This window comes from Zosterops lateralis (genome assembly GCF_965231275.1).
Source record: "Zosterops lateralis genome assembly, chromosome: 2".
NCBI classification, from domain to species: domain Eukaryota; kingdom Metazoa; phylum Chordata; class Aves; order Passeriformes; family Zosteropidae; genus Zosterops; species Zosterops lateralis.
Window position 1 is genome coordinate 91932521 of NC_139763.1, and position 68332 is coordinate 92000852.

Below are 68332 nucleotides of genomic sequence, written 5' to 3' on the forward strand. Positions count from 1 at the left end.
GGGAGAATTGAATTCAAATCCTTCTCTGTAAAACCTTCAATCCCTTGCCAGGCACTCATGTTTTTCTTACCTGTTTGTGCTGAGCTGGGCAGCAAGAGGACAGCAAGTACAATGAGCAGTTTTCTCTTCGGATCTTCAACCATCTTCATGTTCATCCAGTTCAAGTATAACGATTGTACAGGGAAAAAACGGCTGTGGTTAATGATCAGCCTGACTCTGTAATGATCAATCAGCTTGTGCTCTTTTGGGGAAATGACCAAATTTGGATTCCGAGCAAACTATGTCTGCTCTTATTTAACCATTAGTCAAAATTTGAAGCAGAGGCTTCACTGACTGTTTTGGTTAAAGGAGACCTTCCTTTGACCTTCCTTTCCTCCCTATCCCCCTTTCCTCAAGGGAAACTTCTCACTTCAGAAATTTAGACAGTGAAACCTGTGATAGAGTGATAGAGTTACAGTGCTTTATCCTTGCTACCTAGATCTTTCTGCCAAATTCTGACTAGGGATGCTGGCTTATCGCAAGGCTTCACAGTAAGTCGCTGCCAGGAAGATTCATATCAGCCTTGCATCTTATTCTCCTACTGCATTGCTGTCTTTCCTGTATTTCTACTTTTGGTCAGATGCCCGAAACAGTCTAAATAAGGCAAAACAGTGGATTACATCTGAAAAGTGAGGGGAAAGGCAGGATAAAATGTAACTGGTGGTCATATCACCATAACATGCCCAGACTACTTTTTTTAGGGTGGGAGCACCCTTCAGTAATGCACCAGCAACATAAGCATGAAAATACTTCAAAAAGACCTTTAAATAAAAAACTTTACCACTTTGATGTATACAGATGAAGAAGAGTAAGTGCACACCCAAACACGTAACATGACAGTCATGATGTGGAGGTACCATATCCCTGGCTGAGATGGACTTTCAGGTAAGGATATACCTGTATCCTCTGTGTTGGTCCATCATACTGGACAAGGCAGTTTTGCCCTTGGCTGTGCTAAATGGCAGGAAGGGTAACGAGCAAAGTAAAGTTCCCTGTCCAGGTACTAATCTACAGTGGCTTAGTTGAACAACAAAATAAGGAAATTTCTTCAGTCTAATCAGGAAGATGACCAAAGATGTTTCGAAAAGCATCAGACATTACTTTTCTTTAGAACTATTGGTGATAGCAGTGATTTCCTTACCCTAGTTTTTTTCCAGATGGAGGCTTTGGGGCTGTTTTAGGCAGAAGGTAATTTTATTTCCAAGTCTTCTGAGATAAATTTCACTAATTTTCACTGAAAGGCAACCTCAGCTGCCTGGCCTGGAGGACTATTGAAGCCACCCCCCAGCTGCATCCTCCCAGAGACACATACAGAGATACCTTCTGACCCTGAAACACTTGCCTCCAGGATCAAGCTGGTTTATTGTCAGAGAAGCAATTCCTCAGTGTCTCCCAAATATGTGATTGAGTTCATCAACTCAATCAATTTTCCTGAAAACTGCAAAGCCAATAGCCAGGTCCTGGCTTCCAGCTCACTTTTTGTCTTTCCATCCCCAGCACCAGATTAATCCTATTTTATCTTACATTTGTCAGACTGTAAGATAAAGCCTGTACACTCCAATGGGCCCATTCCTTCTTTTCCAGGTCCTATGGAAATTTTGAAATGCCATGTAATATAAAGCAGGCACCAGTATTACAGCCCTAGAGTTAAGCAAATCTTTGGCCAAGATGGGCAGATCTGGTTTTCTTTTGTGTATTTGTAAAGCTGTTGAGCAACATCCTGGTGTTTAACAATTCTGCAAATGCACAAAACTGGTGTTTTTTAGAAAAGAAATGTCTTAACGAAATTGAAAATTCTGTTTCCTGAGCAGTATCTTAATTCTCAGATTTAGTAATTCCTGGATTTTTTTTATTATAGCAGCACACTGTGGTGATTCTTTATGCAAACAGCAAAAGCCACTCAAGTTACTCTGTGCTTAAAATGCTCTTACTAGTAAAATTATTTTGGTATGAAGGGTTTTATTTTTATTGCTTGTGAACTTAATTACAGAGTAATTACAGTTATATTAATTCAGAAACTTAATGCTACTCATTTTGCTTCCCAATGGGAATGATTACAATGGCAACGGGAGCACTGTTGCAAAGACTTTCAAACCACTTTAGATTTCTTTTAACAGTCCCTTACAGTGCACAATCATGAAGCACAGTGTGATTTGCTTGAGACTGTCAGGGATAGTGAAAGCAAACAAACTTGATTTTATGCACAAATTATTTTAATTAAAAAGAAAATTTAAAAAATGTGCTGTCTGCACATTCAAGCAAATGCTGAATGTGCCCAACTCAGCTGAAAGTGGTGAGTCCCCACCCACAAAGCAACAGCTGGCAGAGGTGTATAAGCACTGCAAATATCCAATGGTCAAGTGGAAATTAGATCACAGGAAAATTCACTTAGCCTGGAAAACTAATTTTTGATACTGAAAACAATGCACCAGACCTTGGGGGAAGCCAAGTGCAAGCTAAGCAAATGATAACTATTTAAAACTTCTCCCTGTGGCTTTGCACTCAAAGAAGAGCATGAAGTACACTCAGAGTATGCTCACTGTTCATTAAGTTCTGGATTCCCCCTGCTGCTGGAATGCTTGGTCTCAGAGCTCCTATATTTTCTGTCATTTGCCTGTGAAGTAGAAACCATGGCTTTGTGTTAAGCATGTGGACTCCTCTGTATTGCTCCTAGGATTGACAGAGGAAGTGGGATTAGTTCTTATCTCAACAAGAAGTAATTTGAAAATGTGTTCCAGCAATGAAAGAGCAGGAAGTAAACATTAAAGATTGGCTTGGCAACTGAAGAAGGAAAAATATGGGCAAGTGTTCTTGGGTGCTCTGTCAGGAAAGAAGGAAGACCAGCCATCTGAGCCTTTTTGGAGTACTGTATGGATCTTCCACCTGGTATGCCTGTATAAGTATGCATAAGGCAGACTGCATCCTTATCATGTATTACAAAGTACAAAAGTCTAGGTGAGGGCACCAGCCTCCAGGTTCAAGTTTCTCTTTCAGTTTCTCTGCCCTGTGAAGCCCTAATTATCTTCTATAACATGGAGTAGCTCAGGAGGAAGAACATAGGCCTACCTTAAGTGCATATGGGTGACCTCCTGTGGTTCCTTCCACCCTAAAATAACCTGTTTCAAAGTGAAACTGTCTGCTTCAGATTTCTCTCTCAAATATTTAATGACATACGGGAAAGTTGTAGTGTGCAAGCATCCTCCCAGCAAAAAGATTCAATCCCAAGCCTCTGACATCTTGGGAGGACATTTTACCTGACAATGGGATGAGTCAGCAGCAGAGAACATGTGCTCCTGCAATAAGAGTGCTGCAGGAAGATGGCCATGTTACATTTCTGGTGTAAACACTGTGACCTGGAGCCTTTACAGGGCAGAGAGCTCCCTTTGGTACCTTTCAGAGGTAAAGAACAGAGGAGGAAAGGTAACTGAGGGACAGAAAGGCTCCATGTGGGTTTCTGTCACTGAGCAAAAGGAATTTATGGGATGGGCCTGTCTCCCTTTGTGAGTTACATGTCATGACATTCCAACACAGCTATGGACAAAGGATCAGTGTTATTCTCTTTTTGTAAGAACTGAATGAGACAGCATTACTCAGCTCAAGATGCAACATCATTCCAGCTCATGCTTCAGCGATGAGTTAAAGGAGCTTACAGTAACTCCAAGAAGGAGGGGGAAAAAGATCCCTCAGAGTTTGAATAGCTTCAGTATTTACTCTGGAAGGACCTTTGCTTAGAGATATCCATGGCTGCCGATTTTATTTTTTTTTTCTAATTCTGTTGAGTGAAATGCAAAGCTGAGGTGTCTCAAAGGGGTGTGAACAGCCTGACACAGCAAGTGGGGGACCCAAGAGTACTGGGAGATATCTGACTGAGAGATAAACCTGTGGTGAGAGCATCCCTCCCAGCACTGTGCTGTGCTGGTGGTCCCCAGGACAGACAGACAAGCTGGGCATTCCTGGGCATGTCTGAGCTGAGCACGCTTTGAGGCTGCAGGATCTGCACCTGGGCTCTTCTCTGCCAGGGTATTGCACTGGGAATGGGATGCAGGCGGAGGAGGTTGAAGCATCCACACAGCAACACACCGCCATGAGCTGACTCCCAGCTGCCACAGGAATATTTGTCAGAGCTCCAGTTTTTCAATAGCTGCTGAGTACTTGCCTTTTCCAAACTGTTGTGGAATTTTCCCGTTCTTCCTCAAAAACACTCAGCAGTGTCAAGAGGCCAGTCATTCATGAAACAGAATCTAAGTGTTGTTTGAGTTTTGTGAATGGGCTGCTGAGCAGCTGGTGTCAAAGAAAACCCCTAGAAGTCAGAATTGGTTTCTGTTCTATTTCTTTTCCTTCACTCACCACCCCCAGAGACCTTGGGTGGAACAGGAGAGCATGGCCAGGCTTAGCCTTGAGCCCAGCCCTCAAAAGGGGACATTTCCAGGTGTCCCTCGAAGAGAATAGAGGACGTTTTTGGGAGCAAGGGTGTCAAACACCAGGCCCCAGGGAGTATTAGGAGCCGGAGGTGTCCCTGCCCGTGGCAGCGGGGTTGGAACTGACCCAAACTATTCTGTGATCATTTCTGGGGTGGTGGAGGTGTGTGATGCCTGCTGAAATTCCTTCTTCACTTAACCCGCGCCGCTGCCACTCCACCCGAAATTTATTTACTTTCAGGCTTTCAATTATTAACTTTCAGGGAGCTGACCCTCCCTGACGTGCGAGCAGCACAACTTCTGTCACCAGCCCTTTCTGGAGCTGCGCCTCCCGAGGCACAAACCCCCTTGGCGGCACCATCCGGCTCTCCAGGGCCCTGGATGGCACCGGACACCGCCCAGGGCACGGGAGGGGCTCTCCGCGGCTGAACCCCCTTTCCCACCGCCCCGGGGTCCCCAGAAGAGGCGCCCGAGGGGATTTCCCGGCAGGAGGAGCCGGCGGCACCGCGGGGCGTCGGAAGAGGACGGGACAGGGCGGGGCGGGTTGGTTTTGGCAGAGCTCTGGTGTCCCGGCGGGCGCTCATCGCCTGGGCAGCGATGTGGCTGCAGGCTTGGCTCTTGTGCCTCACGCCCCTCCTGGGTAAGCTTTGAGTTCTGTGGGGACCCTTCCCGACTCTTTCGCTTCTCTCTGTCCTTCTCTCCCTCTGTCCGTCTGTCCGCACCGCCCGGGGCAGCCTCGGCCGCCGCTTCCCGGCTATTCGGGCGGGCGCGTTCTCCTCCGGGGATCACGGGGATTTGGGAGCTGTGGGGGGTTCCGAGGTGCCCGGGGAGCTGGTCTGGTCACCGCCATCCCTCAGGAGCCCCGGGACAGTGTCTCCCTGCGCCGGGCGGGCGTTCCCGGCCACTCGCTGCCCTTCCCGGGAGGCACAGCCGGGCCCCTCCCTCCCTTCCTCACCCCAAATAGAGTTCCATATCGGCCATCAGCACCTTCAGAACTCCCCACTCTATTCTCCGCAGCTTCCTGTGCCCCGATCGTTTCAAACTTGTGCTAACGGGGAGCTTGGGGTGGGGATTGGTGGGATTTTTGTGGTGCCCATTCCCGGCCCGGAGTTTTCCCCGCGCTGGGAAGGGAAGCGCCCCCGCAGCACCAGGGGCAGCCTCCTCCTTGTCCTGCCGGTGTGCGCATCTTTCTTCCGGGTTACAAGGTGTTAAGGAAGTCAAGGAAACCGGCTTTTATTGTAGAAGTGTTCTTGTCATCCCTAAAACGTGAAAATGCCGTTTATTTTGTATTCTGTGTCGGTTCTTGCTCATGGAAAAAAAGGTCGAAGTTCTCAGTCGTTTTGTGCTGGTTTGGGGTTTTTTAGTAGTTGGGTTTGTTTGGTTTGGTTTTTGTTGTTGTTGGTTGGTTGGCATTGCTTTGTTGTTTTTGAATTTTGTTTGTTCGTTTGTTTGTTTTTGTGTGTGTGCTTTTGTTGGTTTTGTTTTGTTTTAGCAGAAGTAAATTATTACTGTTAACTGCTGTTGAAATACTAATCAAAGGACTTCTTAATCGAAATGCCATCACTGGGCCTTAGGAGGATAATCCTTACATGCACAGCCCTTGCACTGAGCTGTGAACATGAGAAGTATAAACACAATTTGTTCATTTTTGAAATTGAAGATGGATGTACAAACTTTCTTGGTGTCATCAGAGTGAGCTGCTGTTGCTAGATGGGCCAAAAAGCATGATTTCATCTATGAAGACCTTATCATTCCTCTAGTCTAAGGGATTTGTTCTGACTTTTTTTGTGGTTTTTTTTTTTTTTTTTTTTTTTTTTTTGTTTTTTTGTTTTTTTTTTTTTTGCTTTGGGAGTTTCCTGAATGCGCCTAAAATAGGAATTATTGTATTCCCCTGTTAAAAAAGGAACCTCTCTGCTTGCTGAGTGTTCAGAGCAACTCCCTGTGGTTTCATCCCCATACTATTTCATATTATTACTTCAACTTGCTTTATTTAATTGATATGGGGAGATCCTGTTCTGTAAGAGAGCGTAGGGAGTCCAGGTGTGCAGGGGGAACCAGGGGAGAAGCCAGGACACTGCACGCTGATTGAGTCTGCCCACCTTAAGCCTTAGCTGCAATCTCTTTTCTCACCCGCAGTGCTTTTGCAGAGTTCCAAGTAAGTGTGACTAATGCATGAGTAACTGAGTATCTTCTCTGTAACTTTTTCTGTGAGTCCACACGCTTTGTTACCTTGCATTATGTAACTTGTCATGCTGCTGCTACTCTGCATATCTCAGTCCACCTGCTACAGACTTACCTAGGAAAAAAAAAGATTCCAGGTTCCAAAGAGCCTACAATTGAAAGGAAGAGGTGATGGTGCTTGGAAAACTGGAGAGAGTAATTGTGGCTGCAAGTATAATAACATCTCCTTTAATGGGAAACTTAGCTAGTTCTGTTGTCTTCTCTGCAAAACTTTGATTCTGAAGTGGTTGATTAGGGCAGGAGATAGGGAATGCAAAAACTTTACTGTTGTTTACTAAACCAAATAGGCCTAGTTTCACACCATGTTTTTGTTTGTATGCTTGCATTATTGCTGTTATGTGTGTGTTGACTATGTGCAAATGTTTCATGTTAATTTTAACAAGGTAAAATAGTCCATCATCTCTCTATGTGAAAATCAAGACCCTGAAAGTCAGACTGATCTGCCCAAGTGCATGAAGTAAATCAGTAGCAGTTCAACTTGTCATGCAGGTTCCTAGCCTTGCAAACACCTGTTCTAAACACCAGGATGCTCTTGGTAGATCCTCATCCTTTTTCAGCCTTCCCCTCCAGAATCCTTTGTCCATCCAAATCCAAAGCACTGCATTTATCCCAGTCATGTTGCTGAATGTCTGGAGTAGGGGAGAAGATGCCCTTCTTCATTCCCCTGTGGAAGCCAGATGTTGCAGTGTAGCTCTGGTGTCTTCAGAATTCCTACTCACCACATAAGGATTTCTGCTTTTCACAATGCTGACTCAGTTTTTTATCTGATGAAACCTTAGACTTGTCAATTACAGCACAATGCCCCACCTCAAGGCTATGGAAGGACTTTGATCTTAGACCTACCAAGAGCATGCTCCTTCAGTTGTTGGAAGTTCAAAGACAAAACTCTGTTCAGATTTGGGATCCTGGATGTTGTGTGTGAGTGGAAAGAAAGTCAGTGTGGTATCTGTGGCCTAGTTTCGTGAAGCAACCCACACAGAGGTCTTTGCATCCTCCCTGTGGAGGAGGTTCATAAATAATACCACACCAACAGGAAGATCACAGTGCAAGCCACTCTCGTGGAGATGCAGTTCTGTTGCACTGCAGATGGCAGCCAAACTTCTGCTTGCTTTAGCTGCATCAGGATCCTGCCCCAAAAGCAGAGGAGATGTGGGAAGTAAGCTGGATATGTGAACTAGAGCACCTAGAAGCATTCTGCATCTGTATTGAGGCTCATCTGAAAGCCACAGAACTCTATCAGTGTTCTGAGCAGCAACTCTTTTTTATGCAGTGTTACTGCCTTCTAATTCTTGCATATTTAGATGGATTCCTTAATGCCATTTTCATAGTTTGTTTGCATTAATTGTTGCTTTGTTTCTCAATTTAGCTTCTTTATAAAAATTGAGTTAAACTGAGAAAACATGGTTCACCTAAAAGCAGAAGTTGCCATCTCCAGTACCGAGCATAGACTGACAACCTGAGAACTGATAAAAATGACTTTCCTTTCAGACTGCTTCTGAGAGTGACTAGCATAGAAACCAAACTTCCCTCAATGTGGCTTCTTGTGTCTGTGTTGTTAGACAGCTCAACAAGTTTGGGCTGGCTTTTTTTTATTATTAATATTTTTAATTTTCCTATTTTTTTTTCTCTGTACACATATATGCTCCTTTCTATGTTTTTATTGATCATAAACACACTGGGATTGCTCAGTGTTTCTTCTGTGTTTTTCCACTCCCTGAGAAGTGTCGTAGGAACTGCACATAAGGCATTGTGATGAATGTGGGAAAACTTGGACTCCGAACAAATTCAGGTTGTTTGTGGAATGGGGTTATTTTGTGTGTTGCTAATAGAAATGTCAAACACAATTTTTAAATAGCATAAATGGAAAAATCAGTGATCAGCACTGTGAAGCTGGCATCTGCTTGTGTTGTCCTGTCTCCTTACTCTTGAATCTTCCTGAGTAAACAGAGGAAGTTATAAATTCCTCACAGAGAAAAAAAACAAATTAAACCAGACCCCTCTGCTTAAAAACCCTTGATAAGAGCTGAGATTGGTATGTCATATTAAAACCAAAAAGAAACAATATTTTTGGCATTGCTATTTAACACTACAGGATAAACACAGTGAAAAAAATTTTGATAGTTTCTTGCCTTAATATAATTAATGGTCTTAGAGTTTAGAAAGGCAAGTTTATCTCTGCATTTTATTCATAGACTCCTTTGATCTGAGTGTGTGAAAGGTGTTCATAAAAAAAAAAAAAAAAAAAAAAAAAAGGTGGGTTTAGGTTTCTTTATTTTTGATTTTTTCCTTACTAGTCCTCCACTCTGTTTGCAGCCTCAAGAGAGCCAGTTGGCCATATTCAGGGTAGTGTGACTGTGGACTGGCTGGGTCTGGATGATCCAGGGTTTGTAAGAGACAGAGGTTGTAATTTGGGGTCTGTTTAAGCTGGTGTTGCCACAGGTCAAGAACAGTTCCTGTTTATGGCATCAGTTTGTGCCATCCTTTGTAAGTAGAACTCCAAAGATGCTCTGGCTGAAAATGAACCTGATTGAAGGAAAGAGTTACCAAGGCAGATTATTTTCTCAGTGCTGTTGTTCAAGGAGCCTTACATGAAGACTGTGCTTATACAGCATAGGAAGTGCTGCTGTCAGGATGCTGGGAACAAGTGACCAGAGGATTTGGAATCATATAATGGTTTGGGTTGGAGGAGACCTTAATAATCATCCATTTCCAACCCTCTGCCATGGGCAAGGATACCTCCCACTAGACCAGATTGCTCAGAGCCCCTTCCAAACTGGCCTTGAACACAGCCAGGGATGGGGCATCCATTCTCAGGCAAATCTGTTCCAGTGTCTCTGGACTGCTTTCAAACTGCTGCTTTTTTTCGTAGTTCAAGGCAGGCTTAAATGCAAGTCCATTCTGTCTCTAAGCAAAGCCTAGAGACTGTAAGTAATCAATAACCTGCAAGACACAATGATCCTCTGTAATAGTTAACCACTGCTGAAAATGGTGGTTCCCAGTCCTCTCCATCCCAGCCACCCTCTGGTTGAAGAACCTTTTTCCTCATATTGAACCTAAACCTCCCCTGACACAAGTTCAGGTCATTCCCTTGGGTCCTGTCACTGGTCACCACAGAGAAGAGATCACTGCCTGTTCTTCCTCTGTGCTCTTACCCTCGTTCTTCTGCATTTCCCTCCCTTCTGCTCCATTCCATGCACGAACACTGGCGTTCCCACGGTGACTCACATCTGGGAATTACAGTCCTTCCTTCTGTGGTGGTGTTTTTTTTTTTTTTTTTTTTGTTTGTTTGTTTGTTTGTTTGTTTGTTTGCTTCTTTAGTTGGAGTGGGGTTGTGTACCAAGTACAATCTGTCAGCAGATTTCACTACAGGAATGGGCTGACAAAAAAAGGGAGAAGGAGGAATAAGTAAGTCATCCTCATGCTTTTGGTCACCAGCATAGTTTAAAAATGACTGGGTAGCCTCTGCACGGGAATGCCGACTGTTGTTGGGCCCTTGCTGAGGGATATGACTGAAGGTGTGGATTTGGTGGTGGGGAGGGACCCAGGCCTGTTGGTAGGTGCCCCCTTGGGTCCTGCCTTTGCTGAAGTGTAATTCTCTGTAGATGCAGCCCTGTATTGTCCAGGGGAGCAACACACACATCTCTGAAGGTGCTGCAGTAGGCAGGAGAACACCTTTGCTTTGGATGTTACATGTAGGATCTGCCTTCATTCATGTACAAATCTGATTTTATCCTGCAACAGCCTGGGCTGCTGCTACATCTTATTATCTTCTGTGTTCTCTCTCTCTAGGCTGTGGCTTTTCCCCTGCTTTTACACCACGGGTCTCAGTGCTTTCTTACTGCAGTTTAGGAAGTGGATTGTGTTTGTGGCCTGTGGGGGACTTAAGAGGACAATGGTTGGTGAATATTCTCACAGTCCTTTTGGACTGAACATTGATTTCACGTTTTTCTGCAGCTGGTGGTTTTGACGCTTAGGAAGGAACATAATTGTCTGCTGGTTACAGTTGATAGGGGAATTCAAAATTTTAAAAAAGCTGAAGAGAAGGGTAGTGGGGAAGTTATAACAAATAAAAGAAAAATCTTTAGAAATCCCTACTCCTGAAGCAAATAGCTCCTTGCCATAAACTAATTAGTAAGGACTTTTCCACCCAGTTTCAGCAGGTGGAATGTTAGTGCCTTAATGGTAGTAGGAGAACCTAGCTGCTGCCCGTATAGACCTAATATATATACCTATATGCATTTCAAATAGGTATTTGAGACCAAAAATATTAATGATAGCATTAAAAATAAAAAAGGCCTAGCTTACAGACGTTGCCCAAAATAACTAGGCTTTATGTCAGCTCCAGGAAAAATAGTGAAGAAAATCAAACTGGTTAGACAAATACAGTAATGAAGCATTTATTGCTGGTAAATTAAGTATTAAATTCTACTTAGTCTTATGGAATATGGATACCTTTAGCATGCTAAAATGTTGAAAGAGAATTAGTCTGGGGAGTATTAAAACTTGGGTACAGCACTGTGTTGTGTGGGTCTGGCTGCTGGAGAAGTGGGAGCAGAAGATGATGTAGACAAGGTGATATGGATTTGCAGAAGAGGCTTTGCCCACACAATGTTAGCTCCTCTTTCCATGTGCCATTTTGAGCATGTGATTTGATTGAAAGGAGAGAACACAAACATTTGGCATAAGAAGGAATTTGGAGAGGGTTTTAGGAGGTACAGGAGCAGGTAGTCTGATGGTTTCTGTAGAGGCTACTGGAGGCCTTAGCACAGTATTATTTTTTATGTGAACTTCATCTTGGAATAATAGGCTATAATAAGAAGAGAGGGAGAAAGCAGAGAAATTAAAGAAAAAGCACTTCTAGCTTTCCAAAATGAGTGCGTGAGAGAGTGTTTGTTTCGTTGTCATTTCTCCTTCTTTGCTCAAAACTGTGAAATGGGAAATATATTTCCATATAAAATGAAGTAGAAAAGGTGGGGAAGGGTTTCTTAGGAATTTAGAAAACATGATGACACATGCTTTTTCTAGAAACTCTAAGATGTTTGGTTGTCACTTTATGCAACATTTCTGTATGATATCTTTGAAAAAAGGAAGCGGATGTCACTGACTGGGAGACTTCTTCACATTTTCACGAGACCAGTGAAGCAGGGAAATAAAAACAGAGATTGGATGTTTTAAGGTGGGAGGAGATGACGGTTATCCTTGAGGAATAAATATCCTTTTCCTTGTCCTACTGCTGGACTTGCCAGCAAGAAGAGAGTGTGCTGAAGACAGCAGTGCCTCCCTGTGCTGTGTATAACCCATGGAGAGAAAATGTGGGTTTTCTCAGCTCTGCTTTCCTTCAGTCTCATTCCTGGGCTTGAAGAAGCAGCCATTTTGCTCTCATAACTCCAGCCTAGCACTTATGACTAACTGAAAGAGAATAAAGACATGGAGCATTTACCTGGACCAACACACAAATGTAGGAAGTTATAAGTGGTTGATGAACAGTGGTGGCTGTCCTTGCTCATGTTCTTAGTGCCCAGCAAACAGCTGCTGTCCTTGCTGAAGGCTCTTGTCAATGGCCACTGTGGCTTGGCTTATGCTGATGTTGAGCCACCACAGCCTGGTTGTGTCTGTGAGCCAAAGCTACCGAGAGGTAAAATTTCACGGTGGGAAGAGCAGGGAGTTTTCTCCATACTAGGAATACCATAGGTTCTTAGGCAGTGAGGGATGACTACCTGAGGAATATGAGCTCCTGGAAACTGTCTTCATGAAATAAAAGTCTCTAACAAGACTTCAGGCTTCATCAGATCAAAACAGTGTTCCACCCTAGCCAGCATCTTGCAATCTTGTGGTCTCCAGACACAAAGTCTGGAGTTTCTGAGTTCTTTTTTCTTCTGGAAATTGTTAATTGATAAAAGTGGAAAGAGATGCTCAAGTAAAATGTTAAATCTGCCTGAACAGTGTAGAATACAAAGAAAGCAAGTAGGTTGCGTTGACAAGATGTGGGAGTTGATTACTTCTACAATTCCTGTGCCTGGAAGAGGTGACCATGGAAGTGCAGACAACCAGAAGTTGCAATTCCAATGGCATGAGACGAGTGCTTTCATGGGTAAATTGCAAACAGATTGGATATTCCATAAAAAGTAAGGCATGGAGAAGACACGTGTGTGCAGTTCTCTGGCCAAACACGAGGAAGTGTGTTTTTATTTCTTGTGTTCATTGTCCTGTCAGAGAAAGCCTGTGTTTCTGTGGTGTGGCAGAACAGCTGATGAGCACTGTCCTTTACCAGTGGGAAAGGAAGGCCAGCTGACCTTCTGTTTGTCAGGATATAGGAATTGGTGGGTCCTTAAACTGATGCCATTTAGGAATAAATAAAAAAGGTAAAACCCAGAATACTAGCTGTCCCTTGAAACCAGTTGGCTTGAGGGGTAGACATCTGAAATATTTGTTTCACCATGCATAGCTACTGTTTAAAGGGAAGTTTTACATGGTGCAGATTGGGAATCCTGCCTTAATAGGAAGTTTTACATGGTGCAGATTGGGAATCCTGCCTTAATAGGAAGTTTTACATGGTGCAGATTGGGAATCCTGCCTTAATAGGAAGTTTTACATGGTGCAGATTGGGAATCCTGCCTTAAAAGGAAGTTTTACATGGTACAGATTGGGAATCCTGCCTTAATATGAGGCCTCATTTGTATCTTAACCATGCCCTTCCTTCAACGTACAAGTAAAAAGTTACCAGCTACTGTGGACCAAAATCAATTCCTAGATGCAAGTGTCACTTGAACTCGATATCAAAGTGCTTTTGACTATGTTCCTCTCTGCCATGGCAGTGATCTTGCAATTGTTTTAGAGCCATTTGGAGCTCTTTGAAAGTGGAAGGTGATTGCTGAAGACTAAAGCAGAGACAGAGAGATGCTGATGGTTTAAAGGTTGTGGTCTCTTCCCCAAAGCAGGATTTTGTGTGTTAGATCAGTAGGTTGTTTTGTTTTGTTTTTCACAAATATAGCCGCTTTTAATGAAAATTAGGGAAAATCTCTTATCTCTCTTCTGTTGTGGTTTATTTATTTATATTGAATGCCTGGCCATTTTTAGTAGAATGTAATTGACTCAAAACTGAGAGCAGTAAAGCTTCATTCTTGCTAACAGCTCTGCTAGATCTCAGAGGATGGGATGCTGTTTCATATATATTGGATGTGAAATAAACTTGCTTAAGTGACATTTCAAGAGAAATCCCTAATACCCCCATGACTTCAGAACAGGTGCTTTGAACTCAGTAGCAGTTTTGTGTCAGAAATGTGCTTTTTACTAACTGTGTATATTCATACTGGAAAAATTGCAGCTTATTTGATCATCAGGAACTTCAGTCTGGGTGTTCTTCAACAAGATGCTGAAACAGCTTTTGGTGGTGACAAGTTCTTCATTTAGTAATTTTCAGCAGACCATGAGCAGTAGGCCTAATTCAAGTGAACAGAGGGAAAGTACTGAGGATAGAGGGGCTTAGGATAGGGAAGATCACTGGAGCAGTTATTCTGCCTAGGACCAGAATGTGGAAACCGAATTTCTTTGCCATGCCTGTCATATAATTGTGCTGACAGCCTGGGTTTGGGTAATTCTTAACTGATGTGTACCTTAGTTTGCAACTTTGTGATGTGCTTCTAACCTAAATTTGAATGTATATGATATTGCATATGACATTAGTCAAGCAGTGTTTTATAAAAGGATTGTTGAGGTAACTTTTTCTTTTTTTCTCCCCCCTATAGCACACATCTACTGTAAGGAAGTGGTTGGCCTCGTGGGAGAAAATATTACTTTTCCCGTACAAATTGACCAAAAAATAGAGGAAATTCTCTGGAGGAAAAATAAGCATAAAGTGGTTGAATGGGAAGTGCAAAACACACCGATGTATTACGATCGTTTCCGCAACAGGAGTGTACTTATGGAAAGTGGATCCTTGACTATATTTAACTTGGAGAAGGATGATGCTGGCCCATATGAGTTACAGTACCGGGATTCTGTGGAAGATCACAGCTTAGACTTTGCACTTGTTGTGTTAGGTAAGTACTGGAAGAACTGCATAAAGAATGTGAACCACTATTCACTTTAAAGTGTCTAGAAAGGGCCTTGTATAGTTGTCAGGGAAGCAAAACAGAAACAGAGGGGGCTGTTCTTTGTCTCTATTTTTAAGTTGCTTAGGCACTGTGAAAAATTTTCAGGGGTGGCATCTCATTTGTGTGCCCATCATTACTCACCTTGGGATCACTTTGAGACCATGCGTAGATGGCACCCTGGACTTTCAGGGAGACAACCGAAGTTTTTGAACAAACTGACCAGGTAATCCCCAGGCATTATGTATCTAGTAAAGATATTCCTGCAGACATATTTTACATGCCTGAATATCTGTGGCATTGTGCTGTGCACATCTACTCAGCCTCACTAGTAGTCTTTGGGAAATATATGTGATCAGTGTGTCTAGTAGTCCTATGGATGGTGAGCCATGAGGACTCTTGGGCTAGGCCAGGGAGAACCACAAACAGGTGGTTTACAAGTCACTTTCAGAAACACATTTCTCTCTAATGCATGTGTGCACACACCCCCACAGTTTTGTCTATGCACTCTTCTGCTGCTTTTGTTGCTCCACCCCTTGTCCTGTGCTGAAATTCTATATAGTTTATAACTAAAGTAATACAGAATGTTTTCTCTCCTTCTAGATTTCCTTCCAGAACCTAAAATCAGTTGCAATGTCAGCAACGGTAAACTTGTATTAAACTGTACAGCACATTTCCAGGCGTCTCTGAATTATGCTTGGAAGCTGAGTAATAATCCACACAGTTATCCAAACCAGGTGCTTTCCATCCCTTTGAAGAATGTTGATCCTATCACCAACGCTACATGTACCATTAAATTTTCACAAACAGAAAGGAGCTCTGAAATCTCTTTGAATCAATGCCTTCCAGAAGAAAAAGGTAATCAATGTGAGAGGTTGCAAACACGGGTCTGAGAGGCTTGTCTGGGAGACAGCATGGCCTTCGTAAGATTTCTCCTGACTTCCCAGGAAGTTGAATTTAGAGAGTAAAAAGTATCAGAAGTGATTTATCTGCTGAAAGTGTGTATAAAGTTTGTGAAAAGTATGAGGATGACAGTTTGATCCCTCTGGAAAGATACTTTTTGCAGGGGTCTCCACAGAATAAAACCTTTAGCTGTGACTTGATTGAGTTCTAATAAAGATTAGAAGGTCTTGGAAGATCTCTTCTGAACCTTCTGGCCTTATGTAATTAATGTTAACAACTTGTTGTCTTTGTACTGCTCTCCATGAATTTGGGTGAAACTACTCAGCCATTCCAAGTGAGTCATCTAGCAGCCATAAGATAAAATAATTTCTCATCTAGCATGTGCATGAGTCAATGAGCATAGTTCCCTCCTCCTTCATAGTGAGGTATAAAACAGAAAAGGGAGTTTTCCTCCTGTTGCTTATTGCTTTGGGACAGCCTTTAGCTTGAGTCTTGCATTTTTAGGGTTTTTTAAACACAGAGTGAAAATATTTTTGGAACCATCTGATTTGTAGGGTCCGTAAGGCAGTCCCTAACTGACAAAATTTCTCATTTCAGTGCAAAAGTAATTGTCATGTTTACTAGTATAGAATTCTTCCTTTACTGGAGAAACTTGCTAGAAATGAGGTATGTGGTGAGTTGACCTTGGCTGGCTGCCAAATGCCCTTCAGGCTGATCTGTCACTCCCTCTCTGTGGGGCAGGGAGGAGAAAATGTGACAAAAGCCTCATGGATTGAGGTAAGGACAGAGAGAGGTCATTCAGCCATTACTGTCACAGGCAGAACAGACTTAACTTTGGGAAAATGAGTTTAGTTTATTGCCACTCAAAATCAGAGCAGGATCATGAGAAACAAGAGCAAATCTAAAACACCTCCCTGAAACCCCTCCTTTCTTCCCAGACTCAGGTTCACTCCCAATATCATTACCTGGTCTCCCTGGGCAGCACAGGGGGACAGGGAATGGGGCTTGCAGTCAGCAGTCAGCTCATTGCATGTTGTCCTTCCTCCTCAGAGGCAGGACTCCTTACACTCTCCTCTGAACCGTGTGGGGTCCCTCCCACAGGAGACAGCCTCTATGAACTTCTCCAATATGAGTGATTCCCACAGGCCACAGCTCTTCATGAACTGCTCCCGTGCAGGTTCCCCACAGGGTCTCAAGTCCTACCAGCAAACCTGCCCCAGCATGGGCTCCTCTCTCCAGGGGCCACAGGCCCTGCCAGGAGGCTGCTCCAGTGTGGGTTTCCCATGGGGTCACAGCCTCCTTTGGGCATCCACCTCCTCCAGCACGGGGTCCTCCATGGGCTGCAGGGGAATCTCTGCTACAGCAGCTGCACCTCCTTCTGCACTGGCCTTGGTGTCTGTTGGGCAGATTCTCTCACATATTGTCACTCCTCTCTCACCCTTGCTGTTGGCATCCAGCAGTTTTTACCCTTTCTTAGAAGTGTCATCCCAGAGACACTACCACAGTCACTGATGGGCTCTGCTGACATGGGGGCAGCTTCTGGCATCTTCTCACAGAAGGCATCAAAACCTTGCAGTGCAAACTCGATACAAGATACTTGCTGAAATTTCATTTGTTTGAAATCTGTCTCAGCCTTTCATAGGCCAAGAACAGGAATAGCCATTGCATTTCAAGTGGTGATGTGCCTTCACTGAAATTAGGTACTTAACATATAACTGTCCTGGACATGGCTTAGGGTTTTGCTAATAACTGGCTCTGGTGCATTAATTTATTGAGGTTACTTTTTTAAAAATAGCTATAAAACATATTTGGGGCTGTATCTCTACTGAACTAGTGTATCATGCAGTTACTTTTTAACTAACCAGTCTTTGTTTTTATAATTTTTTTTTTTTAAGGAGACAGTCCTTCCAAACGAACCAGAGGTGGTCTTATTGGAGCCGTTATTGCAGTTATTATCCTAGTAGGAAGCCTAGTATTCCTGTTCAGGAGAGGTATGTATAACACTTCCTAACTGAGCTTTATGTGCTTCCAGATTAGACTCATCTAAGGTTCTGTAGAATGTGTGAAAATTTCTGATCATCAAGTGTTTTGTAAAAACAGCAGAAGAAACAAATCCAGTTTAGGACTAAATGAATTTTAGGACTAAAAGCAAATAGATTTGAAGGAAATAATGTACTGAACTTTTTGCATTCTGACACTGGGCTCTGAGTCCTGGGAAACTCTGCAGTTTGCATTTGCACAGTTCTCCTTCAGACTGGTTGTTTGATTTACAGTGTGTTTCTACTTTCAATGTATTTGTAGTCTCTCCTATTCCTACCTGAGTATGTTTTCACAGCCTTTTTGAGAGCATTATAAAGCTGCCCTGAAGATGCCCTGGAGATCACATTTACTGTTGGGACAGGCTTATACCAGATCTGAATATCATATGCTGAGTCTAATCTGACAACTCAGTGTGGTCAACTGATGAATGGCACCTTCTGTGCCTCCTGGCACCCTGTATTGCTATCATCTTGGAGTCCTGTATTTGTCTTTCGATCCATCCCTACACTGAATTCAAGTATCTTTTTTGTAAATCTGACAGTTTAATCAGAAATAGTAATTATAGGCTACCATTGTGTATATTTTTCTGCCACATTTTTGGATTTCTGTGTTAAATTACCTTCTGATTTGAAAAAGATGGGCACACTATCTTTCCTCTTTGTGTTGGAGAGAGTCCTAAACAGGGACATTTCTTCATCCTATTTATGCTCTGCATGGAAGATTCACATTGACTTCCTGATGGGGCCACCACTTGGAGGTGGCTGCAGGGTGAAGAGTACTGGATGGATCTGGGAAGGACTAATTGATGATATTTTGATCAGGACATAAATAGATATATATTGTATGTGGACCTTTTGCTTTCCTGTTTGTTGTCCATTTAGTTTCTATTGGCATGGAATCATAAAATAAACTAGGTGGGAAGACACCTCTGGAAGTTTCATCCAATTTGCTGCTCAGAGTATGACCAAATTCAAAGCTAGATCAGGTTGCTTAAGGCCTTGTCCAGTCAAACTTTGGATAGTTCCAAGGGTGGGAATTTCTCAGCCTCTTTCAGCACATGTTTAAGTGCTGAATCACTCTTGTAAGGAAGGATATTCTCCTTATTTCTGTTAGGGATTACTCTTTGGCAACTGGTAGCCATTGACTCCTGGTTTTTTGTTCTGTAGTTCTGAGAGGAGTTTCCTTTGTTTTCTGTAGTTAGTTGTAGACTGCAGTTAGCCATCATCCTCCTGTCCTAATTCTTGAGGCTGGAAACCCAATTCTCTCAGCACCTCCTTGCACAGCTCCTGCCTCTAGACATCTTGGACATTTGTTGGACTAACTTCAGGAAGGTGGTGTTTTTACATTAACTGGGAGACTAAAACTAGAGAGAGCACTTCACGCGTGATGTCCCAAATATTGAATAGAGAGGCGGAATTATTTGTGTTGATGGGCTGACTTCACTTCTGCTAACACAGCCCAGTATTTGTAAGCCTTCTACTGCAAGGGCACATTTTTCTATGTCATGTTGAGCTTGTTGATGCTTTCAGGTTCTTTCCTGCAGAGCTGTTTGCTAGCCAGGCAGAGACCAGCCTGTAGTGGTCCATGGGGTCACTTAAGAGATTCAGGACTTTGTTTGCCTTTGAATATCACATCTTTTCTGTCAGCATGTTTCTCCAGGTTGTTGAAGTCAGTTTGAGTGGCAATTCTGTTTTCCAGCATATCCCCTACTCTCCCCAGTTTGATGTCATCTGCAAACTTCCTGAAAGTGCCTTCTGTGTCCTTGTTCATATTGGTGATGTTAAACAACACAAAGTGTTGGTGTTAATACACAAAGAATGTCATTCAAAACTGACTATCAGTTAGAATCAAAACAATTCAGTTATTTCACTTGAAACAAGGAGGGTTTGAACATGCAAGAAAATAAACTTGTTATACCTTGGTAGGATAAGCATTGCACGGGTATTATCAAACAGCAGAAGTTTGCTGTTTTAAGTACAAGACATATAATCAGAAATTGTTAAGCTCCACCTTAGATGTGATTAGATGTGTTCTGACTTGCTGTCTCAGGAGACCCATTCTGTTGATCTCTCACTGACTGTCTTTCCCTCAAAACAGTATTTCATTCTTTGTTCTTCCTCCAAATCAAGTATTCAGTTTCGTGTTCTCAGTGAAGTGTATTTTTTTTTTTGTTTAGAAGTTGGAGAGGGGGATGGAATGGATGGAAGCTGTCAACAAGTTTCCAAAAGCATAAAACTTTATTTCTGAGTAATTTCTCCAGATATTCTATTTGTTTTTCCGCAGGTATAATTAGATGTGGAGCAGGAAGGGCTGCTCAGAATAACACTCCAGTGAATGGCTCAGGTAAGAGAGTGTCACAAATGTGTGCAAATCAGACTGGTACTTGGTCTGAGCTTGTCAGTTTTTATTCTGGGTCAGTGTAGTCTTTCATTGGAGAGGTAAAGGAGCAAGTTTCCTTTGAGTGTAGTTATTTTTTCCAGGTTGTTAATACTACTTTCTAAAACAAATAAATTTCTTTATAGGAGAACAAGAACAACTTTTCCCTGGGAACAGCCAACAGCAGCCTAACTCAGAAGGAGGTAAGAAATCTGTATTGGGGTATTAATATTTCTAAACACCTGCTCTTGGTTGGAGTGAAGAGCCTGATTTCCTGTTTCCTTTTTTGCAGGGTCTGAGTTTTTGAGTTGGTTTTCAAAGTGTGCACATGCAGACTCAAAATCTCAGCTGAGGTCCAATATTGGATGATTATAGGGATCTGCACCTAGTGAATGTGTTAGTGGGGCTGGCAAAGTTACTGACAGTGAATGGCCTGAGCTTTTCCTGGTCAACAGCTGTCTTTGGAGGTGAATTACCTTTCTAACATTGGAGAATTGGGGCTGGCCTCAGGATGAGGGCTGGAAAAGTGCACACTGTAGGGCAATCTGTCATTCCTCTCTTCCTGTCCAGATCCCTGCCTGGGCTCCTGCTGTCTATTCTAATCTGCTGAGGTTTTTTTGGGGTTGGGGGATTTTTTGTTTCTTTGGTTGTGGAATTTTTGTTTTGTTTTTTCTTAGTGTTTTGTTGGAGTGTCTTTGGGTTTTTTTACTACCTTAATTTGCAGCAAGATTGTGCTGTTTTCTGGCTTCTTGTGTCTTGGGGTATGGAGATTGCTCTATGTAGTGTGCAGCTAGGGAAAGGGACAACTGCTTTAGTCTGTGCCCCTTTCATAAGGGTGAATTTAGCTAATGTGTTCTAGCTTTAACATATATGGGTTTTGTTGCCAGGACTGTGGTCTGTTTTTAGGAACCAAACAAAATTAACCCCCAAGGTAGTCAAGCAGACTGGGGAGAGCAGGAGAAGATTCTTAAAAAATGTTTTGTTACCAGACCAAACAGTGTTTCAGTGGGGAATGGCCAAAGCTGCCGCCATCAGGTGGCAGGCTCAGCAACCTCTTGGAGTGTTCTGGTGTTGAGCTCACAGTGCCTTCATGTGGGGTGCTCAATTTGGTACCTTACATTTGTTGAAGTTGTGGCTCTAGCCCATGGTTCAGAGACTGCTGAAGTTGAGACTATGGATGAACCTGAAAGTGAGAAAAGGAGAGAGATGGATAGGAAAAAAACCCAAATAAACTCCCCCAAAACCCTTATTTTGGTACTGCACTTAAATCTGCTTTAGGATTTTTCTAGTAAAGATTCTTTAAGGTCTCCAGAGAGGAAGGGTTTAAAGTTACAGTGTTAGTGCAACATGAAGATGAAGTAGAAAAAGTAGAGGCAGATTCTCTTCTCAGCTGTCTCTGGCTTTTTGTGACAGATCTGTGCAGCTTTACCAATAGAGCTACATCAGCAAGAATTTTGTGAAGTTGTAGGCAAAAATATAAACAGAGTGGTCGTGGTCTGGGACCTTAAGTGATTGCTGCAGGAAAGTTGAAGTTGAAATTAATTGTGAGTCCTTGAAGTGGCATAACACAGTGGTTCTCAGGAATATCTGTTAAAAATGTTAAAATGAAGTTGTCACTTTAAGGCTGAATTGCATATTTTGCAGACTATTGTGCTGCCTTTATACACGTTTCTGGAAAAGGATTTCTGTTTTCTTGCAGCTGCATGTTCAAACACTGTTCGTTCTGAGGATGAAGAGCCTGAAGCAGGTAACAAGTGAGATGGAGTCCTAAAACAGAGGAACAGGAAGGGAAGAAGTAATTTTGCACATGGCCTTTTATAGTCCAAGCCATATTAGCATGTTCTCAGTATAGAGTTTGCCATCCCCTGTTGGCCTACAAGAACCTAATGCCTTAGGAACAGTAAATGTTGATGGGTAGATCACTAGAAGAGAAATCAGAAAGACCTGGAGGCTGTGTTTGGTAAACAGCACAGAGCAAACTCCTTTTTGGGGCTTCACTTTCCCTCTCAATATGATGAGAATGATGCTGCTTTTGCTGGGTTTGCAAACCATCTTAGTATCTGTGGGAAAAAGAACTAAGCATGGAGGAAAGATAAGAGCCTCAGAACAGGATTTAGAGATGGGATGCTTTACCAGCATGCAAAATTCGTATATGGAACATACTTCATCCAGAAATGTGCTTCTCTAAGGAACAAAACCTGCTGTATCTTCCACTTGCTTTATGCTTTAGGAAAGTCTTTTGACTGCATTCATCAGGCAGTTAAAACAAAGCTCCAGTTTTGTTTTCTTAGTCCAGCCAATGTAAATTTCAAGGAAGTTCTGGGACCTGTATTTTTTCTAGAAGTTTTTTTTAACTCCAAAGAGTTAGTGAAATTGAACATTATTGTTCAGCTTGAGAAAAAATGTCAGTTTTTTTCCCCAGTCCGTTGCACTAGTGATTCATTCACTCACTCCCTCTTCCACCATTTGCCACAAGTGGCTGATAATAAAGGGTTGAAAAAGGCAGAAGTTTTTCTATAAAGGAAAAAAATCACCAATGACAATAAAGAAAAGGAAACTCAGAAAAATTCAGAACCCTGTGGAGTTTTCTGCTTATTCTTCCTCCATGTATTGTAATGGGTATAGAACAGCTTTCTTTCATCTGAAGAAATAGGGATTGTGTAGCTAATGACAAAGGTGTGGTGCACTGCAGGATTGTGTTATCACTAGTGTAACAATTTCCATATACATAGACATGGGTATAGGAAAAGAAGGCTTATTACATATCTGTCTTAAAGTAGAAAGAAGGGAAAACAGACAGTTCAGGAAAGAAAAATCAGGTCCATAGATAAAGGTTGTTACGAGACGCAGAAATAAAATCCATTATTTTGTTGCAGAATAGAATAGGAACATCAGGAAGAGCAGTCAGTGCACCTCTGTGCAGTGCACCCAGCAGCACCTGGGGGAACAGGCAGTCACTGCTCTATGGATGGGAAACAGTAGGCAAGGCTATGATGTTCTCTGAAACGTGTGTACAAAACAATTTCAAGTAGGGCTTTTGCTGCTAGCACAGCAGTACTTGCAGAGGAGAAGGTGTGCTCTGAGCCCTGGGCTGCACAGAGCAGGGCCTGTGCTGGGGAGGGGCAGAAGCAATGGAGTGTACTCCTGAGGGACTGCACTTGTTCTCTGATCTCTTTTCAGACAGAGCATTGAATGAGGACGACAGTGCCCTAAACGACAAACAGATAGTTAAGAATGGTGTAAACCAGGAAGGTAAGTGGCTGTTTTATGGAGCAGTCAGTGCTACTGACCCAGCAGGCAAACTGGCCATAATCCCGTCATAGAATCATAGAATCTGGTAAGTTGGAAGGGACACATCAGGATCGACTCCGACCCATGGCCCTGCAGATGACACCCCAATAGTCACACCATATCCCTGAGAGTGTTGTTCAAATGCTTCTTGAACTCTGTCAGGCTTGGTGCTGTGACCACTTTCCTGGGGAGTGGTGGTGTGAGAGGGTGTTTGAGGGATTGTGAGGACAGTGTAGAGTCAGGAATGGAGGAGAGAAGGGAGGTGTTGGATGGTGATCCCATGGGAGTGGGGCATCTTGGTCAGCATTAATATTGTTGCCAAACAAATGTCCCAAATCTCAATCAGATTATTCTTGATCCATCTGGGGCAGAGAAGGAGAATGTTGTGAGGTCCAGAGTTGTCTGAGTAATGCCTTTGTCCTTGCAGAAGTGACCCAAGATTCAGAATGTGGAAATGGGAGCACCTAAACAGCTCTTCCAACTGCAGTAAAGAAGGTATGTGAGGGTGAAGCTTTCTGACTTGGGAGAGTGTGTCAACTGACACAAAGGGTGACTGTGAATAATTTTCCTTTCTTGGAAAAAAAAAAAAGGAAAAATGTAATTTTGTCTGTCATATAGTCCTTACTTGAGTGATGTAATTATAGGTATCTCATCCTAGTTTCTGCTTTTTGTATTGTAGGTGAGTGGTCACCAAAATTTTGTGATTGTCTACCACATCCATAAAATACTTTGAACATGCACACTCAATTTAGGTACATTTATAAATTATATACAATTATTACCATACTGATGTTATTACATACATTATGAAACCTGCACAAAATAAAAATTAAAATATTATAATGATGAAGTAAATAATATTTTTATTTTTAAGTTTTATTACTGGTGCAAAAATACTTTTTTCCTGCACCACAATGGATTGTCTTGTGCACACCCACTTTGGAGTCTGCTGGTGCAGATAATCCATTTAAACATTCTCAAAATGCACAGCTGTGTGAAAATAAGTGACACCTTAGTGCTGCAGAGGTTTTTGTTCTGCCAAATTTGATACTTCTGTTGAATTACCAGCCAAGCAATCACATCTATAAATTCTGGTATTTGCTGATGACAATGTTGAAAAGAGGGGTGAAAAAAACTCAGAATGTGAGGAAACATGGATAAATGGCAGGGTGGGAGGGAGCCAGGACTGAGTCTAAGAAACCTGACTCTTTGATGGAGACAAAACTGCTGGTGAACCCCTCATGAAACCAGGAAACAGACTTGGAACAGGCTGTAGAGCCACAGAGGAAGCTGTGGTGTGTCGTAATAACTGAGTCAGATCCTGTTAGTTAACAATGACTAATACTGAAAGCCAAATGAAGTAAAACTCAGTGTATTATTCCTGGTCTAAGTGATGTGCTGCTTTGCTGGGCTAAACTGTGCTCTTGCATCACCCTTAAAGGTTTAGCATCTGACACTGCTGTGTTGTTATGTCATGCTGAGGTACCAGATGCAGCTGTGCTTGCTTTGGTGCTGTTTGCAACCGTGTGAGAACAGAATATTTTGTGTATTTTGGAGGTGGGTATGAAAGCTGATGCTTATCCCTGAAACTGTAAAGTGACAGAACCCTGTTTCATATTCAGACCATCTCACTGCACAGACAAGGAAATAGCACACAAACACACACACACAACTGGCTTTTTGATTGTGCTCTTCAGCATCATCACTAAGGTAAAGCAGTAAACCTGCTTGGATTTTAAACACACAAATCATAAAAATACTTCAGGCCTATCCAGGGACCTTGTGAAGGCCAGACTGGGGACAACTTTCTTTTTCTCATTATCTACAGAGTTGAGTATCATGTATCACCATACGCTGTTCTCCTAGACTATCTCCTGACATCCTAGGTTGGAGTGATGCTGAGCTAGAGATTAGTGGAAGGGATGGGTAGTGCTATCAAAGTGGGAGCAAAGACCAAAGAGCATGGTGCCCTGGCACATACAGGTGGCTCCCCTTATGGAATTGTTATGTGTGCAACAAGATGGAAACACCAATGTAAGTGGGCTTGTGTGTGCTTTGTTGGAAATCAGCCTGGTTAGAGGCTGTTGCATATTGCATGTGATGAGTTAGGCTAGGCATGTAGTCTTGAACTTCCTGCACTTTTCCTTTTGCCTTCAGTCTCCTGGCTTGTCAAATAAGCTGTCTTTTCAATCCTCAAAACAGAAAACTCCAAAAGCACCTGTCATTATTGTGTGGAAGAAGTAGCAGCAGCAACATATGCACATGTGATGCACAGCTGATATTGAGATTATAGACATAAAACATTTGAATAGAACTGATGTCTTAATTGCCTGATTATGTGATCCAAAGCCATGGAGTCAGAACAACTTCACAGGTTACCAGCTGCTAAGCAGGTGGCTGGGAGTAAGTAATAGATGTTCTAAACCTGGTCCAGTTGCAGAGGAATGTGCCTAATCAAAAACAGATATTTTGGGTAAAATGTTTAGTGGCTTTCTGATACCATTGGTCATGTACCTGCTCTAACTAGATTGTTATGAGTCATGTGGCAGTGTCTTGGTGCATCTTCCCAACACCTCATTAATGTTTAAAGCTTGCAGTATTCTCATGTAGCTAGTTCAATTTCCAGAAGAAAAGACAGTAATTTACCTGTGTGCTTTTCTTACTCTTTTGTTTCAGATCTTAAAGCATAAGCAAATAATTGCTTTGTTGCCCAAACAAATACGAAAGGGAAGCAGTAGAATTCAGTGATGAAGGAGGTGCTACCTTTTCCCTCAAAGGGCTTCCACAAGCAATGAAGTTGTCAGAGATTCATCAAGAAGAACTCTGAAGACAGGCTGAACTGTTTCTGGTGCCTATTTTTCCTTTCTCAGGAAAGAGCCTTCTTTTCTAGTACTACTACGTGAAGACAAATAGGCCAACTCATGGACAAAATATTTTGAATTGTTTTGTATATGGTTTTAACAAATGGTGCCCTACTAACACACCAAAGCTTCTTTGCAGTTAATATTTAGAGATTTACAAAGTTTTATATATTTGCATGAATGTGAACAAGTCAAAAACTGCTCAACTTTCTATGCATTTTTTTATCAGTGCCTTTTTACAGTCAGAAAAAAACTTCATCCTTCAGCAGGCTCGGATGGGTGGAAGTTTGCATTTTATAGTCTTGGTTCTAGACAATGCTGTCCTAGAGTTGGCAAACTGATCATCTCCTGACAATGGTTCATTCTGTGATAAAACTTCATCTCAGCTTGTTGTTGCACTGGAACAAAGATGCTATTAACAGCAGGTTTGGACTTTTCCTAAAGCTTTGTATATATTTGGAACTTTTAGGACTTTTTAAGCCTTAGCTCTTCACATTTTTCTAAGAATGTCAGCTGACTTCTACTCATTTCTAGGAAATAATAGTATGTTTTTAAGTTGCTTGAGACTAGAATAAAAACTTGAAAACTAAGGTCATGTATATAATGAAGCTCAAAAAGAATCAAAAAGAAAAATACCATGCATTAATATTTTCAGAACATCAAGCTATGGAGTGTTTTTCATTATGTTTACATACTGGTTGTTCATGAAAGTTGAAAGACAATTTAGTTCATTTTGAACTCATTATATATAAAGAATCATGAAGGTTTGACACTGGTAACCAAAGATAAGAAGCTTCAGCTTTCCCCTTGTCTCAATTTATGCCCTTTCTACTCCCACAATTTCTTCTGCTGTTTGCATCTGTACTTCATTAGTGTACAGCTTGCACACTGTACAGTGTACAAAGGTTTGAAATGCACTTCTGGTAGCACTTGACTTTTTACCTTTAGCGCTGTCTGTAAATATAATTTATTAAAACAACCTTCAATATGTAAAAAAAACTTTGCCATGTCTTTTTGTAACATATTCATGCAACTTTTATTTAACCTTAAAAGTTACTAACTAATCCCCAAAATAATTTTAACCCAAAGTGATGTATTTTATATGTTTTCTTTGTTTATTTGTTGTTTGGGCAGGGAGGGGGGGGATTGTGGGTCAATATTCCTGACCTGAGTGTCCTTCTCCATTTCACCTTCAATGAAATTATCAGGATAATGTTGTCTGTTTCTTAATAACCTTTCAACAAGTCTCCACACAAAGATATCCTTTGTCATGGTTATTGTGGTAAAAGTAAACATGTAGCTTGTTTTCTTGCTTGGACAAAGTCTTATTTTCTGTTATTGATGTGAGAAATAATAGTAAAAAAATGTTTGGTGTAACTGGCTGAAATTGCTCTCAGAAACTATACCACTTTGTGTAATGGTCTCCATTCATCCTATCCAATTTAATACTAAACAACACAGAGAGGTCTTATATAGTGTGTTTTTGAGAATTCTTTGACACCTGGTATAACTGGCATTGTTTCCAAAGCAAGAAGCAACAGCCTTTAAAAATAGTAAGCAGTTGTGGTTAATCCATCACAATTGCTGGAAGTCTTCAAAATAGTTTGTGGAATTTTGGAGCTTAATCAGAAGTAGAAAAACCTATTTACATGACAGGCTGACATAAGAGCAAGAACTACAGACTTTACAGTTTCTCAAAGGCTTTCACCTTTTTACTTTGCACAGTTTTTTCTGTGCATGAGAAATTTCTGGTAGAAGTGCAAACCGCAGTTTTCAAAGCAACAGTGAAACTCTTTTTTTGTTGGTATTGTTGTTTCTTTGCGTTTTATGAGGGGTGGATTTTGGTTTTTTTTCCTGTAAGGATGCGAAGTCAAACATTTGGGAGAATAAATTCACCTGACTTCCTGCTGGTTTTGGTGACAGTATTTGCAGTGCCGTTCCCTACGTCCTTCTCTTCAAATGTCTCCTCAGTAATTAAAGAAGAATAAAGTTTTTTTTCTGTGAAACACTTATGTCCAATCTTACTTTGCACTGAAATAAAAATTAGGCAGTTTTCAATAGCAGAGAGTAGAAGCTCACTTGAAATGCAGTTATTTTTGACCTATGAACAACTTGAATCCAGGAAATGCTGACTGTATTCCAGGAAGTGAGGCTGCCCTCCAACATCCCTGGTGCTGGTGGTAAGACCTCTTTTTGCTAATAAGCAAACTCACAGTGAATAGAAGCTGCTGCTAAGTACTTGTGCTCAAAAGACACAGCCTGGTTGATTCCATGGTCCTGACTCTCCTTGCTTTATATAGCTTTAACCTATGAAAACAGTGCCTACAGGAGATGTTGCTCCTAATTAATCCCAGAATAAATGAGATCAGAGCTCAATATCTGCTGTAGAGCTGAAAGTGTGGATTTTGGTAACCCACAGTTGTGCAGACAGCTTTGTGTGGTGCTAACATGCCCAGCTTTCAGTTGTTTGCAAACACACTGTGCTGGATCTCCCTGTGCTGGTTGAAGAGTTGCATCTTCCACACATTAGCATTGGCTGGGCAACTGTTGGGAACAATCTCTAACAGATTCCAGTGTGAGTCCTGTGAGTTGAGACAGCCTTCATCAGTGCCTCAGAGCTAGCTTCATGTGGAGTTACACAAGCAGAGGTGAGAGGATTGGCTTCCAGGAGCAGGACTGCAGGAAAAGCTTGGGACAGCAGAAAGACCAGCAGGCAGCATGGTTGCCTTATGAGCAGATTTGTATCTGTGCCTTAAGACCAGGGACTGATTATGCCTGTCAGACTGCAAGGAGGTCACACACACCCTGTATGGCATCTTGCTGGTGGAACACAGGTTTGCAATCCTCTTCAATAAGTAGCAGGACACCCAAAGAAAAAGGGCAAGGTGAGTGGGTCTGCTCAACCATCTCTATGTGCAATTTGAACTGTGGGGTAGGTACAAGGACACCAAACATTTCTAGGGACCTTAATGAGCAGGTAGAAAAATTATGAGGAACTTTGCCTTAGGGAATTTGCCTGAGGAACTTTGCCCTCAAGGGAATTTTCCTCAAAAGGTGGTGAGTAGGGCTGATTGTGGGGCAGTGTGGCTTAACAAGTGCAGTCATTGGAGAAATCCTGTGCTCAAGGACACACTGAAGTTTCTAATCTGTGAAGTTTTATATGACTCAAATGTAAAACTTGAGTAAAATGCAGCTGCTTCTTCATCTCTGTTGGATATCTGAGGATAAGCTTGAGGGTCACAAAGCTTACCAATTTTTTCTAGCAGCTGTTCCTCTCCACCTAGAAAAAGAATCATTCCTAGCCTTATAAATTGCAAGTTGCTTTCCAGTTTAGAATGTGTTTTCCTCTACTATTATATCCAGTTATATTTGTTTACCATTCCTTTTCCCTGGGTGCACTTCAAGTATGCAGTTTGGATCCATTTTTGCTTCCTGGGGAAGAGAGGGGAGAAGAGAGTGTGGAGTTGGATCAGGAAGATGGAACGCAAAGGAACGGAACAATCAGTGATTGGTGGGATAAGTGCAAAGAAGGTTCAGAAACTCAGTGCAGAGTAGTGCAAAACAGACTATTTTAGGGCTGCAAAGATAAATTAATCCCAGAATAACCTTTTGAAATGCTGGCCTTATACTGCACTAAACTGTGTATAGAGGAGCCATGCCTTTCCACTGGTATCAACATTTTCCTCTAGGTCTGCTTGAGAATTACATTTTCAGATGTTTCACTTCTAGCTCCAAATTCTCAGTTTTAAGTAAATTTTAAGCTAAACAACTAATTTAACTAAAATAATCACCTTGATTGTGGTGGTGTCTCTCATTTAAGCCAGAGGATTGTCTCAGAGACAACGCTTGAAAAAGTGGCAAGAAGTTTTAAGTGCCAGAATGGAAGCCTGGACCTCTGTGTGTCTGGGTCAGGACCTAGACCCAGCAGTGGAGGAAATTATTTCCAGCTTCCCTCTGCTGTGTGGAATGTGAAGCTTCCCAAGGAAGGCCATTGATTCAGAGGGAGATTAAAAGGGTCCTTGAGATTACTCACTTATGGATTAACTGCTTTGCATTAAGAGCTGTAGGAGGCAGGTTGTTTTCCACTTAATGGGCATATGGTGAGTATGGGGGTGATTTGCCATGTGGGATGGTTTGTTGTAGATGTTTTCAAGGGCCAATAGAGTTGTTTTTTTCTAGAGAAACTAGAAATTGGTGAAGACATTCAATATTTTAACTTATCTTTAGGATATCTGAAAGAGGGGCCTGGACCCTTGGGGAAATGATCTTACCAATATCATTAGGATTTAGGGTGATGCAAAGCCAGCAGGCAGGATGGGCCAAAGCTTGGATTTTATAAGAAAACTATAAGGAGCTGGCTGTGGGACTTTGAGGTTGAAGGCCTTTGTGACTGAGCTCAGGGGTGCTGCAGATCACATCTCCCTTTACATCTACTCTGAAGGGTGCCAGGGTCCTGAGGAAAGTGGCACTGGCTTCTAGGAGTGTAGACCTGGTTTGTTCCTATGGCCCCAACCTGGCAGGCAAAAAAGTCGTGGGAAACAATACCTAATTTGGGATCACTGTTATATGATCTCCAATAAATAACTGTATGGAATGCAGCCAGAGTAAAGTTCTCAGGCTCCATCATGGCTCTGAATCATGAGTTTTGCTGTACAGCGCTGATTAAATATGAAAGTCCTCTGGTCAACTCTGGAGTATATTAACCAGAACACATAACATGCTTTTTCTAATCACTACAGTATCACAGTGGTAACATGCATATGGTGATTTGGAACATTGTAATCAGTAGTAAGGTGCTCCACATTAATAATTATTTATCATCTGGTTGTTTTTCAGTTCTGTCTTTTTGAAACCAAATAAATTAGGACAGAAATTCATTGCAGCGGCAAAGTCAAACCCTGAAAGACTAGAGATTGCTGAATTCAGTATTTTCTGCAGACTTCCCTAATTCCCCCCGTTCTGAAAATAGACTTTTATTTTCTGCAGATTCCTGCTGTTGGTAGAAAAATTATCTGCTTCAACATTTCATTTGATTTTTTTTTTTGCATTAACTTTGTGTAGTCCACAGGCTTTTGTGCATAACCTGAAATGTACTTTTAAGTAGTTCATTTGCTTTCAGACGTTTTTGAGTTATAATGTCCACATCTTAGTGTCTGACCATTCCCAAGCTGTAGTGGATGTGATGAGAGGGTCCTTTCATCTTCTGAGGCAGTAGAACAGCTGAAATCTGTGCAGTTGCCAGTCCAACACAGACATTTGGCCCGTGTTTACCTTAAATACATATTCAGCTGAATGTTTTGGTTCATGAGCATGGGGAAGCTCAAAAAGATGTACAGATAACATCCAGTTCTTCAGAAAGGCATTTAGCAGCCTCATTGTTCTTTCTGTCTGCCCACCTCCCACCTACTTCTGCCCTGCTCATGTTGAGGATGTAAAATGTCAGACTGACAGTTCAAGTGCAGCGTAACAGCAAACAAATGTGAGTAATGGGAAATCTCTACCTGAGGCTGCCCCACCTGCCATTAGTGAGACAACATGGGTCCAAGAGAGAGTTTGCTGTGCTGTCTCAGCCCCTGGAAGACCCATGAAGGTGGGTGCAACCCTATGCCATTACTAGTCTAAGCCATTTTAAATTCCTGCCTTAGGAGTAGAGTTCTGTGACTGTGTGTCTTTGTGTATGGAGATGTGTGTGTCATTGCCTAGAAGAACTGTGGGCTTGGGGGGACATAATTCCAACTTTCTGATAGAACTCTATTTTCTCTCATAATATAAGATCAGGAATTAACAAGATGCATTACCTATTTTCTTTTGTTCATATCTAAATTGTCTCCAGATCCTCAGTCTGAGGATGAATTCCAGTTTTAATACCTTGTTGTACATGTGTGATGGTGGCATAAGAGTGCTATATTATATCTCTGGAGAAAATTACTTTGTAATTTCATCTTTTTTGTATTTTTCTATTGTAAGCATGCAAGATGCAAGACACTGCCTCTGTGATCAGAGCTGTTTCATCCATAATATCATTTTTTTTGCCCAGCATGTTGTAAGGACAGTAAAAGAGCAGTGGCTTTGGCAGCTGTTTCACCCAGCCTGCACAAGTGGTATTGTTGCCGTTTTGAACATGTTTCTGTATGGCAAAGGTATGTAAAATGTCAGACTTTTCAAAAGCCTTAAGTGATGTGAAGTGCCTCATGTTCTCAGCATTCAACATCAGACAGGTTAAAGATCTCGTTGGGATGACGCTGTTGGGAAGCTGAACTTTTACAGGGAATTTCATTATCAACACAACATCAGTTATACCAAAAAAATAAAGTCATCAATTACCTTGTGATTGGCTTCAAAGTCATAAAACCTTAATGAGTAAAAACAAGAAACAGTGTGGGGCTGGAGAATTGATAGAAGTAAATACTAGACTTGAAACAACACGGAAAATCCCTACCACTAATACTAGTTGTTAGAGCAGTATATATTTATCGACGTCGAGATGCGTGGGGAATAATTTTACTAAAGACATGCATACTTCTCAGGGGATTTGCTTATTTTTTTATTTTTTGAGGTCTTACATATGCATGACATTCTACAGACTTTCTTTATACATATTCATTTTTTGACTCCGCCTATCCTCACTTGGTATGGTAATTACTCTATGCCCTTCTGGGCATGCTCAGTTCTTAGTGGTGGTGGTCTCCAGTCCGTGGCGGTGGTCTTTTTTCATTTACTTCTTCACCTTTATCTCTTCTGTGTGTGCTTTGGCCTTCTTGGCACAATTTTAAGAGAACATATTATCTTAGAGTCTGTGTTCTTATTTTTATCTGTGCCTTTAACATTGTTATTTTGTTGTTTAGGCTAGTTCTTCTAGTTCATCTTCTGATTATGCTGAAGGTTTCATACTTGTAATGTTTAAATATATGTGAAAGGGTAATAGGCACAGTGTTACTAAATGCCATTTCATATATTCTAAAATGCTACTTCGAATATATTCTAATATACTGTATATGCTCTTTAATTTACTATAAAGGATCAGTTGTGATTTCTTAAATTTATGCCTCAAGACTGATTCAGAAAATTAGGACAGTGTTTTGTTGTTTTTTTTTTTTTTTTTTTTTTTTTTTTTTTTTTTTTTTTTGTTTTGTTTTGTTTTGTTTTCAGCAGGTGGGAACTTGGATGGCGGAATTCTGGCAGAGGCACAGCAGAACTGGACATGCACCTCTTCACTAGAAATGTTTTCCTGAACTTGACTGCAACTCTGTCCACTGTGGAAATATTTCCAAGTGCTTCTGATATGACTGGCCAGCAGGCACCGCTCTAAGATCAGCAATTGCTTGCCTGCTGTGGCATTTGACAAAGAGCTCATCACAATCCTTTCCAGTTTCCTTTTATGGAGGAATGGTGCCCTTATAGCTCAAGGCAACAATTTGGAGTGTATTTACCTGCTTCCTGACACAGGGAAGGGGTTGCCACAAGATTTACACTTGGTTACTTCAGGCAGTTCTTGGACTTCTCCTGGATTTCAGGATGCATAGAGATAGCAATGAAGCATTGCTGGCAGGTAGATGGACAGAGGGAGGTAATTTTAACAGGTGACTATTTAATCCTCTGTACTTGGAGGTTTCTGGAAGAACTACCTGCAAAGATAAACTGGAAAAACAGATTTCCTGAGGAAAGGCTTCTGCTTACTGAATTGGATTTCAGCCCTTGAAGTACTCAGTGACTTGAAACCAAATGCCCTTGTGCAAACATGGTCTGTGTACTCCTCAGCCACATCCAGACAGGACCTGCTCAACTGCACTTCTTTCAATACAGCTGCAACACCCCCTGCCCCCCTGTCCCCTCCCCCCTGCTGCCCCTCACTGCCCTTCCCTCCATCCTCTGGTCATACAGGTTTTGATCCCAGGCTATTAAAGCTGTGCAAACCCTGAATATGGCAGACTAGCTCTATTTAAACCTCTCAGCCACAGAGGTAGTTTTAACAGGTACAGCTGGAACTGACTGAATTTTTCCTTTACTGCCTTCTGGGCTTAGACCAGAGCAGGGATCCTGCTGCCTCCCTGGAACAGGTAGGGGAGGGAGCTGTAGGAAGAGGGCAGAGAAGGGACAGCTTTGTCACCATCTGAGTGACCTTTCTGCTTTTTGGACTGAAATGGGACCATTTCCTCTGTGTGCTGACATTTGCTCCAGCCCTGTCCTTCTGTCGCTTTCTTCATCTCCGCTTTACTTTGTAATTGCCTTTTGTTTTACTGGTTTACTCCACCCATCCCCAAGCTCCTTCCCTTCAACATCTCCTCTCCAGGGATTCCTCTGCATGAATCTGGCCAACACAGGAGGCAAAGAAGGGACAGCCATTGCTCTGCTTTTATTACCCAGTTCTCCTCATTCCTGTATGTTGGGTCTGTCTTCTTTGATATCTCAGGCCACTTAAGGCATCTGTTTGAGAAGGGGGAAAAAAAAAAGGTATGAGGATTTCTTTCTTTTTTCCTCTTCCTCTTGTTCTGCAGATCTCCTGGGGTACTCAGAGTTTGACCTCTGTGGATTCTCACACCCTGGCTGGAGCTGCAGGAAAATCAACGCTTGAATAGCATGTAATTTCTTACTGATATTTTGTGCGTCATTTTGTTACTGTGTTTATGCAGTTGTCGCTTGCAAACAGCACGTTGTGACTTTGGCTCGATCTCGTCTCCTCTCTCCTCTTCTCCACCCCATTCTTGCCCTCTTGTCTTTCTTTGGTCCTAGTTTTTGTCATGATCTAGACAGACTGGAGACTTCTAGGCCCCAGAAGACCTGCATTTCTAATGTAAGAAAACAAGTGGAAAAAAGCTTAATCTTTTTCCATTGGACTGAAATCCTACAGGTTCCTTAATCTATTACAAAGTCACATAAAGGGCATAAGTGGCATTTCTTTTTCTTTGGCCATCATTTTTAAGGGGAGTGAGGGGGGGAGCAAAGACAATTCAGTTGATAAATCAAGAAACCAAGAGACAGGATTCCTGATTTCTGCTCTTGGAAATCTTTTGCCCCTTGTTGGCTGTCTCACTCAGAGCTTGTCTTTTCTTTTTTTTTTTTTTTTTTTCTCGTCAAAGTTTACCTAGCTGTTAAAGAATAGCTGTTGCACTTGCCTGCAGGAGGTGATTATGGAAAAGGTAACATTTCCCTTAACGGCTGAGCTGCAGTCGATTTAATTTGCAGTTTGTTATGAAATGGTAGGTATTGTTTTACCTCTCTTCATCCCCAGGCTGGGAGAACGGGCACAGAGAGTTCCAGAGATAAATGGTGAGCTAAATAATTACAGGCCTGCCTCCCAGGGATGGTTTGAGGATTAATGGCTGTTTGTACAGCACTTCAAGATCCTTAGCTGAAATCTGCTTTGAACTCTGGGGCATTTCAGGCTGCAGGTGATGGGTACCCCCAGGCTCTGGCAGAGGCCAGTACTCAGAGTATATCAGGTCTTTTGAAGCAGACATGCAGGGATGTGGCTGGCCAGGCTCATAGGGGAGGTTTATTTTAGATCTGGGAAATGTTCCTATGTGGAATGGGAAGGTGACAGGGAGGACCTGTCCTTTCAGACTCATTTCTTTTAAGCAGATGAAGCTGCTTGAAATAGAAACTAGAGGATAAACATACCCATACTTCTCTAGCCATCTTTGTGGTCTTTCTGTTGATTAGCAGTGTCCCACCTGGTAAGAAGAAATCAGTTCTCAGCTGTCATGGACAGAAGAAGCAAACAGCATGAGTTGCCTTCTGATGCCAGCCAGAGCTTCCTTGGTCTTTTCTCCTCAGGACCCCATGGGTGACCTTCAGAGGATTGCACTTAGCCAGAACACTGCATTTCAAGTCTTTGGAGCTAATATTCCATGAATGACCATAACTTCTCTAGGCTGTGATATTTTCTGTCATTATCACAAATGAGGAAACTTTTCTGTTGGGTGCCTGCAAAGTGTTGGAATGCCAGCCTGGCTTTTAGAGCCCTAGAAGGAAGTGCTGAGAGCATTGCTTTCTAATCTTGCAGCGGAGATTTTCAAAGGGGAGGCTGTACTGTGGGAAGCTGTGTAAGATTAAAATGGATCCAGTCAGCTTGAGCTTGTCTCACTACGGAAGCAGCCATCAAGGGCCAGGCACTTGGGCAAAGTTCTTCCTAGCCTGTGGGAGGAGTACATGCATTTGGGAAGCTCCTTGAGTGCAGCAGCCACTGAAGATGCAGGAGAGAAGAATCTCTCCCTGGGACTCAGGAATCCCTCAGGCTGGTGCAAGGACCTATGGTCCTAAGCAGCAGCTGGTGCTGTGTGACAAGGCTCTCATGGCACTTGAGGTACAGGGACTGTCAGGAGACTGACTGTGTCCCTGGAGTGACCATGGGGAAATGGGACAGGACATGTTACGGCTGGGGAGCAGATCTGCACTGAACAGATGCAATGAGTCCATCCCAAATCCTTTGCTACTCATCTCATAATGTGGGGGAAGGAAGAACAGCTCATCTTATGTAGTCAGGGACCTCACCAGTGTCATTATTGTCCATCTAGTTGTGGAGAATATGCTGGGGAACAGATATGTCATCTGATCTTTGTCAATCCTTTTTTTTTTTTTTTTTTTTTTTTTTTCTCTTATGAAGCATTGCGTCCTGGTTACAGGCAATGCAGATGAAAGTATCCATTCCCACCACCCCTGCCTCTGCAGAGTAGCACACTGGAGAGGAATGAAGGGCCATGGGAATACTAAGCATTATTTTATTATGGAGACAGTGGAAGGATGGAGAAGGAACACAAGGAAAACACTATGGTAAGACCACACAGACAGTGCTTACGTTGGGGAGAACAAACCCAAAGAGACTTCAAGAGACAAATGGACAGGAGAAGAGGAAGAAAGATGAAAACAGGAGACTGAGCAAGACAAGCAAGGAATGGCAGAGCCACCTTCTTCCAGTTTGTCCAGGGAGAGGCAGGAGCAGACCTGGGGCTCTTCATCTGTGAAAAAAACAGTCTTCTGCACACCATTCTCCCATTTTCCTGAAATCTCTGCTTTTGCTCCTCCAGGCAACCATTAATCTAATATTAAGCCCCTTAACCTCTCTAATTGTTCCCTTTCAGTGTCAGCTGGTTTCCTATTAACCTTTCAATCTCTCAGTAATGCAGTTACTTCTGACTCCAGCCAGACCCAGCTCTAAAGCTTTACCTCCGGCAGTGAATTTTCCAAGCTTTCACTTTTTTTTTTTTTTTTTTTTTTCCTCTTTCTTTTCGGTAATGATTATTACTGCTGTTAAGGAGCCAGTTTGAACCAGCCTCTAAGTGCACGAGGCTGAACCAGTTGGAGTCTATAAATAGCCCTTCACTAACCTTGTACCTTATTTCATTAGGTTGATTGGCTTCCCTCCCTCCACTTCATTGCACCTCTATCTCTCTCTCCCCTCTCCATTATTGATGCTGGTTCTTTTGTTACTATCCAAGACACCTGCTTGTTGATAGCAGGGTGGATCAGCCCTGGGTTCTTCCCTCCTGAACAAAATAGTGCTGTTGTGGAGAAATGCCTCTAGAGTTTCATGAGAGAGGGAAGGCAGAGGGTGAGGCAGGTCTGAGACAGCAAGTCAGAAAGTGTCCGTATTGTGCAATGGGAAAATTGTGTGGCTCAGCACCAGTCCCAGGGACAGAGTTTGCCACCCACAGGCTGGTGGGTTCCTCCTGTGACACATAATGTGCTTATTCTTGAGTGCAGTCTCCTGTGTGAATCCCATTGTGCTATATCAAAGCCAAGGCATGTGCCTAAGGACAAATGGTGCTGCAGTTCAAATCAAGCAAAAGTACAGATCACAGAACTGTCTGCTGTACCTGAGACCAATCCTTTGGCCATGTTGACATTATTAGTCAATATACTGCTGCTGCTTGACCCTGCAACATGGCAGAGCATAGTTTGCTTCACTAACCATCATCATGTCTCAGCTCAAAAACATTTTCATGCTGTGCCTCCTCTACTTCACCTGCTTCTTTTAGTGCTAAAAAAATTCCTGAGCTCTGCTCAACCCTGGTGCTTCTCCCTACAAACTGCTTTTTTTTTTTTTTTTTTTTTTTTTTTTTTTTTTTTTTTTTTTTTTTTTTTTTTTTTTTTTTTTTTTTAATACAATGAATATTTGTACCAAAGACTGAATTAAGCAATTTCATAAGCTGACCTGAAATCTCTGGGGCCAGCGTAAATCACAGGTCAAATTCACAAGTCTGTATCTGAGTGGCACTTGCAAACTGCTCATGTGCAGCAATGCAGTGGGGCAGAGCATCTGCCAATGCTTCACAAGTACTCGGGGTGCTATTGCAGTAACAGGTTTTGTTTGGTGGATTCAGCAAGAGCCATGGTTTCTACAGGTGGGGAAGCACCATTCCAATGCACAAGAGCTGGGATCAAGGATGCAGTCCATTTTGCTCACTGAAGAAAGGCAAGTTCTTTCCCTATGAAGTCTCCTTTTTCCCCAGAGAGAGACACTTAGAGGAAACTTTGCTAATCTGTACTTAGGCTGACGTTTATAGCCTTTTGCTTCAGCTCAGAAGAAGGATTTGTGTGTCTAAAAGCTCTTCTGTTTTTTCTAGCTGTATCATTTGTCTAACACCAGCTGTTACCTTTCCCTGAGAGTCCTGCCTCAAAGTCAACAGCAACTTACCAAAATAATAGGAGCCATTCTCTTCTGCTCTCTGTACAGCTCTCTGTGTTTCTACTTGTTCACTTACTGCTATTCCTTGTTGTTGGAAGGGCAGATTCTGGCAGCAACGAGCCTTTGTCTTATTTTCTGGCAAACAACCTCAGTCTGCAACAAGGCAGGAAAGGCAAACAGTGAAGAAATGAGAGCTGGTAAAACTGGGATTAGAGGAGAAGGTTAACTTCTGGTGGCTTCTCTTTTTTAAGTTTGATGGGGAAAAGGTTTAGTAAAAGCACTATGTGTGGAAAACAAACACCCTCCATCCCCTCCAAGGCAACTGGCAGCTGGCATTCACACTTGTTTAATAATACAGGTTACCCAGCATGGCTGTGTGCTCACTTTCCATTGTCCACAACCTCCTTGTCTTCATGTTTATCCTTCTAAACCCCCATGCCTTGCCTTTGCTCCTGTGTCTTTTAGGTACTCAGATCTCAGCAGGATGAAGGAGCCTCCCTGAGGGCTGCATCAGGGCTCCAAGATGGTCCCTGGGGCAGTGCCTGCCTCCCTCCTGCCTTTCAGCCCTCCCAGTCACCATTTTGGTCACTGTGAGTTATGCAGGGAGCTCAGGAAACTCTTCATGTCAAGGCTCTGAGCACCCCATGCTGACCAAGTTGATGGCAAGACCCTGGCTGTGCTTGTGAAGGCCTGGGCTCAGGGCAGGAAGTTGCCCATCATTTATGGTTGAAAGAGGGGCCCAGAGGCCAGTCAGCATCCCCCTAACAGAGGCCCAGCACAACAAGGGGTACAAGCTGGCCCTACAGGTGGCTGAATCGAGCTGAGTGCCTCTCTCCCCCACACACTGCTCATATACTGCCATGGTTTGGGGGCTGCCAGAGCCCCTTTAAAGCTTTCTGGCCCACCTGCCCTTCACAGAGGGTCTGGGGAAAGTCAAAGCCCATGGAAAGGCCATTTGACCCCCTGATGACATGCTGCCCTTCTGCAGTGGGCACCGTGCTGTCCTGGGAAACGGAAAGGGGAGCACAGCTCAGCTGTGCCAGCAGAGCCTGGCAGGATGTGTGGCTGCAGAGGGACATCTCTCTGTCCTGCCTGCTGAAAAACCTGCCTGCCAATGAAGGTGATGCAGACTCCTGTGGAGCAGAACATGTGTCCAAAGAGAAAACTGATGGCAGAGGTACTGCCCATCAAAGAGCTACCCCTGCTTTTTGATCTGTATTGTGACAGGTGAATGGTATCAGACCCATTGTTAGCTGCAATCCAGTTGCCCATTTTTCCTGGATTCTGTGGCCAGTCCTATCTATTCCCTGTCCCTTGGGAAGCTTCCTAAATATTTGTCCCAGTGATCAATCATATGACCCCACTGTAGCAATGTGATACAGCTTTAGCTGTGCTAATCAGCTTAGCTTGGGCCCCTGACCTCTGTCATCTTATTTTAGGAAAAAACTTTACACAGTGCCTGGTAAGGGCTGTTCAGTCCAGAGGATTTAAATCCAAAGTGAGAAATAGCAACACAGACTTTTGCTTTTTATTTTGTAGCCAGAATTCTGTTTGCCATTATTCTGATTTGTCATCTCTCTAGGAAGAGTTGAGCTTTGAATAATACACCAAGAGTTCAATTTCATGATAAAATACTTGACTCTTGACAAAAAGCACCCCAAATAGTAAATGTTGAGTGCTTTGGCTGAAGCACTTAAGAGATATTCAGTCATCCAAATAGACTAAGACACCAAATCCCTTCCCTCCTTTCTCCTCCCAACTTTAAATGAGGCCCTTAAAAGCAAAATGGGCTCTAGAGAATAGTGGCTGGAACAGGGAACTGAAAATATGCGCCTTGAACCTCAGGGGGTTTTGTGGGGAAGATGTCAAAGGACAGATGGACCTAAAGATAAATATATTCTTGGAGTGTTCTTTTTCTCCACAGAGATATATCTCAACTCCAAAGCAGCAGCAGGAGTCAGAGGTGAATTAGCAGCCAAGAACAGCCAAGATCCCAGCTCCTCAACTGCTCATACTGGTGGGAGAAAATGTCCTGAAAGCCAAGCCTCTTTCAATGGTCCAGGAGTACAGCACAAGCCCTACAGACAGTATATGAAAATGTGAACCACATCATATCTGTAGGAACTTGTTTTATTAGAGACATGAGTACTGACAACCTTCTCTGCATAATCTCTGGAGGGAACAGACTGGCTTCTGTAAGGGAGAGACAGATGAGGACAAACTATACTTGGATAAAAGAACAACTGGAAATATGTTGTGTAAGAGGAGGGTCTGGCAGAAACTAAGCACTTTCCAAAGCCTGAGAACTCCTACCAGGGCAACTTCTGTCATCAACCCTGATGGTGAACATCCCATGGGCTGTCAGGGCAGGGAATGTCTCCAGATCCGCCTGAGGGCTTTCCCAGTCCAGCTGCTGCAGCAGCCTCCTCTCCCAAGTTTCTGAAGCACCATCTGGATGCAAAAAGAGGATCATCAAACTCCTATTTGCCACATCTTCAGCCCTTCCCCCACCCTATGAAGCATGTCTTTGAGTGAGTTCATCATCCTGCTTTCTCAGCAGGTGAAAATATCCTCCTTTTTAGCATCCCAGGGAAGATATGGTAACTGCTGAGGTGTAATAGCAGACTTTGAACATCCTCAAGGTTTTTGAACTTGTATTGTCCTCTTGACACCCATGACTTGAACATAGTCTGGAACTGATTAACTTGACTGCTTCAGTCTCTGGAAGGGAATGTTCTTTATGCAGTTAAATATTTACTTATCAATGTGCACAGACCAGGCATTACAGAAGCCTTAGCAACATTTGCATTTTCTCCCCATAAACTGCAAAAGGAGCATCCTCTATTATTTCAGTGCTGCCACTTCCATCCATCATGGTAGTCCAGTCGTGTCCTGTTCAATCTAGCTCTCTTATTAGCTTCAGCAACATTCCTAAACCATGAGATAGGTAGTCCACAGCATGGGGAGCCCATATTAGACATCCAAAATATTCCTTGGTTCCAAAGTACATCCTTGAAGAATAACATGAATCCTATTTCTGAAAATTGTGTGTCTCTAGCACTTGCAAGCACATTTGCATGACATTGCTTGGGGAGAGGCTGAGCTCTCCCCTACCCAGTCTTCCATTGGCAGATGGACTTTTACGATAGAAATTATTTCTATCTTAGGCAGCACCACAGTGAGGTGATAAAAAATGTGAAAATCTGAAGCATTGGTAGGGGCTTTTAGAAATACTGGGGTATTCCCATCTTCCTTCCAGCTCCTACCAGCTGTAAATGCTGGGGTGGGTACCTCTGACATGCCAATATACCCAGGAGGAGCATATCACCCCTCTCTGCTGCTGCCCAGTATCAGACTGCTCCATCCTGACCATGCCAGGCCTGAGAGAGATGTTTGCCAGCCCCAGGACTGGGTCTGGCCTCCAGGATACCAGCAGGTTGGCACTGCTGGATCTGTGCAGGGAGTGAGGAGAAGCTGGGAAGTGTTTTGGCTCTGCTCAGAGCTGAGTAAACAGAGCAGCTTTTGCCTGGGAATAGGTGCAGTCCCTGAGCACACTGGTGACGCAATGACGTCCCTGTTGCTCCTCCTGGCAGGGGGAGTCTCCCGTTTCCCCTGGCTCAGGCAGAATTTTTTTTTTTTTCCCCCACCCCTTTGGCACCGAACAGTTAGCTTACCATTTCAGTCACCAATGACAGCAACCAAAAAATAATACTACTGTACTCAGTTAATCCATAGGAAAATCCCATATCGGCACACAAAAGGTGGAGACGGTGCTCACGCATTTTCCCCTAAGGGCCTTAGGCAATGGAAATTTTCTCAAGCTCCATTCATTAACGGAATAGATGAACAGTTATGTAAGGTCACATGAGGGAAGTGGTTGGTCTTTGGTCAATGAAAGAGTTAGTCACACATCACTGAGCTGGATAGCCCTGGGAGGAATTGTGGAGCCACCCTCTGCATGTTCAAAGACTGAAGAGGGAGAACTTTAGCTATAATTCCTCACTATGCCCTGGGCTTGGGCACCACCTTTACAGACCTGGCATTGCAGGAGGCATGTGGTGCTGCTAAGCAAAAAAGCAGAGAGTTGAGGTCTGTTGAGGTCCTCCAAACTTTCTTCTTCCCGGATCACTCAACCCTCCTCTGAAGGAATTAAACAACCACCTGCTGATCTTGGGTTGCCAATGTGCATTTGTGCATCCCCCCAGCCAGTCTGTTGTTGAGATACTCAGAGCGTAAGTAAAAGAACGTGATACAATTCAGCAATTACAGTGGACATAAAATCTGTATTAGGGCTCTCAGGAACCACTAGAACATTACTAGGACATTCAGCTGGGGGAGGATTTTTAAGGATCTCTTCTGTCCATAACTGAAGTGGTTTGGAATTTTCTCTCCCTCTTTGAACCAAGGATGATGCCATCATACAGAATTCCTGTGGGACTGACTGTAAGAGAGAAGATAGGGCACTGACTGGCATCCACACTTTAGTACCCAGTTAGACATGGTCTGCAATAATATTCTCCCATTCTCACTAGCTCTCATCCTTGTCCCAGGCAGCCCAGTTGAGAGCCCTCCAGTCCTCTGAATTTGAGTTACCTTGACCCTTGGTTCTTCTTAGCTTCTGCTCTAGGGCTTGCAGATCTGATTTTAAGACAAGAATGTCTTGCAGACAAATCAAAGCAGTTTTGTTTGCTCATTTGCTCTAATCCCTGGATGTTGAGTGACCAGCTTCAACCTGCTAGTGCACTTTCACCTTGCAGCCAATCTCTTGAAGGTCATTTCAGACCACTGGAGAGGCAGGGTGACAAAGCTTGGCTGGCAGCCTCCCCAGGACATGGAGCAGCAGTCACCTGGCACCAGCTATCAGCAGGACTCACGGCCTGATGAGTGCAGAGGGCAGAGGAAGCCTGCGAAGGAGACTCATGTTGGGCAGGTGGGGAGAATGTGGGTGTCAGGTTGTACCTGAACCATGATCTGATGCCTGAGGGCTGATAATAAGTTGTAATTATGTAAACCAAAGTGCCTGCCACATTTGCTGGTCTGCCCCAAGTGCTGAGGTGGTGAAACCCTGCGAGGAGGACACCTTAGCCCATCTGGGAGGGGCTGCGGCGTAGATCCGGCCCTCAGTAAAAGCCCAGCTGTCTCCCTGAGCAGGTGGTTTCCAGGAAGAGCCACATTCCTGTGACTGTGAGGAGCTGAAAGGACCATGTATGGGATATGCCTTAAAATAGACAGAGATATAGGAACAGAATTCAGGTCCCAGGCAATGTGGACTTGATGGCATCTCAGGCGTTTGGTCAGGAAGGGAAGTGCTGCTAGAACTACAGCTGCCTCAGCCTTGACTGCAAGTGTCTCTGATAACCTTAGGGCTGTTTTCACTCAAGGAAAAGATTCTTGGGTTTTTTCAGCCAAATTCTGTTCTACTTCATTGTTTTCTGCTTTTCTAAAAGATGAGCTGAGTGGGAAATAGATTTCCCCTTTCCCAAATGTCTGAGGTATTGTGGAAAGAGGTCTATCTCATATTTGGAGAAAAATTTGAAATCGCTAAGCTTTCAAATAATTGATATTTTGCTAGGAGAAAGGAGGCCCTTTTTGAAATATTTCATTTCAGTAACCTTAAAATGGTCTTTTTAGAACCATTTTACTATATCTAGCCTTCTGATTTTTAACTAAGTATTGTATATATTGAATATTGTAATATTGTATTTTTTTTCCTTTAAAAAAATGTCTAAATGTTATGATACCCAGAAAAGGGATTCCCTCACAGTATTTCAAGCTGACAAGTTCTTTGAAAACATCTGTTCTCCAAAAATTATCTAGTTCTGAAAAACTGTCAATGAAATTGAGAAAAGTTTGGTGAAAAGTTTCCAGCAAATTCTCCTGAAGCGTGTATCTTTTCAATGTAAAGCATTTCCTGGCCATCTGCAAACCAAGCAGTGATGGGTTGAAAGACAGAGCTGTTTGATGGCAGCTGGAAAATGCAGTGGAGATGAATTTTGGCGGCCATTCACTCCTGCTGTGTAGTTTGGCTTTGCTCTTTACAATAGAACAGTGTATGTTCCCCACTGAAAAAATTCACCCCAGTATCAGTTGTTTTGGTAAAATCCTCTGAGCCTGCAGAGTTCTAAGAGGTCTTGGGACAGCACACTTCAGGTAAGAAGACCCCAGAAGTGCTCAGGGCATGACATCAGTGAGCAGGAGGAGAAATGGGTTTTTCCTTATTGCCCACCTGCTGCTTTGCTCTCTCACTGGCACAGCCTGACTTGCCTTGCAGCGTCTGCTGGAACGTGTGGCACCCGGAGACCATGGGAGTTAATTATTAAACAAAATGGAGTCATTATGCCCTGTGCCACTGCTGTTCCTCACATAAATCTGCTGCACAGTAGAAAAACGATCCCGTGCAATGAGAACAAAGAAATCTTTTCAGGATGAGCACATTTTCCTCTGCTGGAGAGCTGCTCTCACTTCACCTCCCTGGAGGAGTGATGCATTTGTTCTCCATAAAGGTGGGGGGCTTTGGAAAGACAGATGAAAGTGATATAGAGCCTCAGGGTACTGATTTCCATGAATAATCTCCCCAGCTGTTAGCCTGGGTCTAGAGCCATTTCCTTTCAGAAAATACATTTCTACTAGCAACATTTCAGGGTCCGGAAGGAAATATTTGCAAGTTACCTTTGGCATTTCAAGGCCAGCACATTTTCCACCGAGCTTCCCTTGAACTTCTAGATAAAATATTAACTCCTGGACGAGGTGCAGAGGCCCTGGCAGGCTGTCAACCAGCAACACAATTAAGGAGACAGTCTCTGGTGAGATAGCATTCAGTACTTTAAAAAGCATCTGTGATTAGTTTCACTGTGATTAGTTTGACTGACACACAGGAAAAAATTAAGACTACAGGTGAGATTTCCAGATGCCAGCTACCCAGGAAAACAGCTGGTCATCTCAGCTCTGGGAGGGGATAGAAGAGAGCCAGTCTGTGTGAAGCCTTCTGCTATGCAGCCTTTCTGAAGCCTTTTCTCTCACACAGAGGGGAAAGGGTCTCTCCTCTGTGGCTGCTCAGCCTGGCAGACATGGGAGGCCCATGAAGGGGATGTACTATGGTAAAAAGGGTGCATGGACTGAGACCCCAGCAGATGGGAATCCATTGGCTGCAGGAGGGCCCTGGCTGAGGGGTAGGAGCTGAGATACTGGCAGGGGACGGGTTAGGCCATGGGACTCAGGTATATCTCAGATGTTTGGTTTGTGCCCATAATGTCCAGGTACCATGTAGAGACAGATGCCCAAGTCTCTGCCTTTCACCACTCAGCATAGTGGCCCTGTGGAGGCAGAGCACTGTGGCTGGACATAAGTAGATGGGCAACAGTGGCTGTTTCCCTGGGGATTTAATTCCTGAGTATCTGTGCTCCAAGCACTCCTGCAGGCAGGCTGTGTACTTGCCGTAGGCATTTTGCTGTCCCTGTTTTTGCTGGCCAGTGCCAAGTTGAATTGGTCCTTTGCTGCCCTCTCAAAGAGGGCACAGGTTTTGGAAGGAGTCCCTCTGCTTTGCCACATGCTGTAATAGCAGGGAAAGAGAAACACAGAGGTCATGTGGCCTGGGCAAAGGCAAAAAGCAAAGGGACTGGCAGGGCTGGCCATGGCAGCCAGGACTCCTACCTCCTGGGAGGCAGGCACTGGCTTGTAATACTACTTCTCTGAATGTTATTTAAAGGGACAACACAGAGCACACGCCTGCTCCTGCTGGGCTCAGTCAGTTGTGTTTGTGGTGGCTCTTGCTTTTCTTTAAGAGTTTACCTTGGCACTTTCCCTGCTGCTTCACTGGCACCCTGTAAAAGGACTGCAGTGACCCTTGTCCCCTGGATGCAGAAAGAGCGCCTGGAAAAGACTGAGGATTCAAGAAATGTGCATGCTCCAAGGATGGCTAGCTGTGCTTTGCAGGCCTGCTGATGCCCAGCTAGAGCTGGATGTGAGGCATGTGATGAGGGCCTGTCCCAACCCCTGTCATGTGTCACACACCACAGCAGTGCTGTGCTGTGGTCACCTCCCTCACCTGTGACCCTACACACCTCCCCAGCTTGCCCTGTAACCTCTTGGCTGTGATGTTTGGCTTCATCCCCTGTGTGCTGCTGGGTATCTCTACATTCCTGGTGCATCCCTTTGATGACGCACCTGCTCACACCTCCAGAACCACCCAGCCAAACACTGCCTTTGCTTCAGGGGTGCAAGTGCTGTGTCAGAGGTCTGTAGTAACCTGCAAAGAATGTTCAGTGGGCTGCTAAGGGAAAGGAAAACTGGTGGCTAAAGGACACCTGGCACTCCAGGGCTGTGTGGTCCATTTTATCACCAGCTCTCCTTCACTCTGCTCCCCCTCCCCTCTTCCAGACAGTGTCACAGGGAGATGGTGTGATGGGGCCCATATCTGCAAAGACTGGGGAAAGCCTGGATATGAATAAAAGGCACAACTGAAAGCCTGGCCTGCTTCAGGCTCACTGCACTCTTTCATTCCTTCCTGAAGCAAGCAAGAGCGCATCTTTCCACAGGGAGTAGGGGCAAAGCCCACCTCCTTGCCTGTGCTCTGAGTTGGCTGGATGTGAAATAGCTCCAGTTCAGGGGAGACATAAGCTGCAAAAGTCCTGAGACTGATCTGAAACCTACCTCTTGGTATCTGTAGTCCACCTGCTTTCCACTTCTGTATGTTTACTGCTGGCATTAGTCATACATTCCTCTCTTTTTCTTCTCTGCCTCTCTGAGCACTTCAGAGGCCATGTGTCATCAACTGGTTTTAGACAAGACCTAACTGCAAAATGTGTTAAATGAATGCTAGCCTTCTATTTCCAAAATTGGCTGACTCAAGGAACTGCAAGCACACACAGCAAAATCCTCTCTAGTGCCTTCTCCATTGAGATTTATTGAGAGTTCACATGATAAGAGGGCAATCTGGTGGTCCTCAGGTCATTCTGCACCAGTTCCCAGTGAGCCCCTGAGCTGTGTCCCTCCCCTGCCTCCCTGCTTGTTAGAGTCTTGGTCTAACCTTTGCAGAGGAACAGGCACCCCTCTGTAACCAGGCATCCTATTTTGCCTGCCTAGAACCAGAGCCCTGCAGCTCAGTGCTTTGTGGACTCTCAGTATCTCCACTACATCATGGCTAATAGACATGCAAGCAGCTTCCCAGAACAGCTCTGTGTAAAATATTCAGAATCCTGGCAGGAGCAGGCTGTCTCCAGTACATGTCACACATGTCACATCACTCGGGTTCAGCTTAGCTCTGAGTCCGTGTTTACAGGTGGATTATTTTTAAGTAGAAACACAAATTAATCTAGTCCATGGATAGGTTCAAGTTATAAAGAAAATACACAAAGGTCATGCAGAATTAGGATCACTCTCTGCAGAGAGAAGTTCCTTCAGTGCTCAGTATCTTGGCTAACTCATGAGGCTGAGTTGTCTGTGCCCTAAATCACGGCTAAAATGCTGAGAAAAATCCTAAAACTTCATCTTTCCTGCCTCTGGTGATAAAGGCAACAGAGGAGATAGCAGGATATGGAATCTGGGCAGCCAGCACCTTTTTTCTCCTAAAAGGGACTGGACCAGCCTTCTTTACTTTCCCTCTGTAAACCTTAGCTTCCTTACCCATTGTAGTGGGAAAACACATGGAACTAAATAATTTTGTCTTCCCTCCTTCCCAAAGAACCTTTATTTATTTTTTCTACTTTACACCTTGATTTCAGGATGTTATCCTGGATTCGGATGTTTAAGTGTTTTCCCATGCCTGCAGCCTCCCTGTAACCATACAAGCCAGAGATTAGGAGATACGTATCACAGCAGGAGATCTGGCACAGCGTGCGTCTTTTTTCCTCTACTTGGAAAGAACAGGGACAAATATTAGTTTGAGATGAAAGAGAATGTCTTCACTTTGTTAGGAACAGGGCACTGATAATGGCTCTGCCTCACATGCTTGGCTAGCCTTGTGCCATACTGTGGAAGGCTGCCAAACTCGAGTTCAGCTGATCCCTTGCTATCTGCAAGGGAAGGCAGAGCCAATGCCCACTCAACGGGACTTTGTCCTCCCGATGGCAGGCAGCTTATGAAACGTCAGCCTTAGCGTGTGCTGGCATTGCAGGAAGACTCTGGCCCTCACAATAGCAGCCTTCTCCGTGGGCTCAGCTGGGAGAGGCTCACACAGAGTTAAACCTGTGCTTAGAGCACTTTTCAGCAAGATCCCATCAGTTATTGGCAGAGCCTGAGGCAACAGCTTTGGGCTGGGTGCACTTTCCACAGCATGAGTATGTGCCTGCACATATATGAGTCTATACTTGCACGTGTGTTCTGTACATGTAGGCTAAAACCCAGGGGCTTTCAGAGCCATTAACAATCACCCAGCACATTTCATTTACCTGTTCCTTGAACGGGGCACTGGGGAAGGCTGGCCTTGTCTGATCGTGCCCTCCAGACACTGCCCTGGGCTGCTGCTATCACAGCACTCTGTGTTGCTGCCACAGACCTGTTTGTAGGGAGCACCTCTTTGCCAATGCCATTAATTCTTTCCTGTTCAGAGATGCTTTCAAACTGTGAGAAAATACTGTTCTAGCTTCTGTAATCCTTTCAAAGGGTGAGTTAACTGTTCCCTTGATGCCTTCATGTTTGAATCTACTACAGGCAGGATTTGGAGCATTTTCTGAGCACAAGTTGGCCCCATGGCTATTTATAAGTAAGGGTTAATAAGGAGGTGGGGGGTCTGAAGAGTTTTGTCTTGTTCCTTACAAGGTCTGAGCTGGGACACACACCTCTGAGCTTCATTTGCATAGCTGCTTGCAGAGGGAGCTCTGCCTTCAACCTGATTTGCGAGAGCCGGACAGGGTCCTTGGGAGAGCTCTCTCTGGTCAGTAGGAAAGTAATTCACTGGCGTGACTGTGGTTTCCCAAGCAATGTGCTCTTTTGTTGGAAATAAAACTAGCTGACAGAGGCAAGGGGAAATGTTTGTTCAGTTTGAGATCAGAGGCTCTTGTTTTGAAAGCTCGGTTTTATCCTCAGTCCCAACTTCTCTCCATACACCATTAATCACTTGTCTGGGAACAGAGAGTTTGAACTGTCTCCAGAGCTATACAAGCAGATTTGGTGGCTGTCAGTAGTACTCTGTAAATAAGTACCAGCAGGCAACTGTGTAAGTAAACAGCTTCTTTGGGAGCACCAGTGCCTTTCTCCACAGTTTACGTAGTGCAGCGGAAGGGCTCTGTTAGCTTTTGCAGGGACAGCCTAAGCACCACACGCCAGGCAGGGACAGTCTGCAACTTCCAATTGACAGTTTTACCACCCGCTTTGCTGCAGCTCAGAAAGAGGGGGATTTTTATCAGGAAGTCGGGAAACCAGCTGTGTCGCAGAAACAGCTGTGCCATGACATCATCTTTGTCCCTGTGTTTCAACACAGGCTTTAATTACACAAGTGTGAACTCACCTTACCTACAGGGCCAGCATTCTTACAAAATGGATTGTGACTGCCAGAGGAAAGGCATGGTTTTAGGATGAATGAGTGGGGACAAATTCTATTTTAATAGAATAGGTAGGCTTCTACAGAGAGGCATTCTGGTGCAACTGAGAATAGTATATGTTCTGAGACCTTGACAACTCTTTTAAGTACTCCCCCTAGAAAATATTTTTATGACCATTTACATGGAATATTTCAGAGTTTCTTTTGTTCACACGTGTGGGGTTGAAACGTAGAGATAAGGAATGTATTTTCCCTTAAAATTATTCATTTCCATTAAAAGGCTATTTTTCTGCTCAGTAATACCTGTTGTCTTGTGGGTTTTTTCCAGCTGGACAATACTACCCAGCCCTCCGGGCCTGATGCTATTGGACAAGACTCAAATTATTGAACCACCAAGGATATAAATAAATGCTGCTAAATGGCTTAGCTCAATGGCCTTTGCCCTTCCTGGGGGATGGAGCTCATCTTCCATCAATATGATTAGCGGAGGAGATTGTGTATTGATTAATTGTCCAGACTCATTTCTCATTAGCTGGCAGTAGCCTGTGATGCGTGACCTTTTCCACTGAAGTCAGAGCAGCACATTTTACTCCCTAGTGGTTGGGTGCCCAAATCCTTCAGACTCTCCAAGGTCCAGGTTAACAGACTTGATAGCCCTCATGGAAGGTAAACAACCCCACATCTTCCTCCAGGAGGCCTCTGGGGCAGTGCTGAAGCTGCATGGTGGGTAACACGGGGGACACTCGGCTACTCCCTTGCCTCTGTAGGAAAAAGCATCCGTAGCGCACAGAACGTAGTGAAAAAGAAGCACAAAAAGCATCCCGGAGTGCAGGTGTGCTCCGAGGTGTGCACACAGCTCACCCGTGGGACCACGCGTTGCTGAGCAGGTTTAATCACCCCATCTGGGCATTGTCTGTAAAATTGGCGTTTTCCTGCCAGGACTGGAGTGCAGTCAGCTGGGCGTTGCTGCTTTCCCAGGGAGGAACTCGCAGTCCCACGGGCGAGGGAGTGCTGGTGCAGCTGGATCGGGCCCCAGTGCTTCCAGCACAGCGTGTCCTCAGGTCTCCAGCTTCCAGAGCTGGCACCTCTCACTGCCTATTGTGTGCACGGCAGGGGTTTCAGCACGAATGTTGTTAACCTGTTCCCGAGCTGCACAACAACACCCGGGCACTGCCGCTGCGCTTGGACGGATATTGCTTTTTCCCAGCTGAGCCTGGCTCTGGGTCAAGTGGGATAAGGAGCTGGAATTCACAGGCTCTATTCCTGTTGCTGCCATGCGGCATGACCTTGAGCAAGGGCGAGGGGAGCCAAGGGGAGATGGTCCCATGACAATGTCCCTTCCTGTGCTGTGACAATTTGCTCCTCGGCCCAGCAAGAGGGAGCATCATGTCACTCACCCCAGAGAGCACAACCCTATCTATCTGGGATGGAAACTTTGTGGAGGAAATACACATTTTCCTCCTAAGGAATGCTACCCAATGGTGCTGTGCTGAAGAGTGCTGTACCCAAGCTGTGGGCAGAACTGTGGTTCAGATGGGAGGCTCAAACCCTTGGGGGACAGTGCTGAAGATATGTCCGTGATTTCTGCCTCCACCTGTGCTGTCCAAGGCAGCACAGTTAGGCTGAGATATCTACAATGGAGGCACACTGACTGAGCTCCCCACCTTCCTGGCAGCTCTCACGTGGTGCCAAGGGGCAGGCAACAGAGGTGTCTGGGACTGGCTTCTGTCAACAACAAGAAGCAGGTTATTTAACCTCTGTCCCTGTGATGTACGATCTGCCTGCCTCCTGCAGAAATGAGATTCTTAATTCAAACTTGTCATTGCTGCCTTGAAGTAAAGGCTGTTGTATGTTCTGGCCTTGTGCTGCTACAGTCTGCTTTGCTACTTTAAATCAGCAGCCCACTTCAGAGCTGGGGTCTGGGTAAATCTAAATTAGGATTTCTGTGCTGCTGAAATCTCAGATTTCTTTTCAGGATTTCAGATTTTCAGTACAGAGAGGAATGCACTCAGGTCATCCCTACCATACCTTCTGAGCAAACAGAGCAGAGTTTATCAGGCACATGCAAGTTCTTCCCTGCAACTGCTTCATTTGGAGTTCAAGAAAATGCTTCTGGAATGAGAAGGAGAGAAAAACTGAAACTAGAATAAAATGAAAAGAAGAGATGGGGATGGCTTGAGGTGAGATGACAAGGAAGCATGAGTCCATAAATCTGGAAAGAAGAAGAGGCTGCAGGAAGCACTGCAAAGGGCAAGGGGAAGAGACAAAGCAAAGAGACAAAACGAAGCTATAGAGACCAGCAGGAGCGCCAGGGAAAACAGGTCTATGTGAGTGGGAATACTTAAGACAAATCCTGTTACAAAGGGGATCTGGAATTGCAAAGGCATTTGCCAGGAGAAGAGAATAACCCAGTGATTCCTTTCATGTTGAGACAAATGAGGGAGCTAGATTCCCACTGAAATGGAAGAAGGATGACTGCAGATACTGTTCAAGGCACTTTACATACCTCAGTGAACCATGTCCTAAGACAAGAAGGGCAAAGCCACGGCCCAGACATTACAGATTCTTCGGGAACTCCTGCCAGCAGTGTGTTTTCTCTTTGAAGTCATCCAGAGAAAGAGGACCCTCCTTGGCAGCTCGAGTGTGCATGTGGAAGAACACAGACTGCCAGGAGTGAGACACCTGAGACAGGCTTTAGACTAAGACATAAGGAGGAAGGCTTGGGATTTTGTCTGGGCCTCTTAGATAGGACTTGTGTGGTTTTCATCCCGGCTTTTGATGTTTAGTTGAAGGAAGAATACAGATATTAACATACAATGATGACTAAAGGAACATATGAGAGCAGGAGTGTAATACTAATTTGGACAGGGAACCAATACTCTATCCAAGATTATATAAGTAATGTATGTGGGAAACTAGGAGAAACAATGTAAGTGCCTGAATGCTGAGACAAGGACCTCATGAGCAGTGTGCAGACTGTATGCCAGGGCTTTCAGGGGCTGGATGGACAGCTGGCATGGCTGGACCTCTGAGGCTAAAAGATTTATGCTGCTCAGAGGAGCAAAGAGCAGTGGAGCATGTGGATGATGTGTTGCCTGTGCATGATATTGTTGAGTGTGAAGATGAAAGCAGGAGCAGAGGTGATAAAACAGATTTTGTCTGGGTTCAAATCACCTTGAGGAAAGACAGCTGTACGTCTGCTGCTGTTATCCAAGGTTGTGTCTGGATATTGATGATGGTCTCTTATGTTTTCAGAATGATATGCAGAACCAGGGATTGCCATTGCTACAAGTTTTAACTTTATACATGGGAAAAAAATTGCTAGTAATATAGGCTGGGCCTTGGATTTCTAGGATGCACTCCCTGACATTCCTTCACTAAAGAGGTAGCAAAATAACCACAGCTGCTGTTGTGTTTGACCTGGTCTTGACAGCCAGTGAGACATTGCAGAACAATGTGGAAGAAGATAACTTTTAACCTTGACTGTGCCCAGGCTGATTCTGTTTCAATTAAATGGAAGAGTAAATATCGTGGGGCCACAGCTAAGATTTTTTAAATATCATGGGGCCACAGCCTCCAAACATAAACGGTCACAGAAGTTATAAGGTTGAAGTGATGAAGCAACTTGAATTAAAATTCTTAAGTATTTGTATGTGGAAGGCATTCAGGCTCACTACGGCAATAGCTAACTTTCTTTCCCAAACAAAAAGCAGGAGAAGACTGTATAGAAAATGTGGCTGACTGAGGAAAAAAATTCCTCAGTGAAAAATGGGAGTGGTCAGCAAAGAAATCTACATTGCAGAGGTCACAAAGTTTAGAGAAAAAGACACGTCAGTCAGCAGAAATCCAGGTGAGATATACCTGGCAGAGTTGTTGAATGAAGTTCTTTGTAGAGGTAAAAAGAACAGGCAAGGCATCAGACCTCTGTGCAGTGCAAATAAGATCAAGGCATGCTTCAGAAACCACAAGTTTTGCTTCATTTTGCTGAAAAGATGGTGCAGAAGAAGGGGATTACAAATTGATGGCTAAAAGTTTCTGGAAACACAATCAATCTCATCAGAGGTCAAGGCAAAATTTGCAAGGTTTGTTCAGATCAGAAAGTTCCTGGAGACAGATCAAATGGTAAATCCAATAGCACTGATATACAATCAACCTGTGCAGGTGGAGGTTGGATGGGGACCAGACAGTTGCCTAGTACCAACAGTTTTACCTAAATTTAATTAAGGAACAAAAAAAGGGAGGTAGTTGCTTACAGACTCAAGGACTTAGAACAGCTTTTCTTTTTATCCTAGAACAACAGAGGAATAATTAAGGACATGGAAGTGCACAGACAATGAGACAAAACTTGATATGGCTGTATGAAAGGTATTTTTTATTATTTTTATATTTGGGTAGGAGAATAAATGATTTTTAAAACACTGGTTATGTGGTATATGAAAGATATCTGGGTTTCACAGAGGGTGTTTGGGAAGTTGTGAAAGCAGGGGAGTGCAGGAATACACACTTGAACTCAAAAGAGGGTAACAAATTGCTTAATGAAAAGATCTTGAAACATAAAGTTGTGGACAATTGCTAATGAAATTCCTTAGGGACTGGTTTTGGCACCAGCAAATCTGGTATCTTCACTGATGACCTTGGATAAAATATGTAAATGTTAGCTGGGGAGACAAAACAAAGAAGCATCACTCATATAGAGAAAGGGAAAAATATCTTCCAAAAGAGTTGGAAAAGGAGAGAGAAATTTCTAACAAACGGAAAGAATGGCACTAGGGTGATCTGGACAAAAAGAGAGGTGATGGTAGAAGTCTATACAGTCTTTGCTTTTTTTAGCCTAGCAAAAGGAATGTTAAGAGGGCATATGATTGCTGCCTATTAATACATCAGATGGGTAAATCCCAATGAAAGGGAACTTCTATTTCAGCTAAAAGGCTGAAGAGTACTGGCATGAGAACATACATGCATCACCTGCTTAAAATAGAGGCTAGATACTAAGAGGTCATTTGAACCACAATAACAAAGAAGCTTCCTTCTAGCCACATGTAAACTGTTTTCAGATATATGCCATAAAAAACAGACCTGGAGACAAGCTCTCTCTCTCTCCCTTGAACAATCTCAAACAAGCTTAAGCCCTTCCCTCTGCTCTATTGTGGGAAATGTTAGCTAAGCCAAGCTGTAGGCAACTTGTAATTCCTGCTGCAGGTCAATCCCCGCCTCCTCTCCAAACATCCCAGATTCAAGGTCATGGTTTTTGGCCCAGCTTCACATGAGCTCTGAAGTACAGTCCCTGGTCTCATCACTCCCGGGATTTGAATGCATAGGTGGCTCCTGTTAGCATACTGAAGAAACTTCTGTGCTGACTTTCCCAAAAATGTGCATATTTGGCACAGCTTTCACCACTGTGCACTCCCTGATGCAGGTAGTAATGTTACCACAGCTCCTCCAGACAGTATTACATGGGGTAAGGGAAATAAACACATATGAGTTAAGCAGGATGTCTTGCACCCCTCAACATCTTTTATCCTCCATTTTAATTTTTCTCCTGAACTTACACTACCTATATATGGAGTCAGCTGGCTCATCCCTACTGTCAAAAACAACACTCCTCTCCCCGAGGAGAGTCTGAGCTGTGTTTCTGGGCTGCCTGCGGAGGCCTCATGACAGAGTTCTGTTGCCTGGCATCAGACAAAGCCCTAAGAGAAAAAATAAGCTCCCAATAATCATAAGGATAGAGGAGAACACTGGTCACAAGCCCTTGTTGAGACTGATGTGGTCAATTCCACCTGTTTAGCTTCCACTCAGAAACGTTGTTTTTTTCATGGAACTGCTCCTTGTGGTTGTGCTAGTTAGTACAAATGTGACCTGGAAACACAACTTCCAAAAAAAGATTTGGAATCAATTGACTGCAGGCATCTCCCAGTGGTGTGACCTGTGTGCAGACACAGTGGCCAGCATGTGGTGTTCCTTCTGAGGCCTTTCCTTGCACCAAAACCACAGCTGAAGCAGTGGCTCCTATGTTGAATTCTCCATACACTACTGTTTGATGCCCTCAGAAGTTGAAAATTATTTGCCTGTTTTCTGAAAGGGAGACACTGAAACATCAGCTTCTAAACTAACGTACTATACTGCTTTTTCCAGGTTCCCTTAAGGGACAATGACACTTTGGGTTTTTTGTGGAGCACTAGAAGATGTCTGCCTGTGTCATTATTTCCATGTACTAGTCTGCTTGTCCATGCAAGATCACAGAATCACTTCGTAAGAGGGTGTGTGTGTATCTGCCTCTAACTAAATGTGTCTTTTTGTTTGTCAGGACCTGTGTGCATCAGGGCATGGGTCCTATTTTGTACCTCTGTATGTCTATGTGCAGGTTCAACCCTCTGTACCAAGAACGTGGGAAAGATAATGAGGGTGAAATCCTTATGCTGACAAGTTAAAGAGCACTAGAAATGTGACTGGAATAATCCTGCTGCTCTAATAGCTGAGACTAGAACTGTTCAGGGTGGGCAGCTGGGGAATGCCGGGATCACATCAAATAGTCTTGCAAGTGCAAGATCACATCTCAGGTCTTCAGATATTGCACCACTGTGCATGCTCTCCCTTTGCAACAGGCAGATGCTGGGAGTGGAGACCTTCACACTCTGCTAGTGGGGTGGCAGAGGGCCCACCAGTCAGAGAGTGGCTGAATATGGGAAGTATGTATTCCAGCTGAGTTCCTTGTCTGGGAGAGCTCTGCCACTCAGCACAATGCCTTGCATCCTTCCTTCTGCCAGATGTTGGGCACAACCACTTGCCAAAGATCATTGGCTGAGAGGCTACTTCTTCTAGAAGAAGCATGTACCACAGGCTGGAGTTACACCAACAGTCAGAACTTACCCCTTTTCAGACACTGGCCAAGTCTTCTAAAGTCTCTTCTTCCATGTGGAGGGAGAAGGAGGTCACCCTAATGAACACCAGCTAAGACTCACCAACACCAGCTCCCTTTCCCCAGCGCTCATCTGCCAAGAAAGATGGGGGAGCAGAGTGCCCAAGGGACAAGCCATGGGGTGCTGAGGGTAACTGGAGAGGTGAGCAGGAAAGTGATAGGAGCACTCTGTGTGTTCCTGGTATCCTGTGGACCTGCTGGCTCAGGGCTTGTGGTCATGTTTAGTACCAACAGGCTCTTGGGAGCAGGCAGCTCCACCAAGAGATAAGAAAACGAGCCTTTGGCTGCACCCTCCATGGAGGGCTCCAGTGCACGAGAGCGACACCTCCCATGGGGCAGGGGTGGCCCAGGTCCTGATGGGAGCTGGCCAAGGCATGTCAGCCATAGCTTATATAGTCTTAAAACATGCACTGTCCCAGCTTGCCCCTGAACAGATTGCGGGAGGTGAAGGAAAGAAGGGAGCCCTTTGTCACCACACTGGGAACAAAGGCTGGTCTGTGAGCCCCAGAGTGATCCTGACCCAACCAGCATCAGCTGCCGCTGTTTCTTCCGTCACACTGACAATGCACAGTTGCAGGGTTTCTTTCCCTGTGAGGAGAATGGGATTTAGTGATACCATAAGTTAGTCAAACAGCAGCCAAGATACCAATTCAAGTCCCGTTCAATGGATGCAACGTTTGCTTTGTGCTGTTTTTCTTCCACTTCCTGTATTTTGCACTAAGCCTCATTTCCTCTCCCTTTTCCTCCATAGCACAAGCACCACAAATGCACACACACACTTTCACTCCTTTCCCTTCCATTTACCTCCTGTTTTGGAGGAAACAGCTGCGTATTTATATGGCTAGAGAGATCAAATGTTTTTGCCAACACAGCTTTCAGAGAAACAAACAATGTTAACCCACTGAAACCACCACTGGTGTGCATCAGCTGTTTCTTGTCCACCCAAATGAGTGGGACAGTGCACCTTGCTCTTTCAGGCTGCCAGGATCTTGGGTAGATACTGGATCAGGATCTTCCACTAAGTTTCTTCTGGTGTTGAGAGAGAGAGGCCACAGCCAGTCCCTGCCAGGGGCTGGTCTTGGCAGGGAACACAAGCAAGGAAGCCAGGCTGTGGAGTGACGCTTGGTTGCTGGCTGGTGACCTTGTGTTGCCATTAGATAACCCCTGGAACAAGAGCCAGCCGGGAGCTCCATGTGCAGGAGGTAGCTGAGGGGAGCTGTCCCTGCCCTTGCCACCCATCCACACTGGACAAAAGGGTGCCTTCCCCTGTCTACTGCAAAACACAGTCCCGATCCTGTGGCTCCCACTTGCTGGGCTCCAGGCAGGTGGTGGAGTGAGGGAGAGGGGACAGGTCACAGGGTCATGTGGCTGCCAGTGTCCTTGTGGCTCCTGTAGCAGTGCACACTTGGTGCACAGAAGTAGGTGCTGAGTTGCAGCTTCCCTTTTCTCTTGAGCTGCTATCCAGGTGTGAAGATCATTCTCTGAAGTTTCCTCTCCATCACAGATGTGTCTACTCTCTGCATGGTCCAGAGGAAGGCATGCTGTTGGCCTTGATTTTGTCTCTGTCTGCAAGCCACTTGCTTAACTGCTTCTCATTGGTGCATATTCCTGTAAAATCAGAGCAGTTCTGGCTGACTCTGAAGTTCTAGAGATTGGCCATAGATAGAGAGACGAGCTGGAATGTGTACAGCTTGAGCTGGGAAACCTCTCAAGGATCTCTCTTGTTCATGAATTCAAGGATAAACCAGTGTCCAGACTGAAGCCAGGAAAAAAAAAATCTTTGTTCTGGTCAGGTAGGGAAGAATTGTGGGAGTGTGACTTGGTTGCCCAGGATTTCATCTGGCAGATATAGTCCTGCTATTGCAAAGAGCTGGGAACTGGCACTCTTGTGCTTACAGGCTTTTGTTTGGAATAGTTCCCATCAGTTAGAACTGCTGGGAAGGATTTCTTGGGACAGAGAAGGGGCAGAGCTTGCATACAATAAACATGAAGGTGCCCCCCTTTTGACCACAGGCAGGCCTCTGTCCTGCAAATTAATAACTGAATCATTGAGTAATCTCTAATGGCCAGACATACCAAGAAAACATCAGAGCAGAAGGTTGGAGGTCTTAAAGCTCCAGAGGAGTTCTGGGGCTATGGGAAGCAGCAGAGGAAGGTCAAAGACTGTTACACTCAGTGCCTGCACAAAGTGTGAGCAAATAAAAAGATCTCGAGAAATAGTCCTGTATCTTACACTGGCTGGCTCTGATGTGCTTGATAGGTTTGGTAGTTTTAGGGGAGGAGAAAGGAAAAGAGGAGCATAGCCAGCTCCCTTACAGGAGACCAGCCCATGGCTGGAACTGAAAACAAGGACTGCTGGAGAGCCAGAACTAACCTTGGCTGTGCCAAGCAACACAGTGCATCCCCCCAAAAAACATGGCTATTCCGGGGTCAATAGTGTCCTGAAACTGTTTGCAGAGCTGGGAATCCACAGCACTGCAAGAAAGGGAGCTACAACCTGCAGAGGAGTGTGTGGATGAAGGATGACTGCACACAGACCTGTGGGGACTGCACAAACCACGCCAGCCACAAAAATCTGAACGTGGCTGGATATAGCTGATGCTCTAATATGATAGTGCACGAGACTGGCTCCAGTTTAGTGGGGCTGTGGTAGAGCATGCAGCACAGAAGAGATTCAGTTTGATGGCTGCTGATGCCTATCATTGCCAGTAAAATGGAGGAATGGACAAAACGGGAAATTACCCTGCTTATTCTGAAAAAGACCCCCAAACGGGCCTAAACTGGCTCAGAAACTTGCTACACAGCTCATCTCCCAGAAGCGCTGCTATCACAGCGTCAAGAAGCTTTCCAAAGCAGGGCAACTATGATGTGTATAATGTCATGTGCATAAATACAGACACAGATTACAGAGATTTATGTATGTCTGTATGAATGTGCATGTTTGCAAATGTATGCATGTATGTGTGGCACACAGAAATCTCTTTCAAAGAGCCTGAGGCTCTGAACAGCCCCAAAATTACTGACTGCCCCAGAGAGGTCTGCTCTGTGCCCTGGGAGTGAGGGCACGGCAAAAGGGGAGGCCCTGGGGCACATAGCCAAGGGCAGAGCAGCCCAGGGTAAATTGAAGCCAGCACTGCCTGGCCAAAATTAACATGCTCCTTGTTGCCTAATCTATAGGACTCTTCCCAGGGAGTTCTGAAAAAGTCTCGAGCTGTGGTATGCACATGTGGAGGGCAGAGCAGTACCTTGCTTGAGGTAACAGTACCATCATGTGTTAACCTAGGCGGGAGTGTCCTTTTGTCACTGTTATCACCAGGGTGTGAGTGCTTACTGGAAAGCTTCCTTATCCTGGAGTGCAGAATCTAAAGGGAAGCAGTTGGATTGCATCCTCAGCTTCCCTGGCCTTGGCACCCATAACTGAGCTCCCCATTGCTTCAGCTGAGAGTTGGACACAGAGCAGAACAAGGAGGGTGTCTCTCTTGCACAGTGCAGTGCCACCAAGCCCAGCTTCACAAAGTTCAAAGGGAAGAATAAAAGAAAAATAGCAGCAAAAGCAGCCTCGAGCCTCAGCCAAAATCTGTCCAAGAGGGAATTTCAGGTGCCACTTCTGCTGGGAGGTCAGGCCAGTGTGCTCAGGGTCAGATTCCTGTCAGAGGCAGCTCTGCTGGCTGCAAGATGATCTCCACATTGAGTCTGAAATGGTGGTGGTGGGCAGTGGATGCACCTCCACCTCATCGAGCACTGCCAAGACCGTGGAATTTTTTCTCATGGAAACTATCAGGCTGGGAGCATCCTCGAGCATGGAGATAGCTTTCTTCAGTGGAGAAGGTGGATGGGGGCATTCTTTTGCTGTGGAGAGTTGGGGAGTCAGGAGGAAAACATGGCCTCTCCTGTTGCCTTGCTGGTGGCTGATGGCAGCCTTGCCCTGGCTGTGCCCTTCTGCCCCAGCTCCAAGTCTGCATGCTGGTTGTACTGTCCCTGCAATTTAAGGTTTGTTTGACCAGCAGGGAACCACCAAAGAGTGTGTTCAAGGAAAAGACAAGTCTGTATTTTTTGTGGAAGAGGAGGTCAGACTGGATCCAAGGAGTGGAGGAAAGATCTGGTCTGAAGTTCATTACCTTCATGTAACTCAGGGTGGGTCAGAGCCTTGAATGTGCAGGGCAGGAAAGAGATTAAGTGAGGAAGAGTGGAAAAGGTAAAGCCACAAATATTTAAAGGCCAGAAAGAGAACATTCTGTTTAGCTGCTTGGACAGAGGTTTATGATTATTTCCTATGCAGTTCAGTTGTGTTATCCACTGTGAAAAATCATTGGCCGTGGAGATATCTGATAAGAACTGAGCTGGCATCAGCTGGGAGAACAAAATGTCAAGAATGCATCGCACTGCACCCCCACTTTTACCAGCAGGCAGGACATTGGTCTGGGAACACTGTGTTGCTCACCCTTAACTTTAATTGCCCTGCTTGCCTAGCTTCTTTACTGCCTCCTAATGAATGCAAATATGATGTTTTGAGATTTGATCTTCTTCTAAGAACCTTTCCCCTCCTGCCTCTCACCCCCTGACCTGTGCTCCCTAATGCATGGCCTTGGCTGGTGATGGGAGGTCTGGGGAGCTGGGAATGATGTGAACACAGAGGAATATCTCTAATTTGACTAGCTCTGTACTCCTGTGCCAAGGGTGACATAGCTTTACCCACAGGGAAGAAAAAGGTTGTCATTTATGGGAAAATCTATCTGCTCCCAAGTTCTGCAAAGCAAAGCAAAAATCCCCTTCCTCACTTATTTTGACAATAAAGGGGATAAGAGCTGTGGATTGCTGAACAGCCTCAGCCTACACTATGACTGTCCAGGGTACAGAGGAGATGTCAGGAACAGGCACCAGGAGGAGGAACAGCTCCACGGGGAACCAATGGACTGAGGTGGGACACACTGTACAGAAGCTCAAGGGCTTTTCTTCTCCTGCCCATGCCACATCTCCTTCCATCAAACTCACCCCTCACCTCTGTGGGACTGTAAAGCTGTGTCACCAGCACACTCAGTGGGTGCAGAAGCTCATCCCACAGATGTGTGAAGAGCTGTATTGTTTTTCTAACAGTAACACACACATGTCATCTAAAGACACTTTTGTTCCTCAGCAAGGTGGGAGAGGCCTTGTTAGGGTGGCATCACTAATGTTAGCCTGAAATTCAAAGAGGGACTGACCTCCCTTTTCCTGCTCAAGATTTGATAGGCATGAAGCCGTGAAAGAAAAGGCTTTTCTTTAGTCCTTCCTTTCTCAAGCTTGACTGTAACAGGGTGTCTGTCTCAAGACTGGCTTGGGAGGCTTTGCTTCCCCCACCCCTTGTGAACCATCACATACTTATGGCCCAACAAGGCATGTCCTAAACTGCTGCTCAGGTCTCCTGGCAATTCAGCTGATTTCTGTGAAACTCTGGGTAGAATACATGTCTCTCCCTGTGTTGCTGGACATACAGTGCAATCCCTGTCCCTGGGGACTGCTGCAGCCTTCCCAGACTGCTGCTGGAGGGCATCCAGAACCAGCTCTCTGGTCTCCCTTAGGGCACAGCTGGGATGCTGAGCTGGTGGGACTTAAGCCCCAGTGACACCCTGGGAGAAATAGCATTGCTGAGCTCTCCCTAGACAGCAGGACAAGCCTAGTCAAGCCTGAAAGGTGGTCAGGCAAAAGAGTATTTATGTAGATGTATTTATACAGCTGTAGCTGTAAAACATCCGTGGGCATGTATTTAAGCAGCTAGATCTTGCCTGAGTGTTCAGGTGTTAATATTCCTCTGATAGGAGTGAATACAGGACAATCCTTAAGGACAACCTGAACAGGAAAGTCCTGACATGGTTGTTGCACACCATGTCTGTGTGTTCTGGGGAGGGGGTTCATGGATGCTGGCTGAGAATCCAGCAACCTTGTTTATGCAGCACTGAGTGGAGAACTTCGTGTGGGGGGTAACTCAAGGATAAGGCACTGAGAGCAGGAAGAGGTTCTGGGTGCTTCTTCCAAATTTGGTTGTAATTTGGGGATCTCACCCATGGCATGACAAGGGACCCTGCTGACACCAGTGCAAGTTCCTTGATTCCAGTAATGACGTGTAGGGGTTTAAAGATGTGCATGAGTCCAGGCAGCTGATTACAAAAACACACTGAAATCCAGAATGAATAAGAGGAAGGCTCAGGCAAACTGTAGCTATCTGACTACTTCCAGAGGAGACAGTGAGGACTCTGCCCTGACCGCTCTATCTGTGATCAAAATAGACCTTCCCCAGCAGATCCTGAGGGTGGTCATCTAAGTATTAAGTTTTCTTTCCTATCATACCTTCATTATTTCCAGGTGGTCACACTGTTCCCCGTAACTTGCTCTGACTGCCAGCAGTGCAGCTGAGCTGTTCCTGACCCCTGGCCTAAGGTAATTAGAAGGCTTTGCCGGAAGCCTTCAAGTGGTATCTGTTGCTTGGGAGTGATTTGTCCAAGATGGTCAATTTTCACTGTGGAGGAGAAGGAAGGTCACTCGGAAATGTTCGCTCCAAGGAAAAACTCTCTTCATTTCTATTTTAATCTCTCTGGGGATTAATTGCCTCCTAAAAAAAAAACCTGGAAGAGCAGAGAAGTAAGAGCATGCAGGCAAGCACGTGTGATAAGGATAGGCTGGGGACAACCATGTTTCAGACTGGCTGTTACACAGATTTGCTTTTAGAAAGTATTTTGTAAAAGGGAAAAAAAACATTAAAAAGGAACAGAAAAAAATTGGATGATTAGCTGTAGATACAACTTTAAAAAACAGCAGAAAATTCCCTAACTGGATAGAAAAAGCCTAGCTGTCTACTGAGCACTCCCTCTCCCTCTCCTCCGTCTGTGGGCCCAGCTTTGTCTGCTGGGGCAGCATGGGGCTGTGGGAAGACTATTCTCAGCCATTTCAGGTTGTAGCTTGACAATGTGGTAAACCTCCTGCTATCAAATCAAACACACCCCAGCCATGCCCATATGCAGGGCAGATAAGTATAAACTTGTTGGTTCAAAATACTTTTTGGGTTTTTGAGACAACAGTTCTTGCACAGCCAAGCTTCATACCTGTGCTGCTGTTTTTATTCTGGATCAGGTACTGCTCATTCTCCCACACGTGGGATGAAGCTGTCAAGAGCACCACACAACAGAAAGGAACCCTGTCACTGTGCCTCAGCCAGACCAGATCTATAAGGATGGGTAATGCAGGAAGGCATTGGTTGGATGGAAATTATCAGATCATCACCACAGAACACTTATCACCAAAGATATGTGTGGATAGACAGGCAGGTGTTGTATGAATGAAGGGTTTCAGGAGGTTATGTGAAAGCCAAGTCACCAAGGGGAGTCACAACTGAGCTGGGTCAGTTTGTCTGGGCAAGGGCCACCACCAGAACTCCTTTGGCCAGTGCTGTTGTTGAGTTGTGTGGAGCTGCATCCTCCACAACAGTGCTCCTATTGAGTTCTTGTCTGTCCCCCCATCAGGCCCAGCTCTGTTTAGTTGTGAAACCTGACACTCGTATCCTATGTCCAGCAGGTATGAAGACCAAAGTAAATAAGCCTCAATAGAAACCACACTTGTTAGGGACAAGAACGTGTTAGATTTCATAATTCACCTTGGGACTTGTTCACCAAAGGCTGCTCTGAGCCCATTAGCACTGATGTCTATTTTTAGCCCTGATTCCTGTCAGCTGTGGGTCCCAGTCCATGAATGTGACAGGCTGTCAAGAATTCCTTCTTTTTATCCTTTAACATTTACAAAACAGCTGTGGGGGTTTTCTTCTGCTGGCTGTTGAATGTCCTCTGCCTCAGTAAAGGGAAAAGCTAAGCTGCTGTGCCTGTGAGAGGTTTCCCATTCCTCATGGCTGACGATTTTCTAACCATCCCTGACTTTCTGGGTTATTTCAGCGCATCAGGGATCCAGTTAAGCAAGCACACAGAACATGGGGGTGCTGGCTAGGCAACCCTCTGGGGGGTGACACCAGCCTTCCCAGGCATGCTTAGGAAGCACAGCTGTTTTCCAGCTATAGTTGGAAAGTTCTGGTGGCATTTCACTGGAGGGTTTTTCAGTATCTCCTTCCTGATCAGATCTCCCCGTAGGCTGTTTGAACTGGCTGTGTGCCGGACAGCAGCAGAAGCCTCCCAGAGGCAGAGGGAAAGTTTTGTGTATTGTGCAGGAAAATGTAGGGCCTCCTAAAGTGAAAGGAACCACATAAATGCAAGATTCTACAGCTGCTGTTATCAGATCTGGGCAAATCAGCCATCTTTTCTTTCCAGCCTTCTGAAGAGTCAGAGAGCTTAAAGGTTCACGCAAGTGAAGATGTTACTGTGCTTGGGAAGCCAGATGAAAGAAGCAGGGAGATAGATGATGTCATGAGAGCAAAGATGAGTGTGATGGAGGGATTTCTATCCTTCCATATAGGGAGTAAAAACTTTCCACAGGCACAAACCTTCTGCCATACTTTTTATCAGCAAAGCCCAGGAGTCCAGAGGCCTTTGGGATGGCACATGGAGTGATGGGGAAAGAGAAGGAGGGCTGCAGAGACTGGAGGAGAGGAGAGGTAGAGGAACAAAGCAACATCTGAAGCAAGTGCAGGCAGGATCTGAGGAAGCCTGCAGCAGTGAGCTGTGGGAGAGCACAGAAGGGGCCCCAAACATTGGTACAATTTATAAGTCTCTACAGCTGTGACTGTAAGCTATGGAAGGTCCCTGGGATGCATGTTCAAAGCCAGACTCCTGGGAAGCCTATCCACAGAGCTTTACTGAATATAATTGTTTATACATTTTCACCTAATTGGGGTTAATCTGCTTTCTACTTTGGCTAATCAGCTGGTTCAAAGGCCTAATAGATTGGAGAGAGATGTCTCGCCCTCCTCCTGTTTTCAAGGCCATGGAATCAGGGGCAAGCAAGCACTGTGGTGGGGCTCAGAGCTGCTTTCAAGTCTGCCAGAAAAGTGCTTTATCCCTTGAGGAATGATGCTGAGGAGCAGGTCCCCAGGAGGGACTAGTGCCTTTCTTCTTGCTAATTGGCAGATCTTGTGAAAATGAAGGATTACTGGGGGGGGTGGGGGGAAACCACCAGTGCTAGAGCCTAGAGCACTGTAGAGGTCTGCTGAGGCTCCCACATCCTGGTGGGTACCATTCCCAGCTGGCCCCATGCCCTGCCCTCATCCTTCTGCCTCAGGCCCCCACCCCCAGCAAAAGGATATACATGATTCTGGCACAGACATCTGGTGTCCATCCACTCAGGCACTGATACTATTTCAGGTTCCTTTGCTGGGTGGTGACTCATGGGCATCTCACACAAAATCTTCCATGTCACTTTAGGCTAAAGGAGATGGTGTTGCCATCATAAACACATCCTGCCCTTTGAGGGTGGGAAAAAAGTCAGGGTGAGCTCAGCCATGTGACAAGAGCTGTGTGCTACAGGGAAGCTGCTGTAAATGCTGTCTCTAATTACTGCTCATTAGCTTGTGAATATTGACCAGCATCTAGGGCCAAGATATAAAACATCTTCCTCCATTGCCTTCTCTACCACCCCCATGCTGGTAAACTGTTCCATTCACCCCAGTCACAGCTCCCTCAGCCCCTTACCCAGGCAAGGAGGTCAGTCACAGTGGGGTCAGGCTTTCCTTTAACATGAGTCAGTGCTTGTCCAGACTTGGCTTCAGAGTAGTTTTATTTTGGAAGATGGCAAGTAAACTGGTGAGTCACAGCATGAAGTGCAAGAAATGCTCCTGGACCAGTGTGAGATGTCCAGGTGAGGGGGAACTCCCAAGCAGCAACCATAGCCAAAAAGCATTCCTGCAAGATGCAGTTGGACCTGTCTGGAAAGGAGCCTCAACTACACTGCAGCACAAGAACAGGCCAGCGAGGAGCCCTTGGAGCCACAGGGCAGGGGGTCAACTCTGGCCTCCATGTACTAAGTGGCAGCTGGACCTTCAGGGGTCTCTCCTCACCTACACCTTGGAATCTTAGTGAGAAGCTCATTGCTAAGGCTGTTAAAAGCTGAAATGTCTGGGAGAGTAACAGGACCTTTTTTTTTTTGCCAGCATCTGACAACCAACACTGATTTTGCAACTTCACTGCAGTGAGTCTCAGGCACTGACCAAAATGTTTAAGGAAGTGTAATGGCCGAGTCAAGGAAGTGTCACGCCTGGGTGGACTGAGTGTCACTTCTGCATCACTTCTCTCATCATCAGATCCAGTAAACATATATACCCACCTTTTTTTCTTCCTCCCTTAGTGCAGCTCCCCTTCCCAAATGGGATCACCTCACGCCCAGTTGCATGAATTCAACTGTTAGCATGGGCAGACTCCAACAATTGGAAGACTTTATTATTATTTTTAATCATCTCCAACTGGGGGTTCCACAGTAGAGTGTCCAAGACAAATTGAAACAGTTGCCACCCTCAACTTCTCATTTTTTCCCTCCCTAGTGCTCTCTGAGTTTTTATTGTTCAGTACATGAGGTAAGTGACCCAGCTTTAAAACACCACCTTAAAAAAACCAAAAAGTTATGAGGAAGGGATGACAAAGTGGAGTTTTAATTGCAGAGCATTTAAGTGCTGTGGTTTAGTGATCCTTTGCAGAGGTAGACACATATCTAAGAGGGGCACAGACCAGCAGTTCAGGAACAGGGCTTGAAGCATCTCCAGCTTGCTTTAGCGTAACAGCACTAGGAGCAATGAATAGTTAGGACTTTATGGTGACTGCCCACATGCAAAAGGCCAGCTCTCTCACAGAAGTGAGCCATACAGGCATTAACAGTAAATCAAAGCATACAGAAAAAGGTTAGATACTCAGAGGGAAGCAGCATGACTCCCATCAGCTCACAGAGACAGCTCAGACCCCAGACAACAGCAATACCTTCCTCAGAAGTGGAGGATACAGAATCCATGATCAGCCCCTGCCCTCATTCCACACGAGGCACAAGCCAGTATCAGGATGGGGCAAGTGCCATGCACAGAGGACACTGGGAAACACTATCCCTTGCTTGGCTAAGCAAGCAGGAAAATTAGCGTCAATTTTGAGAACAAGGCTGC

General features: G+C 44.4%; 2 protein-coding genes and 2 long non-coding RNA genes across 7 annotated transcripts in view; 2 read left to right on the forward strand and 2 right to left on the reverse strand.

The window, feature by feature from the left end:
• Positions 1-176, reverse strand: part of PLA1A (phospholipase A1 member A) — a 16398-nt gene extending 16222 nt beyond the window's left edge. For both annotated transcript variants that reach the window (XM_083855942.1, XM_083855941.1), the window contains exon 1: positions 71-176. In XM_083855942.1, the coding sequence (XP_083712068.1) occupies positions 71-155 (85 nt within the window). In that variant the 5' untranslated portion in view covers positions 156-176. The remainder of the gene's footprint in view (positions 1-70) is intronic.
• Positions 177-4852: 4676 nt separating this feature from the next.
• Positions 4853-28106, forward strand: CD58 (CD58 molecule). Of its 2 annotated transcripts, XM_083884991.1 has the most exons (10): positions 4875-5097; positions 14444-14737; positions 15392-15646; positions 17587-17682; positions 20015-20074; positions 20254-20310; positions 21807-21854; positions 23288-23359; positions 23826-23893; positions 26075-28106. In XM_083884991.1, exons 1-9 carry the CDS (start codon positions 5055-5057, stop codon positions 23864-23866), a joined length of 966 nt encoding a protein of 321 aa, XP_083741117.1. In that variant the 5' UTR covers positions 4875-5054; the 3' UTR covers positions 23867-23893; positions 26075-28106. The 2 variants fall into 2 exon arrangements, 1 of the variants encoding a protein (XP_083741117.1); XR_014592733.1 differs by lacking the exons at positions 23826-23893; positions 26075-28106 and adding an exon at positions 20400-20574 and having other exon boundaries at positions 4853-5097; positions 23288-23352.
• Positions 28107-34204: 6098 nt separating this feature from the next.
• LOC310906275 lies at positions 34205-41204 on the forward strand. Of its 2 annotated transcripts, XR_014589369.1 has the most exons (5): positions 34210-34316; positions 34755-34838; positions 35337-35396; positions 36863-37029; positions 40809-41204. It is a non-coding gene; the product is annotated as an uncharacterized lncRNA (long non-coding RNA). The 2 variants fall into 2 exon arrangements; XR_014589368.1 differs by lacking the exon at positions 34755-34838 and having other exon boundaries at positions 34205-34316.
• Positions 34328-41308, reverse strand: LOC310906276. Its single transcript, XR_014589370.1, has 3 exons — positions 41198-41308; positions 38894-39037; positions 34328-34683 (listed from the first exon to the last, which is right to left on the reverse strand). It is a non-coding gene; the product is annotated as an uncharacterized lncRNA (long non-coding RNA).
• Positions 41309-68332: the final 27024 nt, after the last annotated feature.

What these genes read in the sequence shown, in the direction of transcription:
- CD58 (XM_083884991.1), top strand. Translation starts at nt 5,055, where the DNA reads ATGTGGCTGCAGGCTTGGCTCTTGTGCCTCACGCCCCTCCTGG. An exon ending in CACTCCAGTGAATGGCTCAG is followed by an intron (nt 20,075 to 20,253) that starts GTAAGAGAGTGT and finishes ATTTCTTTATAG; the next exon opens with GAGAACAAGAACAACTTTTC. An exon ending in GAATGGTGTAAACCAGGAAG is followed by an intron (nt 23,360 to 23,825) that starts GTAAGTGGCTGT and finishes TTGTCCTTGCAG; the next exon opens with AAGTGACCCAAGATTCAGAA.